Source organism: Myotis myotis, unplaced genomic scaffold, assembly GCF_014108235.1.
Source record: "Myotis myotis isolate mMyoMyo1 unplaced genomic scaffold, mMyoMyo1.p scaffold_m19_p_7, whole genome shotgun sequence".
In the NCBI taxonomy this organism is placed as follows: Eukaryota; Metazoa; Chordata; class Mammalia; order Chiroptera; family Vespertilionidae; genus Myotis; species Myotis myotis.
In genome coordinates this window covers 13,685,802-13,757,890 of record NW_023416379.1, presented here as the reverse complement: position 1 = coordinate 13,757,890, position 72,089 = coordinate 13,685,802, and positions in this window count along the sequence as shown.

Below are 72,089 nucleotides of genomic sequence, written 5' to 3'. Positions count from 1 at the left end.
GGAAGTTCTTACAGTCTCATAAAATTATATTTCCCTAGCCCATTACCAAGCAATACTAATCTTAGGAGCTGATTTAAGTGAATTAAAAATAGTCCCTCCAAAATAGCCCTGGCCAGGTGGCTCAATTGGTTGGAGCATTGTCCTGTGCACTGAAGGGTCAAGGGTTGTGTGTTTGATTCAGGTCAAAGCAAATATCCAGGTTGTGGGTTCATCCCTGGTGGGGGTGTGTAAGGGAGGCAAATGATCCATGTTTCTCTATCACCCCCCCCCTCTCTCTCTCTCTCTCTCTCTCTCTCTCTCTCTCTCTCTCTCTCTCTCTCTCTCTCTCCTCCACCCTCTTTCTCCCTCACAATTTCTTAAAATATAAAATTACCACATGAACCAGAAATTCCACTTCTATGTAGCTAGAGATGTAAACATATGTCCACACAAAGACGTGTACTGAATATTTTATAGCAGCATTATTCAGAGTAACCAAAATTTATAAACAACTAGACTGTCCATCAATTGGTGAATAGATAAAGAAAATGTGGTATATTCATGAAATGAATACTACTACTCAGCAATAAAATTAATACATACTTTCAAAGCTTCTGGCACAGTCAGCTCTCAAAAGTCCATAGACTCATGCATTATTTTTTTAGATGATAATTATTCTGTAATGATGAGCTTAGATTTCTATAAATTATACCTCTTTTATTTTATTGCCCCGTCAGGACATTTAAAAGTCTTTTTCAATTTAAAAGTGGAAAATCAAAATTTTAAATTTAAAATTAAATTTGCAATAAGAAAGAACGATCTGGAGAGTTATTTAGAAGATATCATATGTAAAACTGCGAACCTTCTCTCATTTTAGAAGATATCATAATAGGCATGATAACATAGAAGTCCACTGCCGTTTATTTGTACATGGTGATTCCATTCCACTGCTGTCTAGAGGAGGGCTTCCCCAACCTGGCTACACACAAGAAGCTTCTGGAGTGTTTGTATAACTTCCAGGGCCTCACCCCCAGAGATTCTGATGAGTGTGTCCGGCGTGGAAGCCAGCAAGCTGTGAAGCTAATACTCACCACAGGTGATTCTAATTTAGACAGCCTGTGGCATGTGGGAGGCACTGCTCTAAATGAAGAACCATCAGAGACGTGCTTCCAGCGAGGACTCACATCACGCAGAATCCCAACCGCTCAGACTCCATCAGATGCTGTTTAAAATATTCTAGATAGAGTATGAAGGAAAGCTGATTATGTCCAAAGAGTTTCTAATTATTTTTAGGCATTATATACAGCATATACGGGTAGAAGAAAAAAGGACTGCATGGCTATTCAGGTTTATGAATTTTCTGCACAATAGGAGCTAATTACAGTTTCCAGTTTCTGGAAAAAAACACACAGACAAGGCTTCATTTTGAAAAATGTGTTCTTTAATCAATGCAATCAGTCAAGTCAACAAGTATTAATTGAATACCTTCTCTACACAAAAGATTGTGGAATATGATCAGAATAAGATATTTTTAGAAAATGTATAGTCTCTTTGTAGTTTCATTATCTATAATAATAAAAGTGTAATATGCAAATTGACCAAATGGCCAAACAGCTGAACAACTGTCCAGACTATCATGCTTTGACACCCACTGGCACCAGGCCAGCCAAAGCGGGTGCAATGTGATTGGTCGGGGGCCCGGCCAATGCCCCATGATCACCCTGCAGAGGGAGGCCCAGGCTACCAGCCAGTGGGGCAATCAATCGGGGGGCTCCATGATCATCCGCAAAGAGGGAGGCCCAGGCCACCTACCGGTGGGCTGTGGCAGATAGGTGGGGCCTCCCTCAGTGGGGGCGATCCATTGCAGAGCCCCAGCCAGGTGGACGAGGCCTACTTCTTTGGGGCGATCCATCGCGGGGCTCCTGGACTGTGAGAGGGCGCAGGCTGGGGCTGAGGGACCCCCCTCCTGTGCATGAATTTTGTGCACTGGGCCTCTACTACTGTATATTTTATTTTGTGAGATGGAAGCTGAAGCTTGACTTTCCTAGTTGACCCCAATCCTGTTTGTAGCCTCCCTTTAATGCCAGGCCTCTGCTTGTGTCTTACGGTAAAAAGATACAGTTGATATTTTCTTCAAGGTAGTGTATTCTGATTAGTACATTTCCAGTGGTTACATATTCATCATCTGTCTGAGATTTTTAATAGGCACAAGCTCTTTGCCAAAGTATAATCTTTTCATAAGACCTTTATGCTAAATAAGGGTAGTCCAGGTTTAAACACCAACTTTCCATGAACTCTACCTTATTGTGGGGACCAAATGCAACGAAACAGCTGCTCATAATGGCAGCATTTCCAAAAGTTTATGGGAGCCTTAATTTATGGAATTTTATTTTAAAAATTGCATTGTGTGTGTGGAGACTGTAAAGTCTGTTTCTCATCTCCCAGTGGAAACATATAGTCACTGAGGTTTGAAATATCTTAATCTCTAAGTGTCATAAAATGCCTATAGCACAGGGACTGCATGAAACAACACAGAGGAGAGAAATTCTGAGATAGTGAAAGTCATAATATTGACTTCAGTAGAAAGTTTGAAGAAGAAGATAGCAATTTTGTCCTATGTCTTATAACACTAAACTCAATGGGAAATATAAAGTAAATACAGATAGTATTTTCCAGAAGAAAATATACTTTCAAAAGAGTTTAATTTGAAGGTGTGTATTATGTGGGAAAACTAAACCATGTTTTATATTGAATTCACTATAGGCATTATCTAATCTAATAAAAGACAAACATGCAAATTGACCATACCTTTGCTACACCTTAAGCCACACCCACCTGCCAATCAGAGCAATGATATGCAAATTAACCCAACCAAGATGGCGGCCAGCAGCCATGGAGTTGAAGTGAGCAGGAGGCTTGGTTGCTCCAGTGATGGAGGAAGCCAAGCTTCCCGGCAGGCTCTGAGCTCCACTGAAGGCAACAAAGCTTCAATTATAGAAGGTAAATAAACCCTAGAATAAAAAAAAAGAAAAGAAAAAAGGGAGAGGCTGGGAGTTTCCGTCGCTGGGGGGCTTGGCCAGCCTGAAAATGGTCCTCAGCCCCTCACCCAGACTGGCCAGGCACCCCAGTGGGGACCCCCCACCCTAAAGGGGGTTTGACCAGCCTGAAAACTGCCATCAGCCCCTCACCCAGGCTGGCCGGGCACCCCAGTGGGGACCCCCACCCTGAAGGGGGTGTGACCAGCCTGCAAACACCCATCATCCCCTCACCCAGGCTGGCCAGGCACCCCAGCAGGACCCCTACCCTGATCAGGGACACCCTTCAGGGCAAACCGCCAGCCCCCGCCCATCCACCAGAACTCTATCCTATATAATAAAAGGGTAATACGCAAACTGACCCTAACAGCAGAATGACTGGGAATGACTGGTCACTATGACACACACTGACCACCAGGGGGCATACGCTCAATGCAGGAGCTGCCCCCTGGTGGTCAGTGCGCTCCCACAGGGGGAGCTCTGCTCAGCCACAAGCCAGGCTGACGGCTGCCAGTACAGCGATGGTGGTGAGAGCCTCTCCCGCCTCCTCAGCAGCAGTAAGGATGTCCGACTGCAGCTTAGGCCTGCTCACCGCTGGCAAGTGGACATACCCCGAGGGCTGCCAAGTTGCCAGAGGGATGTCTGACTGCCAGCTTGGGCCCAGTCCTCCAGGGAGCGGGCCTAAACCAGCTGGTGGACATCCTCCGAGGGGTCCCAGACTGCAAGAGGGCACAGGCCAGGCTGAGGGACCCCCCAGAGTGCACAAATTTTTGTGCACCGGGCCTCTAGTCTATAATAATAAAAGGGTAATATGCTAATTAGACCGGACAGCTGAACCACCTTCCAGATGTCCTTCCAGATGAAGCCGCGGTGCCGCAGCAGGAGGGGCAATCAGGAGGGCAGGCAGAGTGGTTAGGGGCAATGAGGCAGGCAGGCGAGTGGTTAGGGGAGATCAGACAGGCAGGAAGACTGATTAGGGACAATCAGGCAGGCAGGTAGGCGAGTGGTTAGGAGCCAGTGGCCCCAGATCACGAGAGGGACATCCGACTGGTGGTCAGACATCCCCCGAGGGGTCCCGGATTGCAAGAGGGTGCAGGCCAGGCTGAGGGACCCCCCCCCCCCCACACACACACCTGTTCACAAATTTCATGCACCAGGCCTCTAGTATATTAATATAATGCTTTTAGGAGAAGATAGGGTCTAGTAAAATAACTGACATTCTTTCATTCTTTTACTTTTTAAAAAAATTGACTTTGAGAGAGAGAGGAAGGAAGGGGGAGAAACATTGATCATCTGCTTCTGTCCCATTTTTAATAACATGAAAATAAGAGTAAATACATAAAATAGTGTTGACAGAGTTAATTAAGTTACTGTATTTAAGGCACTTATAAATGTATCTAGTAAATATGGTGAGGTCTAAATAGATATTAATTATTATTGTGGTTGTATTGTTCATTTTACAGTTTATTGATTGATTTTCTAAGATTCATAGGCTTCAGAGAAAGAAATTATCTGTAACCTTTCATTGGCAGGTAATAATTTACTATGTCTAATTCAGAGGTTTCCATACCTGGAAGAAAACTGGAAACATTTAAGGGGATTGTTAAAACACACTGTTGTCTAGCCCAACTGGCATGGCTCAGTGGTTGAGTGTTGACCTATGAACAAGGAGGTGATGGTTCGGTTCCCTGGCAGGGCATATGCCTGGGTTGCGGGCTCAAGCCCCAATGTGGGGTGTGCAGGAGGCAGCTGATATATGATTCTATCTCATCATTGATGTTTGTATCTCTCTCTCCCTCTCCCTTTTTCTCTGAAATCAGAAAAAATACTAATAACAATAACAACAACAACACACTGTTGTCTAGACACACTCAAGACCATTTGAAACAGAATCTTTGAGCTAAGGCTAGTGTCTATATCTTGTAGGGATACCTACTTGGTACTAAGGCAGTGAGGACTGAGAATCATTCACCAAACTACATTGTTCTTACTTCTGATTAATCCCATTTCCCCCATTGTAATCACTGAATATAGTGAATAGTTTATGAACATCTATAGGGTATCTTTACACATGTTTAAAATTCATAATATCAGTAGTTTCTCAATTGCCCATATTTTTCTCATTCAGACCCCATAAACTCTGAGACCTACATGGAAACTGTGCAGATGATTTTATGAATGTTTTATTTGACAAATGAGGATAGTAAGGCTGAGAGGCAGAAGGTGCCTGGACTATGGCCTCTGGTAATGGGTGACATTGCTCTAACCTCAAGAGTAGACACTTCTGCAGTCACAGTCCAGCTCTTGTCACAGCGCTGTATTACCTGGACTTGCTTATCATATCCTAAATGTTCTACTTCCTAATCCTTTTCAAAATTCAGCATCTGTGCTGAGCTTTAGATGAATAGTATAGTTAGAGAATTACCATGTGGCTTCTCTAATCCATGCAGTATATTTCCTTTCTTATCAATTCTGCTGATTCAGACTACAATCTGTAGTGATTGCTACATCTTTCTCTGCTAGCTTAGCATTTTACTCTTTAGTGCTCATTTTGTGTATAATTTCTACTTTTTTTTTTTACTTTAAACAATGGTATATTTCACATTTACCTTTCTGTATTTGTCTACATATTTTTATACTTATGACCTCAACCAAATGTCATTTAATATCACAGTCCATGATTTCTACACTTCCTTTGCTAAACAATAAGTCCATTAATATTTTTCTGATGTTTAATTTTATGAATTCAAGTCATCGAAATATATGAGGTTTAAACTTCTTATTTAAATCAATGGCGTCTTTCTAAACCAAACACGATTTTAATAAAAATCTCTACTCACCGTGTATTCTGACATGCACAAGAGATTTAGCTCTTTTTGCAATTAAAAGTCCCTTCATTTCTTTATCCAAAATTAATTTTATGTTGTTTCTCACTGTATTTCTGTAATTTCAGAAATGCTATATAAGTTACCTTTGGTAATCAAAATAGGTAACTGAAAATCCTACTTTTATTAAATCAAAGATAACAGAAGCTATCTTATCTACACTGGCAGACCTAGTTCTACATCTATTTCAGTGAAATTAAATACTCAAATATTTTATTGAAATATGTGTTAGGTTTGATGGAGCAATTGAGCTGATACCCTTCCCCTGGGAATTGGCTTTTCAGGTCATTTCACTGTGGACATTCCCGTTGCTGAAGACCACTTTTCACTTGCGATGACAATGACCACATTCCATTCTCTTCCCTCCGGGTATGCATAAAGAAGTCTCCGCCCAGAAAAATCCTGCCAAAAGTTCTTTAAAAGCCACTGACTCCCCTCACTGGGTGCTGGAGCCATCCAGACAGCCACCTGGTGTGCGGATGATCGAATAAATTCTTATTCGTAATCCCTCACCACTCTGGCCTTGTGTGTTCCTCCTTCGGTGACCTAACAATATGCTTAAAATATATTTAAGTTAAAAGAACCTAACGTGTTAACATGATAACATTAGATTTTGAGACCAATAACAATTTGCAGTTAAAGAATACTATTAAATAAATGAAAAATAATATTTAAGGGAATATAATTATTTCTGTTTTACTATTTCTGTAGTTTAGCAGACACATTGTTGCTGCTGTTAATCAGACATCACTGAATAAATTCTTCAGACATAAAGGAATGTTAGTCTGAAGAATAATCCCAACTACAAATCTACAGTTTAGGTTTGTGTTCAAAAATTTGGTGTCAAAATCTCACTAACATACATTAAAAAGAGAATTAACTACACTGAGAGAAAATAGGCCTTGGTAATTAAAGGAGCAGGAAAGCCCTGCCTCAAGGACAGGTTCCTCTGAGATAGACAAAAGAGGAAGGATGGAGAGAAGAGAACTTCTAGGAAAATTAAGGAGTGAGAAGGGCCAAGAGAAAGTGATGTTTCCTATCAGTATCACAAGACGATAAAACACAGGAGTAAAGTGAGAAGAAGCACAGGGCTTATCACAAGGAAAACTCAAGAGATGAAAGAAGAAAGAGCTTGGAAGCAATTCTAGACATTCTAGCAAAATTCTTTCAAACAAAGCACATGTTAGCATAGGAATGTATAAGAGAAATAGCATCAGCATAAGATGTATGTTTTTACTTTGAGAGAGGGAGAATTGAATGGGTTTTATTAAGACATTTTAAATATTCCCATTGGCAATATTTCCTTAGAATTTACAACTGCATTTATCTGTATTACTGTGATTAAAATAAAGTTAGAGTAGTGACTTTTAAATCTTGATAATTTGTGTCAAGTGCTGCTCAGGCAGCAGGGAATTTCAAGTGTTTTTGTTAGTCCCAGTTATATTTTTGGTTGTTTCTCCCAGATTGTACTTTTCTGGGATCTTCATTTATATGATAAGTTTTCTGGCCACAAATACATAAGGTACATAATTGGCCCTTCTATTTTTGGCTCTATCAAACATTTTTTTTTAAATTAAATCTTTATGGTTAAGATTATTACATTTGTTCCTCTTTTTCCCCCCCATAGCTCCCCTCCACCCTCTGCCCTCACCCCCCCCCCCACTGTCCTCATCCATAGATGTACGATTTTTGTCCAGTCTCTTCCCGCACCCCCCACACTCCTCCCCCCCCCCCCCGAGAATAGTCAGTCCACTCCCTTTCTATGCCCCTGATTCTATTATATTCACCAGTTTATTCTGTTCATCAGATTATTTATTCACTTGATTCTTAGATTCACTTGTTGATAGATGTGTATTTGTTCATAATTTGTATCTTTACCTTTTTCTTCTTCTTCCTCTTCTTAAAGGATACCTTTCAGCATTTCATATAATACTGGTTTGGTGGTGATGAACTCCTTTAGCTTTTTCTTATCTGTGAAGCTCTTTATCTGACCTTCAATTCTGAATGATAGCTTTGCTAGGTAAAGTAATCTTGGTTGTAGGTTCTTGGTATTCATCACTTTCAATATTTCTTGCCACTCCCTTCTGGCCTGCATAGTTTCTGTTGAGAAATCAGCTGACAGTTGTAAGGGGACTCCCTTGTAGGTAACTGACTGTTTTTCTATTGCTGCTTTTAAGATTCTCTCTTTGTCTTTTGCTCTTGGCATTTTAATTATGATGTGTCTTGGTGTGGTCCTCTTTGGATTCCTTTTTTGGGGGGGTTCTCTGTGCATCCTGGTCTTGTAAGTCTATTCCTTTCACTAGGTAGGGGAAGTTTTCTGTCATTATTTCTTCAAATAGGTTTTCAATATCTTGCTCTCTCTCTTCTTCTGGTACCCCTATAATTCAGATGTTGGTGCTCTTGAAGTTGTCCCAGAGGCTCCTTACACTATCTTCATATTTTTGGATTCTTTTTTCTTTTTGCTTTTCTGGTTGGGTATTTTTTGCTTCTTCGTATTTCAAATCTTTGACTTGATTCTTGGGACCCTCTAGTTTGCTGTTGGGAGTCTGTATATTATTCTTTATTTCAGTCAGTGTATACTTAATTTCTAGTTGGTCTTTTTTTCATATCCTCCAGGGAATCACTAAATTTATCGGCGGTTTCTAGAAAATTCTTGAAAAACCTTAAAAGTGTGGTTTTGAACTCTATATCCAGTAGTTTGCTTTCCTCCATTTCTGTCATTTCTGACCTGTTTCTTTGTCTCCACATTTTTTATGCTTCCGTGTGTTGATAGAGTGGCTTTCTGTGTTAGGTGTCCTATAGGGCCCAGTGGCTCAGCCTCCCCAATTATCTGAGGTGGACATTCTTGGTGCACCCCTTTGTGGGCTTTGTGCACAGTCTTATTGTAGTTAAGCCTTGATAGTTGTAGGTATCACTGGGAGGAATTGACCTTCTGGCCAATTGGCTGTGAGAATCAGCTGTGTCTGCAGTGGGAGAACTTCTGTGCTGGAGACAGCCTTCTGGGGCAAGACTTGCTTCAGTGGGGCTTTGGTGCTCACTGAGTCTGCCCTCTGAGTGTGTCCCTTATGGATCTGAGGAGTTGTAATCTGAATGGTCCCATTTTGACCACTGGGTACACTGGCTCTTGGATCTCTAAGGAGGTGCTAATTTAGCCTCTGCCTGAGGCTACCCAGCAGGAGCCCAGCTCTGAAATAATGCAAGCTGCTGTGGGGCCTTGGGCCTTCTTTTGGAAGTTCTGGGTTTCTCTGACCCAGCTGCAGTTTATTAGGTAATTTTTAGATTGCAAAGGGACAGGCCTTTCATATGCAAAAGGCTCTGCTCACAGCTTGGGTGGGGCGGGGTCTCTGGGGATCAACAGGGCGGAGCAAGCAGCTATGGCTGCTCCTTAGTCCTACCCTAAGAGGCCATTGGGTATTATGTTTCACAGTCAAGGCTACAAATTCAAATATTAAATTACCTCTGTAATTACCAGTTTACTCTTTCCCTAGCTCATTCCTTGGTCTTCTTACTATGAGGCCAGCAAGAAAGGAAACCATCAGGAAATCACCTGAAACCATCATCTCAAATTTTGTGATTATTTTTCTCTTCAGTAGAATTATGGTTTTATCATATTTGCATCTCAGAACCTCATCTCATACAATTTCTTCATAAATGTTTACTTTTAACTTAAGTAAATAACAACCCCTCTCTTTTTTTATGGCTATCTGATTTGGAATTCATTGCAATAACTTCCAGCCACATTTGTTTTTATGGAGAGAGTGCAGTGGCTCAAAACAAACAACCAAAGAAACAAAAAAACCCTTTTTAAAGCACAGCTGTTATTAGTGTCTTTGGAAAGTTTAATTTAAGTCTGTTTTTTGACATCTTATAAACAGCTTCTGTTTTTCTGTAAACTAGGACACCATCGTTAGCTACACAACAAATTTGCCTAGAATTATAAATCAACACTGCAAACATTTACATTTTTATCCCCTTTCATAATAGACAGACATACAAGTTTAAAGAATTCACTGAATACTTAAGTAAAAATCTGCAAAGATTTTCACCAATGCAATACAAACTCAATACAATATATTCTACTTCATTTTATATTATTAATTATGGTAAAGATTTTATTTAGCTTTAAGGAAGTTTTTTTTAAAATTGTAGAGTACTCCTAATACTTGTACTACTAATAGTACTACTACATAGTACCACTTATAAGTTCATGTTTTCAGGGTAACATGATGAGTCTTAACACTATTCTTGATTCATGTTAATCTTTTAAATTTTGTAAAGATTTGTTCAGTCTTTTAAGGTCATCACTTAATTTCCATGTTCAAGGATTGTGCTAAGAGTTGCAAGTAATATAAAAAGGGCATTTCCTTGAATAGTAAATGTACTTTGGAATGTAAAACAAGTAAATTAAAATAATAATATTTGACAATGCTACAATTTGCTTATCTCACATATATATCTATTGTGTTCATATTGTGCGCTAGTGTTAAATAAGTAGAAATCATGCTTGTCATTAAGGAGGTTCCAGTCTGGAGAAGAAAAGAAAAAGTAAAAAAACAGCTAAATAAAATGTGAAATCACTATAATTATTACTATAAACACAGCTGTATAAAGTGCAATGTAAGAGAAGCTACGGAGACACTAAAGAGCATAGATTAAATTAAAATCCTGTGAGCTTGAGCTCTGGGAACATAGAGAAGTTTGAAATGATGTTCAGCAGAGACAAATGGAAAAAATTCTTTGCTTTGGATATTAGATAGAATTGAAGAATACTTTGGATTTACGTGGATAGGGATGAGGGAGTAGCATAGACGGTGGATGAATGTATGGAATACTCTGAAGCAGTTTTGTTACTGGTGGAGCGAGGTCCTTGTCCCTGCCAGTTGCTCATGGGGATAGATTTCATATGATATCTTAAGGAAAAGAATTTTCTGAGACTTGCATGGGAGGATGAGATATCATGGAAAGCTTTATTTTTGTGGAATTACACCCTTGAGTTTCCAAGGTCTCATTTCCCTTGGCCCAGTCATAGAAGTGTAGCTGGGGCTTCAATAGAGCTAAAGTCAGAGCCAGTGTCCAGAGTTTCCTTGCTTTGTTGGAGCTGAGTCCATTCCCGCATCCAGCTAGCTTAGCCTGTGCTTTTCTAGTTGTAGTCCATTAGTCCTGTGTGTGGGATCCTTATGGTCATGGGCAATATGAATGAATGCAAGAGAGCCAAGAGACAAGAGACAAGAGACAAGAATAGTAAGAGCCACAAGAGCAACCAGAGAGACCTTCTTTGTTTAGGGCAGTGGTTCTTAACCTGTGGGTCGTGACCCCTTTGGCGGTCGAACGACCCTTTCACAGGGGTCGCCTAAGACCATCCTGCATATCAGATATTTACATTACGATTCATAACAGTAGCAACATTACAGTTATGAAGCAGCAATGAAAATAATTTTATGGTTGGGTCACAACATGAGGAACTGTATTTAAAGGTCCAGAAGGTTGAGAACCACTGGTTTAGACCCTAAACTTTAGAGGATTATGTATACCCAAATTTTTACTGGCTTGCATTGGCTCCACCAATCCTGGCCAATGCATGGTTCTACAGGCTTGACCTTCCCTAGTCACACCAACTTCACTGTGTCTGAGTCTACCTCCCCTTTGTTTTACCCCCTTTCCCCAGTGATCTGCAGAGAGTGGGTCAGTGGTTCTCTAGGGAGTGCAATATTTCAGCTTCCTGGTGAAGCTGCCCAAGTGGTTATGCTTATACCATAATATCAGGTCTCCTTTTCTCCTTTCCTATTATTAATAAGAAGTACATATCATCACCTGAATAGTATTATTCCCACTAATGTTGGAATGTAGAAAAAATGAGACAATGATGAGTATAAGACAACTTGTCACAAATTAAATATTATGGGAGAAAAAAGAAAAAAAAGAGCATGAAGATTATTCAAGATTAAAAGTAATTACATAAGTATAAACTAAATGCAATGAATAAAGCTTCATGGATCCTGGATCTAAGGAAAAGATACCTATAAAAGATATTTTTGAGGGCTAACGAGAAATTTAAATATGCACTATGGAGTAGATGATATTATTGAATGAACGCTAATTTTCTTAGATGGGTTAATGACAGTGTGTTAGTATAGAGAATGTCTTTATTTTTATAATTTGCACACCGAGGAGAAGTGTCATAATTTGTACAACATTAGATGTTTTAACAAAAAAAGAGATTTAGATATATAGCTAAGGCCAAAATTGATCATTGTGTTATTTTTTTCCATATTTTTGACATACTAAAACTGATCCAAAGTTGCAGGAAAAGAAAAAGTGCAGATGAATTCCAGCTAACCAGTTCTGTTAGTTCCCTTGGCATAAGAGCTTGGGAATATTATTGAACCTCTTCGTGCCTCTGGGGACCTCTAAAATAGAGATGATAATGAAACTTACAAGAAGGGATTTTTGGCAGAGATATAAATGACATAACATAAAAAAACTAATCGAACACAGCCTGGCATATAGTAAGTCCTCAATAAGTGCTTGTTCATATTAGTAGACTTACTAGTAATATTGTTGCCAGATTGGAGTTTTATTGGTTGAGGATTTATAGGTAATGAGGCTTGAAAGTTAGTATTCTGAAATCAACCGTTAGTGCTGTAAATATGGGCAACTACCAATATCACAGCTACAGAAGAAAATATAAAAAGCATAGAATTGATTTTATATATGTCTATAAATAAGTTGCAATGTCTTGTATAAGGTTGCCAGGGAAAGATTAAATCATTTCCAGTTAGCCAGCTAAGTATGCCTCATCATCTTAAGATGAACTTTAACAATACAAGTAGTGAAACCATTGCCATTGGCTTATTGGAATCTGTCAAGAATAGAAGGCACTGTCAGCAACCCAAGAAACTCTTTGCAGAAATGACCCCACCAGAGGCCTGGGAGCCAAAGGGTAATTAAAGTTGGGCTCTGAGCCACATATGAAAAGTCTGTCTTATTCTTTTAATTAACGACTGCATTACTGCTTCATCCTGCTGTGGCAGGGGACCCCTGCAGAATTCCACTATAAACCACATTAAGACAAGTTTCCATGAGCAGAATAGCTAACACATAGCTGGTTTAACGCTATGAGGCAATAAATACACACATTATTAAATATCAACATCGACATTTATGCCAGCAAGAAAGCAGTTCGCAAAACAGGAATTTACAACACATTTGGAGGAGGCTCAGTTCCAAAGATGCTGATAACTGAGGACGCTTCATGCTGCACACGCCTATTTTCTATTGCACGGATTCTGGACAATTTAAATTTGTGTTGCATAAAATTGGCCCACACAAAATGAGTGTTTTCATTGTTGAAGGTTAAGGTAGGGAGTCTGGGATTTCTCTAAATATTTCATTTTTAGTGGTTCCATTTGATTCAAAACCACTCACTTTAGTACAGAGACTACATTATCTTTATGTATATAATTGAGGATTATATTTATCAGAAGACGTTTTTTGTTGTTTTTTGTATGTTTTGTCGGTTGATTTTTGCTCCTTTTAAGCATATTGTACTTAACCATTTCATGCAAATCTGAAACATTATATCTTTCCTTATTAATCTAGGTTTTTCAAACCCAGTATTATTTTTGAATTTCAAGCTCAGCTGACATTTAAGAGTTGATGCTTTACTTGAAACAAAAACTTAGAATGGTATTCCTTAAAAGAAACATTAACATGTGCAGTCAATTCTGTACACTCAGTTGATGCTTATTTTGAAAACATGTATTTGTTCTAATGAAATTGATATATTAGATCACAATTTAAGCATCACTGAATTTTCATTCTTTTATGTGCCATTTCATCCAGAAGAAATACTGGATGAATGTAGAAATCTTAACCCAGATGAACCAAGCTGGGTAGAACTACATAAAATGCAAACACATCTACCTCCAGCATCTACCAGATACATCAAAGTACACCTAAGAGTAGTGTGTGTTTAATACAGAAAATAATATAGCATGTCTAAATGCTTACTGAAAGGGCACAGTGCAGATAGAAAGAAATGGGAGAAATAGAAGAAATATCAAACAGAGAGGAAATAAAAATTCAGAAAGATGACAGAATATGGGATCCAGATCACATAGGAGGATTAACCTCCATCAGAGAAAGTCATTCTGTTCCTTGTCAGAGAAAAGGAAGACATGTAGGACCCACTGATGACTTATCAACTTGGTGGGAAGTGTGGTGGTATAGCTTGTTTTACATCTTTGACTGTCTTTGTAGAATAGAAATAAAATTGCAGAGAATCGAGACAAAGGGAGGAATCAGAAGTTTGAAGAGAGTGAAACAGTTCTGAACCATTGAGAAGGAAGATTAGGGGGAGAATGTTGTGACTGTTGGGCGGGGCCCAGCTGAAATTGGTGAATGAAGGGTAGTACAATATATTGAGGCTGTTCTCATCATTTAAAATTATATATACTTATATATAAAGTATATAATTATGTAAATACCATATACTTCTTTATATAATTTAAAATGATACACCCATATGTATTCATTTACTAATTTAAAATAATTTAAATTTTTATTTGGTTTGCAGTTTAGTTAGTTGAACTCAAACTCCAAACAGTATCCCTTGAAGCTAGTTTAACACTATGAGGCAATAAATACACACATTATTAAATATCAACATCGACATTTTCACTTTATAGCAAGAAAGCAGTTTGCACAACAGGAATTTACAACGCACTTGTTTGAAGTCACTGCCAAACCAATATAAAGCAGAGAAAATAAAATCATAGCTACAAAGCCCTTCAATAATTAACATAAGTTACACACACTTATTTTCCCACAATTTAGCAAAAATATTTAACTTGCAATTGTCTTGGCACTTCTCCTTGAGAAAATTATGAGGGGATAACTTCTATAAAGCACATAAATTAAGAAAAAAATCCAAAGATACAACATAGGCATAAAAACATTGATTCACCTAGTTTCTAATCTTCTAAAGTAAATAAGTCATCAATGTCTAAAAAGGATGATTTTATTTATTCTTCATAAAAGGTAGTGTATTTCCAAGGTTGGCATAACCAGACATGGCAGTTCACTGGCAAGTACTTTAAGACATTGCATTCTTCTCTGTGAAACTCATTATGAATGTGTTAAGATGAAGGTATTTAAATTTCTTCATTGGTGATTTTATGATGATACATATACCTACACATATGAACACGCACGTATATTTTTGTTCAAGACAAAAAATCAGTTACAGATATTGTGCTGCCTCGTTGGCAATATGTTTTCTTGGGAGTAGTTCCTATATAGCATTTTATATTTTGAGTGGTAGAGAAACTCACTTGCCTGGTTTTTAAGTTTTTCAACTGTTGGTTTTGTACTTGAGAGTAGAGAGAAACTCGCTGTAATGTCAGTTTGACAGCTTTTCTCCTGGTGATAAAATGAAATTGATCAAATGTACATTAGAGCTTTTAGACTCTGAAACCTTCGGTAACCTACAGGGAATTCTGAATAGTATATGATTTATCAAAACTATGGCATGCACAGACAGATTGATCATACTAAAGCTCTAGTCTACCTGGATCCTGTTGTATTTATTTTTTTTCCTTTTTCTTTTTCCACACTGGCTTATAATGCCTCTGAATTGAGGTTCTGGTCTTATGAGAATTTGAAGTTTTTACTCTGCAATGTACAGATGCTTAAAGGACTAAAGTCAGGATCTTCAAACTCAGAAATCAGGTGATTTAATTCCACATAATAGTAGTTCAGCTCTCTAATAATTTCTCTTAGATTTCTCTAGATGCACACATTTATTACCCAGAGAGAGATGCAGAGAAAAACTACCCAAGTATAGCTGTGATTTGCATTTGACAATATTGCTAGGGAATAGTACAAACTTACTTTATAATTTACAAATAACCCACTTCATTCATATAAACCCTCTACTTCTAGCATAATTATGTGATACATTTTTAAATGATATAAAATAAAGTGAGAACTGGGTTAGATGGTGGTATCATTTCTGTCATTAGATACACTTAAAATCACCTTTTTACACTAATTTCTGTGAACTTTTCATGAACAAAGTATTATTAGTGTGAAGTGATAACAGTGTGTGGAGTTTTACAGGGTGCATTTATAACTTACATTTCTAATACACACAGCCTTTGAAAGAAAGATGGAAGGTCTGTTATTTGTGAAGATTTCTTCCATTTATACTGTCATCTTAGCATTTTTCCATCCCATTATGCTGACAGAATCACCACATTAAAACAATAGTCTACATTATGAAGACAAAATAATGGTGTTGTATCAGTAGACCAAAAAATATAGTTCTACTAGTAAAACTATTTCTTTAAAAATTAGAGTCCTTTATTACCTTTTGTAGACAGTATCTATTACATGAAAATATAGCAAAGTACTTCCAAATCTACCAATGTTCTTTACTGGTGTTTAACTGAGTGATTATTTCCATCATAAGAGTAACGATAACATCTCTTCAGTTTTTATAAGCCTTAGAATGTCATTTATTTGTACACAGCTTTAAAGATGATACATCAATTGTCACACCATCCAAAAGACAAGTATTGTTCTATTTTTTTCCACACCAATATTTCTCTCACTACCCTCAAGAGAAATATGTATGAACACCAGAACACAATAATCTTGGATCCTATTGCATTATGGTCCTTAGAGAGCATATAGAAAGTATCTGATTTAGAAAGAGATCCAGAGGGAGATAGTCTGAGTTAATTCCAGTTTGCAAGTGAATATAAAAATGTCTCTTCTTTTAAAAAAAGATTATCCATATTCATATAAACTGCGGGCAGTACAGTTTAATGATGCCTAAAGATCTGGACACACTACACTAGAGTGAAGACAGGTCAAAAGACAATCTTTTCTCCTGGATTAATGGCATCTCACCTCATTCAGTTATCTGTAGCTGCAACTGCTGCAACTGCCCTGAAAATCCTATTTGCAGATGTTTGGGGTTGACAGAAATAAATTTAAACATTTTGCAGTTCCCTTAGATTCCTATGCTGGAGATTTCACGTTTGCTTCTGCTCAGCCAGCATGCGGCCCTTGTTTCTGATAGATAAGCTGTGATCTGGACAAAGGTAAAACCACAAGATAATTACTAATCATCCTTGAATTTTCTTCAAATTTATAATTGGGTGGTGCTCAATTAATAATATGATGTATCTTTTATAATTTATATTTTCAAGTAAAAATTTATATAATTGTAGAAAACTATTTCTTAGAAGTAAATATGTTTTGGGGAAAAATGCAGAACCCCTATAGTCAAAACTGAGTAATAAAATAAATTTTACTAAAATATTTTCTTAACTTTCTAAAGATATAATGAAAATACTAAAGGCTTTGCACATATTATAAATATCCCTACTAATAACGTCATTTGTGTGCTTTAGATGTTTCCAGATGGAATACATTTAATGCTGTCCAAATTGCTCTTGCTAGTCCATCAATTTTCAGGCCCTCTTCTTAGAAAGAAAATTTATCTTACCCTCAGAACACTGAGTGAGCAGAAATAAGATACTACTAATTCCAGCTTAATTTACTTTGTTTTTGTATTTATCACACATATATCTAATGCCTAATATTTATTAAGTATAATGTTGGGTATTTTGACATGTGTAGATTCAAAAGACAAGATTCCTAAACTGGGAATTCCCAATTCAGTGGAAAAGATACACATTTTAAAAATAATATTAACATCATAATTGCAATTACATAGGATAATATACGTGAAGGAAAGATTTATTTCAACAGAAAATGGGCAAACACATATTCAAGAATATGAGCTAAACTCTGAACTGAAATTTTAGGGACTAATAGATTGAAAGTGTGGAAGCTCAGTTGGAGAATACAGTTTGGGTGAAGGATTTGTATAGAACAGTGAGAGGAATGTAAGGAAACTGATGTGGCTAAGGCACACACCCTACAAGTGAGGTATTTACAGGAAACAAAGTTGGAAGAATAAATATGAATTTATGAAAGTCTATACATGCCAGGTGTTCCCTTTACATTGAAGACAACCTGAAATTTGGGGGTTAGAGTTTTTTTTTTTTTAAACCTATCTATTAATAAAACTAATATTACTGAAATTGGTCAAAAGCATTGTAGTGGGGAGGAATTATAGGTAAGGAAATGAAGCTAAAGTTTAAGAGAGAGGTTCTGAAACTGTGCAATGTAGAAATATGGAGCAGTATATAAATATGAAAGAGACTTGATTCTATAAGTAGCAGAATTTGGTGACTAAGTGAATCTAGTAGTGAAGAGAGAAGCAAACAAAATAATGATTATTTTTGAGTAAATGCACCTGGAAGGATGGATAGATTTAATGGCATAAGGAATGCAAGTTGGCTGTTGTTACTGACAGTAGGGTAGGGGACACATAGATCCTTGCCTTTAGTGATCTTTATTTTTTTTAAAGCAACCTCTGGATAGTAAACCCTTATTGGACATATGGTATGTAAATATCGTCTCCCATTCAGTAGGTTTTCCTTTTGTTTTGTTGATGGTTTGCTAAACGATTAAAAAGCTTTTTAGATTGATGCAGTCCCTGTTTCCCCCCATTGGTAATTTCCCATGTTAAGTTTTCTAGAACAATTTAGATTTGTGATTAAGTTCTTTCTTACTCATGATGTAGAATAAAGGCCAGTCAACCTAATCATCAGCAGTAAATTAAACTGTTTCAATTTTGGCTAAATTGGTAAATCAAGATGGAGATAGATCTGAAGTTAAAGGGCCTTATGGGGAAATAAGCCATGAGGCAGGATAGAAATTTAAAAACCAAATCATATGCTTCTTTGGTAAGGTACAAATAATAGAAAAGATTAAAACTATTAAAATAAAAAAGTAGCATTTAATTTTCTCATCCAAAAGGTTTGAGAAAATCACTGTGAAAGTGATAGGTAGCTTTGGGAGAGAAAAGAAAGCACTTTTATAAATGACAATGTGTTAATCCCAGGGGACACTTGAACTTGTTTTATTTCAAAGGTACCCTTCACCTATATGAATTGAAAGTGTGTCTTTTTCTATTACTGGAAGTCTCCTCAACACCAATACTATAGGGGGAAAAACAGTGATAAAAAATAGATGAGAGAAAAGAGGTTTTTTTGAGACACAAATAGTTCTAGAGGTAAAGGTCAACAGCTTGTGAAAGAAAATCACTTGGAGTTCCGAATGAGTGTCACAAATTTGTTTCAAATAATTTCCTTTCATGGATATAAGGCTCATCTTCTTAATCTTTATTGTCCATAGAAAACAGAAAGCAAATTATCTCCTTTCCTCCAGGAATATTTGATAAGAGACAGTAAAAACAGAACATGCTTTCTTGAACAAACTATTCTAATATTGAACAGCTTGGTTGACTTTCTAAATGGCTTGACCAAATAGCCTCAGATTTCCTGAGCAATTCTGCACTTCAATGGTTCTGGTCTGTTCTATAATGATGGCAATGTGATAAGAATGATTGATAGCTTTTTCAAGTATGGTTTACCCAAATAATAAAAACAGTGAAGGACACATACTACATATGTGTTTATGTTCTATGATGTAGTATGTTTCCTTTACTATTTTAATAACTTGGATAAACCATACTTGAATAAGTTAGTATGTTATCCTTAATATAGTAAAACTCACTATGTCATTTTTTCAAGGGAAAAGTATTTTCCTTCCACTACTCTATCTACAGATTAATTATTCCAGTAAAGAAAATGTCTCCTGACTGCTTACAAAGAAGGTTCAATAGTCATTGCCATGGAATTCGAAATCCCACTCGATATAACCTTGGATTTCTTTCCCTAATGATGTTCCAGACCTATTGTCTCCTTCTTTCTGTATACAGTTCTATTCCGCTAAGACTCACTATAATTTTCTTACTGTGTATTTTGAAGAAATGTACTTCTCCTCATGGTCCTCCTCTTAAAACCTGCCTATCCATTAAGGCCTCACTCAAGTTTAACAACTTCTCTGCTATTACCGCAGTGTAATCCTTTCTTCCATACTTTTGTCCCACAGCTCTTTGCATTTGTGTCATAGTTAATGCACTCTTTCTCTATCGTGGTTACTCATGCCCATGCTTGTTTCCATTGGAGAATGCACTGTCTGAGAATAGAGAAAGTCATCTGTGTGAATCTCTCACAGCATTTAATTCAGTGCCCATAGTAGTTAATAAATTAATTCATTGTTGCATAGAATTATTTAGTTGTTGAATAAAAAAGGAAATTTTTTTCTTTAGCATGATGTTCCTGGTTTTGCACCGTTCTCTATTTGAAAACACATTTATTTAGGATATTTTGGAAGAAATTAGAAGAATCTTATTTAAATTATTTTGGCTCCTGAAATGCACTGGTGAAATGTTTAATTACAGATTAGATTTAAAAGATTAGAGAAAAAGTACTTTGGATTATCTATAAATTATATGTAGTTCTGTGTAGTAAGGAATTTAGCCTTGCCTAGAGAAGTCTTCCCTTTTTTTTTTCCAGCTCCTGAGAGATAACCACTAAACACTTGGAATTTCCCAAGTGATTGGAGTGCCTTTGTAATTTATGACTGGACTACACCTGATAATTTATGCTAAAGAGATAACTCTGGGTGGGGCCACTCACAATTTAGGATGAGGGCTAGCCATACAGAAAGACAAGCCTTATGAGAGGTTTTGGGCTTTGGTCTATGTGAGTTTAGCCCAACCTCCAGGAGGAATATGGGGGTGCTAGTGGGAATCCAACCACATGGATGCTGAATCAGTCCATCAATAAAAGCTCTGGACACCCAAGCTTGGTTGAGCTTCTTCTCGAGTTGGCAATACTTCATACATATCATCACACATCCCCAAGAGAGAGTAATGTGTGGTGCGGACCACTGAGCTTGGTGTTTGGAATCTTCTGACTTCAGCCTAAGTATCTCTTCCTTTGGTTGGTTCTAATTTGTATCTTTTCCCTGAAATAAATGTAACCATGATTATAATGCGTTTCATTGAGTTCTATGAATCTTTCTAAAGAATGCAACCTGAGGGCAGTTTGGGGAAACCACCAAACTTGCATTCAGTGTCAGAAGTGAGGGTTGTTCTTTGTACACTCTTTCTTCTAACTTTGTAGCTGGCCCCTCACTCATTGTAGTTGGGGCCAGAAGTCTTGGGCAGACTTGACAATCCAGAGGACTATACCTTTAACCTCTCAGTTTAGCCAACTACAGGTAATTCTATAACCAGTATATATACACATTTAAAAAATTTCCTGTTCTCCCTTTCTACTCATAACATTTATTCATTACTATGACCTTGTTCTGTGATTTACCTATAGATATAGCTGCCCATTTCACTAAACCATGACTCATTTAAAGCAAAAGACTATTTTATAGTTACTTCCATAATGAGTGCCTAACTCAATGCAGGTGGTCAATAAGTGTTTACTGAATAAATAAATTATTGAATATCTGGAATGGTACAATTGTAATGTAATTTACTCAACCTTGCTACACTTAGGGTCCATTATTAGCAGAGGATGTTGATATTTTGTGGATTGCATTCACAACATGCTCTCTCTTAAATAAAATTGTTTCACATAATTTTGGAACACTTACTGCAGAACTAAGTGTCATCTTTTAATTAAGGTGGCACTGATTTGGGATTCAGAATAATAGGAAATATTGAATTCTGTTACTTAACTATGTAGCCCTGAGGAAATCACTTTACCCATTTGAACTCATGTTTTCTTATCTGTAGAGAGAAAATGGCTTTAGTTTCCTATCGTTATATATGTATTTTTTAAATGTCTGAGAAATATTAATATACTGTTTTATTTTACCCTTATTACTAAAAGTAACTAGAATATATATGCATTACTGAACATGCATTTTGAATATATATGTAAGTATAAATATTTAATGCATGTACATTTATACAAAAATTAGTTATTTCTCAGTGTTGTAAACAGAGTAGTTAAGGTAGATAATTGGCTACTTGTTAGATATGATCAAGGGTGATTGAACTTATCACCATTTTCTGATGACCTCTTTCAAAAGGATATGAAATTTGAGGAATCATTTTCTATCTAAAAGATATGTGTGACCAAGACTTTTATTAAGAATGAGTTTGAATTAATTTCAGATGTAGGTAAATCACAGTTCTTAGTAATGTAAATATGGTGTATTTGAGAGCACAGGCTTATTTTCTATTCCCATGAACTTTAATGCCTATTCATTTATTCATTTGCTCATTTATACATTTATGTATTCATCCATTCAACAAAAAAAAAATTGAGCATTCAATGGGCCTCAGGAGTTACGCTAGGTGGTGAGGTTACAGAGATGAATTAGATGGTTTTGAGCTTCAGGAAATAACCAAGTTGCAGCTCATTTTGATGACTTTTATTAAGTTTAGACACATTAAAAAATGATAGTTTGTACATATGCAAATAAACCTGCTTTAGAATTCGTAGCCTTTTGTGAGCAGTTTGGGGGAAGAAAGAGAAAAATGCCCAGAATAACAAAGTTGAGCTCCCATTGCAAGACCCAGATTTAAACTTTCTTTAAGGCTGATAAAATCTTGAGTTGTTAATATATATTAAATATGTGGATGGTATCTCTATGAGACCAAGTTGAAATAAAAGCGTACTGCTTATAGATGTATAATTCATGAGCGTGGTTCTCCAAATGACCTTTAATAAAATCTAATGAATTAAGCTAATTCACTAGCTGACTTCTTAGACCCAGAATGTGTGCTGTGGGACACATGTGAGCAAATACTAGCCCAGAGCCCAGCTATGGTAGATTGAGATAATGGAGCCGCCTGTGAGGGCCTGTGGGAGGGCAACCGATAAAAAAAAAACACACCCACCATTTCTCCCTTTGCCTAGGGCCTACCCTTGCAACTGATACCCATCTGTATCGCTGGGAAAGTGAATGACACATAGAGGAAACATAAGTGTTGGAATTAAAGCATTAGATTTTTTCCACCCTGTCTCTCAAAGATACTTGGATTCCAGTTTCTAAGCCAAATAAAATTATATGATATACTCACCTCTGTGCAACTGTGCATAACTAAACATTTTTGAAACATAGTTAATACTGTCGCTCATGTTATCATGGTAAAAAATATTTCATAAGTCAAAGTTCTTTATACAATCAAATGAGATTTTTTTTTAAAGTTCTACATTTATTATAGCATTCCAAGCCAAAACACATATAGCTAGAGTTTGAAAAATATGTTACATGAAAATATTTGACTACGTAGTATTTAAATGGCCATGAAGTCAAAGAGTAACAAGTTATAAACCCAGTAGAAAATTTTTAAAAAGATAAAAGTAAACTGCAAAGAGTAACTAGATATATCAGACTTTTAAAAAGCTTGGATATTTTTAAATTGTTCTCAAAACTCCCACAAATGGAGCAACTAAGATGGCGGCATAGGTAAACACTGGGAAATTGTCGCCTCCCACAACAATTGAAAATTACCCCAAAGGACTGAGCAAACATCATCCAGAACAACAGGAAGGCTGGCTGAGTGTAAAGTCCACAACTAGAAGGAAAGAAAAGCACGCTGAGAGCCAGAGGCGCTGCGGAGGTGAAGTGCAGAGGTACGGCGGCGCGCGCGCGCGCGAGGAAAGGGGGTGGCGCCTGAGGACGCGGCTGTCTTTTTGAATCACAAACTCCCGACGGCTCTGAACTCCGGTTCCGGGAAGTCTCTGGGGACCCAGGTCTCACACGGGGAGAAGCTGGTCTGTCCGGCAGCGAGCGAACTTGAGGGCGGCTTTCCCTCAGAGGTGCTTGCAGCCGTTACCGGAACACTGAGACGCGCGACTCTGGGCGGAGAATCGGCCATGGCCGCTTTCTCCGCCCTCTGACTCCCTGAGACCCCGCCCCACCCAGGCTGCCGCAAAGGCTCTTGCATGTGAATGTACCTAACTGCAGCCGAACCAGGCAGACCTGGAACTTCCAAGAGAAGGCCCAAGGCCCCGCAGCGGCTTGCATTGCTTCACAGCTGAGCCTCTTCGTGGCTCCTGCTGTGTGGCCTCAGGCAGAGGCTGAATTAGCACCTCCTTAGATCCAGGAGCCACTGTACCCAGTGGTCAGAGGGGGACCATCCAGTCTGCAACTCCTCAGATCCATAAGGGACACACTCAGGGAGCAGACTCAGTGAGCACCAAAGCCCCACTGAAGCAAGTCTTGCCCCAGAAGGGTGTCTTCAGCACAGAAGTTCTCCCACTTTAGACACAGCTGATTCTCACAGCCAATTGGCCTGGAGGTCAATTCCTCCCAGTGATTCTACAACAACCAAGGCACCAAGAGTGCACCAAGAGTGTCCACCCCAGGTAACTGGGGAGGCTGAGCTACTGGGCCCTACAGGACACCTGGCGCACAGGGCCACTCTATCAACACAGGGAAGCTGCCAAAATGCGGAGACAAAGAAACAGGTCACAAATGGCAGAAATGGAGGAAAGCAAACGATTGGATATAGAGTTTAAGGCCACGGTTATAAGGTTTTTCAAGAATTTTATGGAAACCGCCGATAAATTTAATGAATCCCTCAATAAGTATAGGGAGACCATGGAGGACATGAAAAAGGACCAACTAGAAATTAAGCATACACTGACTGAAATAAAGAATAATTTACAGAGATCCAGCAGCAGAAAAGAGGATCCCAAGAATCAAGTCAAAGATTTGAAATACAAAGAAACAAAAAATACCCAACCGAAAAAGAAAAAAGAAAAGAGATTCCAAAAATATGAAGATAGTGTAAGGAACCTCTGGGACAACTTCAAGCGTACCAACATCAGAATTATAGGGGTACCAGAAGGAGAGAGAGGGCAAGATATTGAAAACCTTTTTGAAGAAATAATGACAGAAAACTTCCCCTACCTGGTGAAAGAAATGGACTTACAAGTCCAGGAAGCGCAGAGAACCCCAAACAAAAGGAATCCAAGGAGGACCACACCAAGACACATCATAATTAAAATGCCAAGAGCAAAAGATAAAGAGAGAATCTTAAAAGCAGCAAGAGAAAGACAGTCAGTTACCTACAAGGGAGTACCCATACGACTGTCAGCTGATTTCTCAACAGAAACCATGCAGGCCAGAAGAGACTGGCAAGAAATATTCAAAGTGATGAATAGCAAGAACCTGCAACCAAGATTACTTTATCCAGCAAAGCTATCATTCAGAATAGAAGGTCAGATAAAGAGCTTCACGGATAAGAAAAAGCTAAAGGAGTTCATCACCACCAAACCAGCATTATATGAAATGCTGAAAGGTATTCTTTAAGAAGAGGAAGAAGAAAAAGGAACTCTTACCATTTGCCACAGCATGGATGGAACTTGAGAGCGGATAAATACCACAGGATCTCACTCATTTGTGGAATATAATGAACAACATAAGCTGATGAACAAGGACTGATCCAGAGACGGAGAGGCATTGATTGGACTGTCGGGACTTGGAGGGAAGGTAGGGGAGGGTGGGGGTAAGGGGGAAAGATCAACCAAAGGACTTATATGCAAGCATATAGGCCTAACCAATGGACATGGACAACGGGGGGGTGAGGGCATGAGCGGGGGTGGGGGGGGTGGGGGGTAGAGGGTAACGTGGGGACAAGGACACATATGTAATATCTTAATCAATAAAAAATATATTAAAAAAAAAAACTCCCACAAATAACTACGCTAACGAGAATTACTTCATGATAAATATGTTTTAATAAAAAGGTGACAAAAGATGATACAGCCTCTTTCATCTCATTTACCATGTAGAATGGCATTGGAAATATCATGACTTGCTGTGGATTACACAGTGCTGAAAGGAAAAAGTCATTTTTCCTAGGGAAGAAAGGTTCACTTGTCACAACAAGAATCAGCCCACTGCTTAAGAGTTGGAGACATCCTCATCTGAAACCAGAAATATTCACTATTTGATGGGAGAAAATAATCATCCTGTCTTGGTTGCCTTACCTGAACCAAATATTTAGAAGTATCTCCATTATTATACAGCATAACTTCTTTTATTTACCACACACAAATGTATGGTGTACAAAATAATATGCAGGTCATTAGTCACTTTATAAAACAATATAATTTGGACTCTGTTGCTTTTTAAAAACACTGATTTTAGAAATTTGACAGAAGGGAAAGTGTCATGATAATTATTTGCATCATCTAGTTCTAAGATACACATAATGTATTTTATTAATTCTATTTCTTTAGTTGGATTAATTTAAATAGGAAGTAAAATAGTTCATGCAGTTATTGACATAAATTCTGTTAGGCTATGAAATTAAAACACCTGCAAACCCCCAAGAGAACATGAGCTCTCAGGTATATTTGTTGCCACATGGTAAATTTTATTCTAAAACCATATCTTCTGATTCTGATTTTAATATTGATTTTATTATTGTTATTTGAAATCTATATTTGGGGAATACTAGATGTTAGAGTTTTCATTATCTGCTGTTGCTGAGTGTTCTAGGTTAAGTCATTTAAACTCTCTGAACCTTTACTTATAAAAATGTCAATGTGACTGGTTTATTATTAGTAATACAAGAAATAAGTGAATAGAATATAAACATGATACTTATTGTTTTAACAAATTAATTATTATTAAAAATAAATTTAAATACTTTAAATATTATTGTACATACTAGAGGCCCAGTGCATGAAAATTCGTGCACTGGGGAGCGGGAGGAGGATCCCTCAGCCTGGCCTGCGCCCTCTCTCTTACCGCTCAGCTTGCTGATCCTTTGTGCTGCCTTGGAGGCAGGAGAGGCTCCTGTCATTGCCGCTGCACTTGCCCGGCTTCTGGCTAAGCAGCGCTCCCCCTGTGGGAGCACACTGATCACCAGGGGACAGCTCCTGCATTGAACATCTGCCCTTTGGTGGTCAGTGTGCGGCATAGCGATCGGTTGTTCTGCCGTTCAGTTGATTTGCATATTACCCTTTTATTATATAGGATACCTTCAAATGTGATATGATATGTTTCATCAGCAAAGCTACATAGAGATACAAAATAATTGAAAATAATAAATATGCTAACCAGGTAGAGGGAAACATAAATGCACTCATCACTTAAGCTAATATAATTTTTAATGATGTTTTTATTGATTTTAGAGAGAGAGAGGGAGAGAGAAACATGGATGAGAGAGAACCATCCGTCAGCTGTCCCCCGCACATCCCTCACTGGGTATCAAGCCCACAACCTTGGCATGTGCCCTGACCGGGAATCAAACCAGTATCCCTTTCGGTGGATGGACAATACTCAACCAACTAAGCCACAATGGCCAGGGCACTAATATAATTTTAAACATTTAAGTTTAAATATTTTTCTGTGCTTCCTGGAAGTTAAAAGAAAATAATATGGAAATTCTCATTCCATTTTTTAATGAGAGACAGTGTTTCTTGATTTCTTGATCTTTAAACATATTTTTATTGATAGTGCATATTTTATTCATTTGACTACTTCTTATTTGGGGCAAAGTATTAATAATCCTTCCCAATGAATAGTTTTTAAAGATAAACTCAGGCAGACCATGTTCTTGTTCTAATTTGCTGGAAAAATATTACATAGTTATCTGTCTACTCTCAATGAACAAATAAATGTTAACTATTTCTTTTGTCAACCAGCGCTTGGACAAAAACTTTCTCTTAGATAATTCAAGTTTAATTTCTCTGCTAAGATCCCAGTTCTCTGGTATACCCATAATTTATAGTGCTTTTAATATTTTTCCTGCCTGCCATTTTACTAAAGATGAAATAAACAAAAATACAATATCTAAAAGGACATGAAAGAGAAAAAGGATAAAATGGTAACATACTATTATCCAGAGTACAAATCTGAATCACCTGAGTCTTCTTAGTTGAAGTAAGTCTTATTGGCTATGAGATTTCCTATGAAATGGGTGGAGAGGCTGTGGTTGAAGTGCCCAATCAGAGACCCCGAAGCACTGAGGCTCCCAACTCTCACTTCTGCTCACACAGAGTTCTTGCCTGAGATTTTTGTATGTGTTTAATACCTAGCGACGAGTGGGGTCTAAGCAGCTTAGGCACGTCCTGCTGAGCCTTTCTCAGCAGCTTTCCAGCAGGACAGCACCTTTCACTTGAACAGGACACCGCCAAGGGCACAGGGGACAGGTTTTTACTTTTTGTAGGGAATATTTTAAGGCAGGCTAGGATAAGTTATTGGAACCAGAAATAGAAGGCTAGTTAGTAATTTTGGGGAAAAGACTATGGAAATCAAAGTGTAGGAAAAGTACCACAGCTGGACAAAAACAGACTGCAGGATATGCCTGATTCTGCTGTGACCACTGTATCCTATATAATAAAGAGGTAATATGCAAATTGACAATAATGCTCTCGCACATGATGGCCGCCCCCATGTCATCACAAGATGGCCGCTACAAGATGGCCGGCAAGGGAGGGCAGTTAGGGGCTACCAGGCCTGCAGGGGAGAGCAGTTAGGGGCTACCAGGCCTGCAGGGGAGGGCAGTTAGGGGCTACCAGGCCTGCAGGGGAGAGCAGTTAGGGGCTACCAGGCCTGCAGGGGAGAGCAGTTGGGATGACCAGGCTGGCAGGGGAGTGGTTAGGGAGTGATCAGGCTGGCAGGCAGAAGTGGTTAGGGGCAATCAGGCAGGCAGGCAGGCGAGCGGTTGGGAGCCAGCAGTCCTGGATTGTGAAAGAGATGTCCGACTGCCCGTTTAGGCCCGATCCCACAGGGCAGTCAGACATCCCCTGAGGGGTCCCAGATTGAACAGGGTGTAGGCTAGGCTGAGGGACACCCACCTCCAGTGCACGAATTTCATGCACCAGGACTCTAGTCAGGGGTATAACCGTCTAAATATTAGAACATTATATATCAATTTCCATCCATGCCCCTGTCTATTTTCCCACTCCAAACTCCCAGCCTACCCCCTAGTGATGGTCCTTGCAATCAGGAGCCCAAAGGAGCTCTTTCTGATGCCTGTGATCTGAATGAGTTAGATCTGCTGAGATAGGACAGGGCAAAAGCTGGGCTCAGACCCGGGTCTTCTGGGCAGCGACAGACCCATCCTGATTTGGGCTGTGTGACAGAACAGACAAACTTCCTGGGCTGTTAAGGTTCAGTGTGTTTACCATCCACTCGCTTTTTTAAATTTAATTTAATTTTTTTAGCTCAGGATTTCCAGGTTGTCCTAAGTGCCTCCCCAAACAAGACAATCAGAGCAGAGGAGAGGGCAACACAGTTCTGTAGCTGGAAGCAAGGCACCCATCATTTGATGATTTGGAGAACCAACTTGATATAAATTCTCCAGTTTTCCAAGGCAGAAGTGATCCCCCCTCTACCCCCACCCCACTCCCTGTATTCAGGCACTCAGCTGGCATTATTTGGACTCAGGTCTCAGTTCAGCTCAAGTAACCCTCTCAATTTATTAAGCAGTTTCTGAACTAAACAAACAGCCCCCAACAAACAAACACACAAACAATACACTTGTAAGAAAACGTCCTTAAGGTGTCTTGTCTTTGTGATATGAGGGTACATTGAAGTGCAAGGCACTAGAGGGAGAAGCCCTTCTTGTCCAGATCTGAGGTCAGTGCTCCTGCAGCCAAGCATCCATCTTTACTTTCATTTTGCTTGTGTGTTTTTTGTTGTTGTTGTGTGTTTTTTTTGCCTTGTCTTACAGTGTTGATTTATTTTCAAGAAACCCTGTCATGAAAATGAAGAATGCATTTGGTCCCTTGCAAAAGGTGGCTTTATTCCACAGATTTTCCTACAGGGCAAGCCAGCAGGTTGGATGCCCTTGCTTTTGTTTTTTGAGATCAACAAGAAATAACTACAAGGAAGTGAACCTAAGCAACGTTAAACTGTTATTAAATCCTAATCCCATGTTTGAGTTGGAGATCTCAGATAACCAAGGGTAATTTAATCAGGAAACTCTCCTGTCCATTCATAATAGTGAATGTTCTAAGGGGAGAATTTTAATGTCATTGTCAGTGCTGAGGAAAGACTTATAAGGAAGAAAATATTGATGGAACCCCACCTTAATCTTAATAATAAGTTACAAGTAGAGCTTTTGCCCTTATTTTTTTATAATAAATTTTTTCCATAAAATTTATACTCTTTAATACAAACATGAGAATAAAAGTGAGTAAAATGCTCTTTCTTGAATTTCTTGTTCCTAAACTCTTTTGCCTCATGATGATCTTCACCATGAAAGTACTTTTTTTTTTATTGTGTTAAGAACACTTAACGTAAAATCTATCCTTGTAAATTTTTAAGTGCACACTATTGCTAACTATAGGCACAATGAGGTGCAGCAGATCTCTAGTTTATTGATCTTGCATAACTGAAACTTTATACCTGTTGAACAACTCCCTGTGCCGCTCCCACCCCTCCATTCCAGTCCCTGGACATGACCATTCTACTTTCTGTTTCTGTGACTGTGGCTATTCTAAAGACTTCATATAAGTGGAGTCATGTAGTATTTGTCCTTCTGTGACTGGCTTGTTTCATTTAACATAATGTTTTCCAGATTCATCCACGTTGTCACAAATGGCAGGATTTTCCTCTTCCTTAAGGTTGAATAATAACTCACTGTCTGTCTGTACAGATCATTTTCCTGATCCACTCATACATCAAGATACACTTAAGTCATTTCAATATCGTGGCTGCTGTGAATATTGCTGCAATGAATATGGGAGTGCAGATATCTCTCTGAGACCCTGATTTTTATTTTTATTTTTTGGTATATGTACCCAGAAGTGAGATTTCAGGATATATGGTAGTTCTCTTTTTAAGTCTTGAGGAACCTCTAATGTTTCCATAACAGTTTAACCATTTTATATTTCCATCAACCATATACCAGGGTTCACTTCTGTCCACATCCTTGCCAACACATCTTATCTAGGGTTTCTTTTTTTTTTCTTTAATATATTTTTATTGATTTCAGAGAGGGAGATAGAGATAGAAACATCTATGTCTAAAATAATAAAAGTATAATATGTTAATTAGACTAGACAGCTGAACGACCTTCCAGACGACATTCCGGACGTCCTTCTGGATGAAGCCACAGCAGTGGGGGCCGAGGCAGAGGTGGTTAGGGACAATCAGGCCAGCAGGTGATCAGTTAGGAGAGATCAGGCAGGCAAGTGAGTGGTTAGGGGCAATCAGGCAGGCAGGCAGAGTGGTTGGGGCGATCAGGCAGGTAGGCAAGCAGTTAGGAGCCAGTGGTCCCAGATTGTGAGAGGGATGTCCGACTGCCAGTTTAGGCCTGATCCCATGAAACTGGCAGGTGGATATCCACTGAGGGGTCCCATATTGCGAGAGGGTGCAGGCCAGGCTGAGGGACACCTCCCCCTCCCATGCATGAATTTTATGCACTGGGCCTCTAATCAATTATAAGAGAGAATCATTGATTGACTGCCTCCTGAACACCTCTTTACTCAGGATCGAGTCCATAACCCTGGGCATGTGCCCTGACCGGGAATTGAACTGTAACCTCCTCGTTCATAGGTTGACGTTCAACCACTGAGCCACACCGGCTGGGCTAGTATTATTTTTTTGATAATAGGACTACTGACATATGTAAGGTGATATCTCATTGTGTTTTCAATTTGCACTTCCTGATGATTAGTGATGTTGAGCAGCTTTTCATATACCATTTTATGTCATTGTGTGTCTTCTTTGAAGAAATGTTCTCTTTAAGTTTTTTGCCCATTTGTTAATTGGGTTATTTGTGTTTTTGCAATTGAGTTTCAGGAGTTTCTCATATGTTTTGCATACTTATTTTTTATCCGATATATGGGTGGTAAATATTTTCTCTCATTCTGTAGGTCGCATTTTTCACTCTGCTGATTATTTCCTAGGCTATGCAAAAGCTTTTCAGTTGGATGCAGTCCCACTTTTCTCTGTTTTTTTTTTTTTTTTTTTTTCTTGCCTGTACTTTTGGTATAGTAGCTAAAAAATCATTGCCAAAATCAATTTCATGAAGTTTTGCTCCCACATTTTCTTTTGGAAGTTTATAGTTGATAGAAGTTTATAGAATTTTGTTTAAGTATTTAATCCATTTTGAGTTGAGTTTTTGTGTATGATGTATGATAAAAGTCCAAAATAATTATTTTTCATGTTTATGTCCAATTTTTCCAGCACCACTTCTTTAAGAGACTATCCTTTCCCCCATGTGTATTCTTGGTACCCCATGGAATATAAGTTGAGTATGCATGTTTGGGTTTATTTTTCTAAATTGTCCCACTGTTATGTATGTCTATCCTATATAATAAAAGGGTAATATGCAAATTGACCTTAACGGTGGAACCACTGGGAACAACCAGTCGCTATGATGCGCGCTGACCACCAGGGGGAAGACACTCAATGCAGGAGCTGCCCCCCTCCCTTCGGTGGTCATTGCGCTCCCCCACAGGGGGTGCTCTGCTCAGCCACAAGCCAGGCTGATGGCTGTGAGTGCAGCAGTGGTGGCAGGAACCTCTCCCACCTCCTCAGCAGTGCTAAGGATGTCCGACTGCAGCTTAGGCATGCTCGCCGCAGAGAGTGGGCCTAAGCTCCTCAGTTGGATATCCCCTGAGGGCTCCCAGGCTGCCAGAGGGATGTCTGACTGCTAACTTAGGCCTGAACTCCTGGGGAGCAGGCCTAAGCTGGCAGGTGGACATCCCCTGAGGGATCCTGGACTGTGAGAGGATGCAGGCTGGACTGAGGGACCCTCCTGAGTGCACAAATTTTCATGCACCAGGCCTCTAGTTTTTATATAAGTACCATACTGATTTAATTACTGTAACATTGTAATATATTTTGAAATCATAAAGAACAAAGCTGGAAGCATCACACTTTCTGATTTTGAAATAATCTTCATCATTTTAAAAGGCAAACACCCCAACTCTTGTATTTACCAATGATTAGAAGGTCTGCAGGGTTTTAACTAAACATTGGATGAAGAATGGAGTAAAATAGTATTTATTTTAAAAGAGGATATTCCAAGGTCAACCAATATTTTTAATACAAGTTTCTCAAGGTTTGATAAAGCAAAATGTTGGCTTTATAAATTCATAGTCTTTAAAGTACATACTGTTTTCATACTAAGCTGTATTCATTTAAAGACTGAGGTGCTCCTTTGGAGCAGTGTATAAATGGGGAGGCTCTGTGCCATATATCGGGTCGTGATAATAGCGTATAGCCACATTAATCTTTAAGATGAGCTCTGAATTTAGTCATCTGGAGGTAAATGCTCTCTAGAGAGAACATCATCAAGAAATAAGTGGGAATAATGATGCTATCTCAAAGGAATTGCATTTGATTGTCTATGTAAAGCATTTGTACCTTCCCTAACAGTCAGGAAACACACAATATATAGAAACTGCAAATATTATCAGGAGATATGTGCTGTAGGGTTTGCCTCTATACTACCAACAAAAATAACTGCAAAATAAAATTTTAAATAAACAATTTAAATGGTATGAGGTAGTTTAAAAAGCAACAGGTTTTAATGCATAAATTGTATGTAAAAAGAAAGAAAAAACTAAGCAATTATTTAAAACTGAAGGCTATTTCCTGAATTGATAAGGTGAGTTTCATTATCGACAATCTAAAAATTTTAGGCTATTTACTATTTATCTGTTGATGCATTTTAATGAGTGTCTAATATAACATGAGAAACGGGGGGGGCGGGGGATGTGTTTGAAACAGGAGGTTTTTTAACTTTTAAATTTACCTGAAATCATAACCACAATACAGAAAGTCAAAATGAGCTTATTTAGTATTTGAAATAAATATTTCAACAAATTAAACCTGTTATTCTTCTCATGGTTATATATGATATTACATAAGTTTCACCTACCTTGCCCAAATGAGTCAATTCCTTCTGCCTGTTAATGGCTAATATTAGAGCTTTAGCATCAGTTTTGTTTTTTTAAAGGCACTAGTTTACATGAGTTTAAAATTATGTGTACATATAAACTCTAGTAATGGGAATTTGTTTCTCTAAATATGTGCTATATCCAGGAGATCCTTCCACCGACACCCAGATACTTGCCTGTATTGATTATCTTCCTTCTTTTACAGAAATGACCTTTTAGTTTTCAAATTAGATTACATCCATTTCATTTTTATAATTAGGGACACAAAAAATATTTTTAGTTTTCTGTTACAGTTTTACCTTTTCATTTTACTTTCATGACAATGATCAATTTCTTCTAAATGTTTGTCTACAATTCTTTCATTTTGTACTGATAAGAAAATGCATGTTTTAAAACCCAGTTGGAAGAAAAATACAAACTTTTCCCAAACATTTAATTGTGAAACAAATTTATAAGTCCCTAACATATTAATCATACCATTTCTGATTTATTGAGTCATAATGATCTACTCAATTTTAAATTTTACTGACATTTGTCACTCTTTCACCTTTGACCACATTATTCTACTTAAATTATTTCTATATATCCTTCCTTGTTTCTGAATTTGGTCCTAGATTTTTACTGAGATCATCAGATTTATTCATCAGAACTATATATTGTTGTTCTGTGTTTTTGTCACAAATTCTCTGAAGAACTACAGCTACAGCAGGGAATCAAAAGTGACCATTGACCATCGTGTCCCAAACTGACTCTTTATACGAGCCACAACTTTGACTCAAAATAACAAGTAAATCCAAAAGTGCACTTTGTACAGCTAATCCCTTATTATTATTTTTTCCACTCTCATCTCTGTTCCACTGAGATTTGGATCATCTATGCAGAACCACCCATGGCTTTTTAGCTTCTTCCCACATGTGATGTGTGGAATCTGTCACAGTTATTTTGCCCAAGTCTGTTTGAATTCCATTTTACTGTTGCAAACTTCAGAGCTCTGTCTGTGTTGCTTTTGGTTAAACCGATCAACACTTCTAGTGTGACAAAATTAAATTGAAAAAAAAGCTTGAATTTTTCTCTTTTCCATTTTCATCATAGGAAATGTAGTAGTTAATAAAGTAGAGAAAGCATGAAGAAGTTCAGAGCTTTGGGTTCAACATAGTAATTGAAATGGAAAGCCATGTAAAACCTCCAAGGATGTGTTCTTCCAAGAAGGGCAGAGAATTGTGCAGACACTTTACATGATGGGATATATAAGTAGGGCCCTGGAGGTTCAGATGTGAAAGCAAACTACTGGAGTTAAGCACTTAGCTGAAAATTGCTTTCTATCATCTGAGCTAGAAATAATCAGAAGCCCAGCATGAAGGATTAAAGCAAAATACTTTAGATATATATTTGGCTTCTTTAAAAAAAAATCTGTATTGTTGAAAGTATTACATACGTCCCCATTTTTACCCCCATTGACCCCTTCTAGCCCCTTTGCCCCCTCCCCCCTGCCTCTGGCCTTCACCACCCTATTGTCTGTGTCCATGCTTCTTAAAGGTGGACTTTTATTTTTCTTCTATTAATGACCAGGCTAACATCTGATTCTCTTCACAATATGCATAATTCAAGTGTTCCCAGGTAATTTGTTTTTAAAAATCAGGGAAAAGATGTATTCACAATAAAAACAACTCTCTGGAACTTGGACTGTTGTAGAATATAGTGTGATGCTGGCAGCTTTCATCTAGAATCATGCTGCTAGGAGAATACCAGGGGCATTTGGTACCAAGTTGTCAGGTGATTGAAAAGAGAAATGAGACCTGGAAAAAGACATTAAAATGCTCCATATCAAAAGCTCTTTGTCTTTAATCCTGTGCCCATTGCTTTTCATCCTTTGGCCATACTATTCAGATGATGTTAGCAGAGGAGAAAAACAAGACGGCTAGTTCAGATGTTGCCTAGCGGGGAAGAATAGACAGGAGATAACTTATAAGGGGACATGGTTATGGTAGCCAAGTAGTTTTCTAGTCAATTCTGATGTTGAGTATTTGTCCCTGCTATCAGTACACTTGCCAATCGGCAAACAAATCACTCTGTATTCTTGAATAACCATGATCATAAGACATTGATTTAAATAATGCAGCATTCTCTGTTATAGCTTCTTACTTTCTCTTGTAGTTTTTAATTTTTAAGATCCTGTTTTCCCTTGGGGAGAAAAAAATATTACTCTACTATATAACTGAAAAGTAGTAATTTCTCTAATTACTAGTAATGCTTCATAGTATATATTAGACTTTCCAAAGACATCTGCTACTATGTTATAGTGATAATGTATATCATTTGGTGGCTGTGTAAGAAAAGTGCTTTGCTAACATTTTCTAATTTGTTCCAACAATCCTCTGAGGTAGGCATCATTTTTCCCAATTTACTGATGAGAAGACTGAGGCTTAGAGAGATGATGTAACTTGTCCATGGTCACACAATATTGGCAGAACTCTCTAACTTTTGGAAAGCCCTGTATTCCTTTCTTTTACGACTCTCCTCTATGCCATGTGATTGGGATGAGCTGTCATTGTACTGGTCCAGGTTACTCACTATGGCGCTGGACACATGACCCTACCTACACCATTGGAGCCTTTTTGGGAGAAATGATATGGATATTAGGAAAGGGAGGTTTCTCCATTTCTGAAATTGCTAGCCATAAGGACTACATAAGCCATGGAGTTCACTGGGGCCCATCTCTCCCACATATGACTTCAGGAGAAAAATAGCCAACTAAGAAGAAAACAAAGCCAAGATAGAAGAAAAAGAAAAAAAATTCTGATAACAGCATTTTAGTTTTTGGAAACCCCACAATTTTCTGTGAGGTTGTACCAGTCTGCGTTCCCACCAGCAGTGCACTAGGGTTCCATCACTTACTGTTTGTTGAATTACTGATGTAGCCATTCTGGCACGTGTGAAGTGGTACATCATTGCCATTTTAATTTGCATCTCTCTGCTAATTAGTGACATTAACCCATTTCAAACCTGGGACATCACAGTCATTTGAGAACAAAAGCCAAAGTTCTAGCAATTTTTTTTATTTTGACTTACCCAAAGTATCATTTTGTAATCATATGAGAGTAAAAGCCAAAGTACGGCAATGGTTTACTTCACCCCATACAATGGGATGACTGTAAACTCTGCTCTCATCTTCCTCACCAGCTCATACTGGGTTTTTATGTGCTTTAAACATGCTAGGCTGGCTGGCTCCTGCTTTAGAAACTTTACGTGTCTTATGTATTCTACATGAGACATTTTTCTATAGTAAATCTCATGGCTCATTCTCTCACTATCATTATGGTTCAAAACATCATCTTCTCTGTTGGCTTTCCCCAACAACACTATTTGTTACTGCGCCCTCCCTCATTCTCTCCAGCTTCCACTGTCATGCTCTCATTCCCTTTTCTGCTTTGTTTTCTCTCCCAACATCCATCATCACATCTTAGCTTATGTATCATGCCTATTGCCCTTATCTCACCACTATCCAGCGAAATGCAATAATCAAGAGGGCAGGGCTTTTGTGCAAGATGCTGAGGAGTTAGCAGAGAATCTTAGGAAAACATAAACATTCAGGCCATAGCAAAGATGGGCAGATCATGTCAACTCCATGCTCCTAAGTTACTTTGACATCTGAAGACATGGTACAACTCGGAATGCAGGTTCCCTGTCAGAAGGCCCCGGGAAATAGGATAGCAAAAAGGGAGGAGTTAATATTTCAAGCAAAATGCAATTGATATTAACTTTAATTTGCTAGTTTCATTTTTATTTTATTTTAGTGGATATAAAAGATATGAAAAGTAGATATGAAAAATTTCACTTCATTGCCCATCCCCAATTTCCTCACAAAGTCTTACATGATTTAAATCTCAGTAGGTTTAAATAAGAAAAGCAACTAGGATGCTGCAAGGGGACAAAGGAAAGGCATATTATTATAATGCTACCAGGGGATGCCTTGTAATTCTACACTCCACAGGGAGGAATATTCCCAGGGCCCAGCGTGGGATGGTGACAGGAGCTGGGAACAATTAAGGTCATGGGTTCAGATCATGTTTCCACTTCTTTCATCTGCTTACTTGTTGTTTTCACTCCACTTTTCCACCTTCACAGTAGAATATAACTGCGGTATAGCTCCCTTGACTACTTGTTAAAGTTCTCATCACATGCAAAGACTAGCCATCTGTTTTGAATACCTGCCCCAAATTTAATGGACTCTACTTAATCACCTGTAGCTGGGAAAGTGACATTGAAAAGTGCATGAGTAGCTGTTAGAAGCCCAACTCTGAGTGGGTAAGAAATTCAGAACAGAGAAGGCCTGGGTAGACAACCCATAAGGCACCATGTCAAAAGTTTCTAATTCTTTTTCAACAGGGATTTTCACCCACCTAATCCTAATTGGTGACATCAACCTTTACAGTGTCCTTTTCCTTACTGTTTATATATTGCTTAACTCAAACTATTAATTTATTAGAAAACTAGTTTGGAGCAGGAGACATTTATTAGTAAAACCTATTTCAATTGAAACAATAGAAAGTTTTAAATCAGCATGAATTCAGAAAAGAATAATAAAAATCAGAGTTTCATTTAAGCAATTTATCTTGAAACTCCAAGATAAAGAATTAAAAAAAAATGGCACATATATTAAATATAGATAAGTTGCTGTCTTTTGTTATTATAACATTTTTTACATGTAGTATCCTAGGCACTGAGTTAAATGTTAAATTAATGCATTATGGATGTGTATGTGTATTAATTTAACATGTATTTTAAGTATTTTTTAGCAATATTGGCTATTTATGTCTAGTTTATGGAGTTGAAAATGAGTGTAAATGCTCAACTCATGTTTCAAATGTAAATTTAAAAAACTGTCCCTAGCTATGGGAAAAAAGATTTACCAGAAGCTGAGGATCTTTTTAATATTTCACTAATATATATAACCCATATATGTCATGCATTTTGACACAATTCCCTTCCTCAAATACTGGTTCTGATTTTGCATTACCAGTACAGAGCAGAGTGGTCAGTTCCACTAAGGTTTTGCATAAGCACCTCTGGTTCTTTTTAAATTAATGTGTTTTTTTAAGATAAATCTTAAATTTAGAACTAATACATAATTAATGAAAGTGCATATAAGAGAGTCTCTCTGTTTTATAAAGGTAAATTATGATTCAATTAAATATTGCATATGCTTCATTAGATCTTGAAATGATCTTATTTAAATATTGAACATCTTTTAAGAATATTGAGATGGCAATTTCCCCATGATTAAAAATGCTATCTCCATTCTTAAAACTTTAATTTCAATCATCAGCTGTTTCAATCAACATTAGCTCGTTTTTCTTCAGGGAACACAAAGTTTATGAAGAACTTCTCAAATAAAGCTCAGAATCCATCAGGCCATTGTGTAGAACAGTCCTGCTTTAGTGAGTGTTCATAATCTACACTAATAAAAGAGAAACATGGTAATTGGTGTACGACCGCTACCCTTTTCATTGGTTAATCAGCGAGATATGCAAATTAACTGTCAGCCAAGATGGCGGCCGGCAGCCAGGCAGCTTGAAAATAACATGAGGCTTGCTTGCCTCAGTGACGGAGGATCGTTGGAGGAAACCAATGTTCCCCGCCTGCGGCTGCAGGCCTCTGAGCGGGCAGTTTAAGAAACATTGTAACAAATACCGCCGGACTTCAGCCAGCAGATTCGCAACATTGTAAGCAAAGGCCAGAAACCTACTTTAAGCCGTGGAGGCCTAAGAGCTGGAGCCAAGCTTCAAGGTAAAGCTGGCCCAGAATAAAAAAAAGAAAAAAGAAAAAAAGGAGTGGTTGGGAACTTCAGTCACTCCCAGCCTGAAAACAGCCCTCAGCCCCTCACCCAGACTGGCCAGGCACTCCAGTGGGGACCCCCACCCTGATCCAGGACACCCTTCAGGGCAAACCAGCTGGCCCCACCCATGTACCAGGCCTCTACCCTATATAGTAAAAGGGTAATATGCCTCCCAGCACCGGGATCAGCATGACAGGGGGCAGCGCCCAAACCCCCTGATCGCCCTGCGGCTCTGTGTGTGACGGGGTGGGGCCCCAAACCCCTGAGCAGCCCTGCTCTGTGCCTGATAGGGGGGAGCTCCCCCAACCCCCCCCCCCCACACGGGCCCTGCTCTGTGTGTGATGGGGTAGAGCCATAACCTCCCCATCGGCCCTGCCCTGAGTGTGAGAGTGGCGGCGCCCCAACCCCCTGATCGACCCTGCTCTGTGGGTGATAGAGGGCAGTGCCCCAACCCCCTGATGGGCCCTGCTCTGTGTGTGACAGGGGGTGGCGCCGCAAGCTCCCCACTGACCCTACCTTGAGTGTGACAGGGGATGGTGCCCCAACCCCCCAATTGGCCCTACCCTGAGCGTGACTGAGGGTGGCATCACAACCTCCCAATCTGTCCTTCTCTGTGCATGACGGGGCGGTGCCCCAACTCCCCAATCAGCCCTGCTCTGAGCCCGACCAGGGGCTGCACCTAGGGATTGGGCCTGCCCTCTGCCACCCGGGAGCAGGCCTAAGTCAGCAGGTCGTTATCTCCCGAGGGATCCCAGAGTGCAAGAGGGCACAGGCCGGGCTGAGGGGACCCCCCCCCCCTCAGTGCACAAATTTTTGTGCACCGGGCCTCTAGTTTTTAATAATTTCCCACAGGACAAAGTGTTCTGTGAGAAATAGCATCTGAATCTCATTAATTCTCCAGCAATGTGTATAAAGAGGTCATCATAGATATGTGAGATTATTTGTAAAACAAGTGAATAAATTTATTCTGACTCTGGGGCAATATTGTTTGATAATACTGAGATGATCGATGTAGTCCCAGCCTAAGGGAACCTTTGAGATAAGCATGAGATTCAAATAAATATGTAACTTTACTTTTCACATCTCCTTTCCTAAAGCTATTTAGGAAAATAGCTTTGTTATTTAGGTTGCTTTATTTTCATTTCTTATTTTTTTCTAAAAAGACAACTCTCTTTCCTTAATTTACCTCTCAAGCACATTCCCTGCATTTTCTCTGAGGGCTCCCACATTGGTACACTCTGTGTCCTTATGCACCTGGGCAGGCGACGAGTGATGAAATCCCTCTTCAGACACAGCTGGATCAAAAGGCCATTGAGTACCAAGACCAAAGAAGAGTTACATTTCAACCTTCTTGACCATTTCTTTCTAACCCTAGAAAATCCCTTAACAATTGAGGCAGTATTTTCTTCACATTGGGTACAGGATTTTAAATAGAGCTATCATAAGAGAGCCAACTATTTTGTTTGTTTGTTTGTTTGTTTGTTAATTCTCACCCAAGGATATTTTTCCATTGACCTGAGGAAGTGGAAGAGAGAGAGAAACATCGATGTGAGAGAAACACATCGATTGGTTGCCTTCTGCATGCCCCCAACCAGGGCCTGAGCCAGGAACGAACCTTCAACCAGGGTACATGCCCTGGAGTTGAATCAAACCTGTGACCTTTTGGTCGACAGGCTTTTGTTCTATCCACTGAGCCAAATCAGCTAGGGCAAGAGCCAACTTTTTTAAAAATATGTTTTTTGTTGATTTTTAGAGAGAGAGGAAGGGAGAGAAATAGAGAGTTAGAAACATCAATGAGAAAGAAACATCAATGGGCTGCCTCCTGCGTGCCCTCTACTGGGGATCAAGCCTGCAACCTGGGCATGTGCCCTGACCAGGAATCAAACCAGTGACCTCTTGTTTCCTGGGTTGACACTCAACCACTAACTCACACCAGCTAGGCCAAGAGAGCCAAAGCATGCATGACTGATAACATGCCTTAGAAATAAGAAACATTGTTTACTTAATCAGGGTGTCCTGGGCCTATGCTAGAATAATGCTACCACACTATGTAAAATGATAATTTTATTTTTTCTCCATGAATATATTAATGGTTTGTTTTCATTATTTTAGTCTCTCCAGAAAAATCAGAATCTTCTCATGGGCCATTTAACCCACATTTACTAGTAAACTACTGAAACAGCCAAACACAGACTGCAGGGGTTGTTTGGATAACAGACGCCAAACTTTACCTGTTGAGGTCTCATCACCAGACAGAGCTGTTGGTTTATTTTTGACTGAGAGAGTGAGCTCTAAACTGAGAATTCAAAGACAATTACCATTCTGGCACTCAGATATCCTAGGCTCCAATGTTTTTGAATCTCGGCTTCTTTATTTTAAAACAGAGATTAAGAACATTTACTCTCTGACCTTATAAATCTGTGGTTATTCCTTAACAGGCATGTAAAGGCAATCTGAGATATCAAATATGACTTAAGGTAGGAAATAGTTAAAGCGGCTGGACAGAAATGCATTCACGCGTTTTACTGTATGGGGAGAAAAGGAAAAACAAAAAGGGCAGGTAACCTGGTCCAATTGTCTTGTCCACAGGACCTATGGGTAAACAGACTAATGATCTTTGCCAGAGGAAGAGGCTTCCTCTCTGAAATGCCCATGGCAGAAGTCCCTGGGTAAGATTACCCATAGTAAATAGGACACAAAGTCTGTGAGGCCTGGCTCCCTGGAGGATGCCACATGGACAGTACAGTTCTCTGGGGGAAATAAAACAGAGATGTTACATAAATTAAATGCTTTCTATGGTGTGAAGAGCCCTGGAAACCTCATTGAGAGACTTCCTTTATTCTGGGCAACGGTTTCCTGACCTTGCAGGAAGAAAGGGCCTGGGAGAGCCTGTCAATGTCCCAGACCCCCCTCTGTCTCTACTGAGCTATTTGATTATCAGTGTCCTTAAAATTATTTAGTAAAGTTTGATGGGTAAAATCTCTGCTTTGCGTGAATTTGATTTGAAAACATTATCCTACACATTTGCTCAATGAACAATATTGCTGTGTTAATAATGCATGTAGGATTTTTTTTCTTACATTATTATAAGAACTTAAAATTTTATGTAGGTAGCCTTTCAAATAAGTGGAATTTGGATCCGGAGCTTTAAACTTAGGGCTGTTTGTGGAGTTCCTTTAGAGAGAACTCTTTATGTTATCTTCAGTCTGTATTATCTCTAATATATCTTGCAGAATTTTATTGAAATTCTCACATGCAATTGTTGGCTTCTTGGATTTCTTGTTCTTTTTCAGATTATTTCTACTCTTTTTAATACTATTGTCATTTTGGTTGGTGTGGTGGTGGGTGGGGATCTGCAAAGAGAAGTGTGTATAGTTAAACATATCTTAGTTCACTATTTTGAATTAAATATTTTAATTCCATTATATCAGCCAGAAAAATAAAGCTCAAAAATGTTGTAAAAGGCTCAAAATAAAACAACTATAAATAGTGAAGCCAGAAGTCAAATCCTTAAATTTATTGTCTTGAAAAATGCATATTCTTTTCATTATGTTACATTATTTCTCTCCAGTTAAAAAACACACCAAAATCTGGGGAATAGATTGTTCTTTAAAGAAGAATAATAGTTTGATAAGTTAAAAGGGGAGGGCGATGTTAGGTTATTTTAGTGAATAATAAAAATAAAATAAAAATTATAATTTTTCATATTTTCAGAGAAACATCTAAAATAATAACAATCTTTAGTCCTTACATAGTTCTTACTATGTGCTAAGAGCTACCCTCAGGGCTTCACATGTTTACTTCATTAAGCCCTCACATCTGCCTTATGAGGTAGTTTTATTATAATTTCCACCCTAAACATTAGGATTGAGGCACGGAGAAGTTACCTCAGCACATTACACAGCTAGTCAAATAACAGAGAAGGGATTAAAATCAAAGAAGTCTGGCTCCAGAGTTTCTTACTGATATGAACATTTATTATGAGATTAAAATTAAGTGATTAATATCTATATGAAATACAGTTTAAAAAAAAAACTTGGACTTATTTCTTTTAGTCTTTAGGTATACTTCCTTATATTTATTTGTAAATGAGATGTTTCTTGCAGAGTTTTGAGTGTGAACTATTAGCTGGGGAAGTCCTGAGAACTGGAGTTTGAAAGCATTACCTTCCAAAGTTAGCCATACACTCAAATTCCTCCCTCTGCACCAATCTATCCATGATACACACATGGATGCCAGGTGTAGACAGCATTAGGATGGGCACAGGATAGTGTAATCTTTACAGAGGCAGAGTTTAATAGACTCTATGGAGCTTTGAGAGGCTAAGACAACTCATGGCACTGCTTCTATATTGGATCTATGGATGGTGACAGAAATCTTGGGAGATGACACAGATGCTGGCAATAAAGGATCTACCTGTCCAATCTATCTAATTTATTTATCACCGATTCTATCTATCATCTATCACCTCTATTTCTATTTTAGTCCTCCTTCTTCCCAGTTGGCAATGACTCAATTTACAAGAAGAAATTACAAGAAGAGATTTTGGCATAGTAAAACTCAGTCTATACTGTCATCCTCATTCCTGGACAAAAACTGATCAAGGGAAAAAAGGAGCAGGGAAGGGTTATGGGATGAAAATTCCTTTTGCAGTTATCAAAGTATCAAATATCAGACTGCCTTATTATCACTTTATATGGTGCTTTGATCTGGTGTTAATTGTCACTGTGCAATGCCGATCAATATCTTATCACCTCAATTCCCTGACTGGACACTCATTGGCGTGGCAATTCTGAAGAAGAGCCTCTGGGAAATGACATCCATATATACCATATGCCAGAGAGAACGTCTTGTTTGTGTGCAAGTGAAGAACAGCTGGAGAATTAAAGATAAGCTGTTTACATCTGAGTAAATATTATAAAGGGATCCCTGGAAACAGAGAAAGGAAGACATGAGGGTATCAGAGATTAGAATGGTGATTTAACTAGTGATTTTTTTTTGATGTTGGATGTTTAATAACATCACATGCATTAACGTGGCACTAGAAAACCTGATGTCACAAAGAGCAAGTGAAGCACAATAAAATTAGCTTGTGCTTCAAACTCTGCATTCAAGACATTGACATTCTAGACCTGTAGTTACATAACCATTGCATAATATAAGGTAGTTATATAACTGTGTTATATTTTTAATAAATTGATAAATTGAATAATCAATAAATGATTATACTAAAAAAAGTTCTTTGACTTTTTGTCAGTTACTTAGGGCATTTTTAGCATGGGAAAAAGCTATTTTCTCAGGAGAAATATAGCAGAATGCTTAAACGTAGTCAGTAGTATTAGGAGCAATATCTTTTTGGATAATATCCTTAGGCAAGCTCCAATTATTCTTGGTCTATCTTGGATGACCCAAGGGGCCTGTAACCTCCTCAGGTAGGATGCTCCACGCTGAATTCCTAGGAGAACAGAATGTAGCTGAGTATTTTAGAGCTTGTGGCTAAGGACAATAACTGGAAAGTTCCATATATAAACATGTGCTCTATTTATTTCTTTCTTCCCCCTTTACTTCCCTCTTCCTCCTCCTTTTCTTTACCCTCTTTTTCTATCCTCCTCCTTTTATAGGTTATTCTATAGAAATCTGACCATTTATCTGTTAACAAGGTACAGAGGACTTTTCCCCATCTCAAAGCTATTTCCTCCGGGTCTTTTCAGCCATTGATATAAATGACCTGTATTCAAAGATTTGAATTGCTCTGTGTCTTGGAAGGCAGACTGTATCTCCTACCCATTTCCCCTAATTTTTTTAGCAAAATGACTTACCTGCAGAAAGTGCAAAATAACTTTTATATATAATTTTGGTTACGTCTAGTAGAATATTTTTTGTTGTTGTTGTTAATCCTCACCCAAGGATATTTTTCCACTGATTTTTAGAGAGAGTGGAAGGGATGGGGAGAGATATAGAGAGAGAAACATCGATGTGAGAGAGACATATGAGTCTCGACTGGGGTTGGGGAGCAAGCCTGCAACCGGGGTACATGCCCTTGACCAGAATTGAACCTGGGACCCTTCCTTTCTTGGGCCGATGCTCTATCCACTGAGCAAAACAGGCCAGGGCTAGTAGACTTTTTATGAATCAATTCAATACTTTCTATTTATTTAATGGTACTACTGTCACAAAGGCAAGATAATTTATACATTTTATATAAAACACACAGATGCATTAAAATTCAACCTTTTCTTGGTCTTTAAGGATTAATTACTTAAAACAAAATCTGGAACAGTTTTCTTTCTAATGCAGCCAGAATTTCTAATGCAGAAGGTGGAGAAATCACAGAATGGCAGAATAGGGAAGGAGGCAATTCTATTTATTCCAACACTGGAATACATCCTGAGATCTGTCCTATAGAATTTGACTCATCATTTCCTAAGCATTTCATATATATTTTTTATACTTGTATTTGTTTTTTTTGCATGGAGTAAATTCCTCCATTTGGTAAACTTTTACCTATCATCTAAGAATAAGAAAAAACTCTATCTCCAATATTTCCAACCCCAGGGACAATGAAGAGCATCCTTTTCAATGCCAATTAGACTCATTGAATAATAGCTATTATTATTCGTCATTCACATATAGTGCAGCCTTCCCCAGAGAATAGTAGGTTGTCCATGAATGAATTATGAATAATAGAAATATACTTTCTTATTCACAAAGTATTGATTATCTTTGTTTGTTAAATTTCTTATATATGGAAAAAATAGGCCGTCTTTACTAAAACCTGTACTTGATCTATATATCCTAATATTTTCTGAATTTAAATATCCTGAAATGTAAGAATCATGGGCTTTCATTCAGTATTTTTAAAAGCTTTATTGAGATACTAGTGCCCTGGTGCATGGATTCGTGCATATTGATAGGTAATTAATTAGAAGGTGGCTGGCGGGACAGGACTGGGCGAGATGGGCTGGACATGCCCTGGAGTCAACCTCCCATGGTCCCTCCCCGGCTGGATGCACCCGGGGTGGTGTCTGCGGAGTAAGTGGTGTCCCTCTGGTAGGTGGGGTCCTTCAGCCTGGCCTGTGGGGATCAGTCTGAAACCGTCTCTCCAACATCCCCTTAGGGGTCCCGGATTACAAGAGAGTGGTTCTCGGGTGACGCATCCCAGAATCGGGCTGCCTCCTCTCTGGTTCCCGGTGCAACCCGAGAACTGCAGCTGCCACGTTACCGCAGCTCAGTAGCTCCTGCATCGAGTGTCTGCCCCCTGGTGGTCAGTGTGCATCATAGCTACCAGTCATAGCACCTGCCCCCTGGTGGTCATTGTGCGTTATAGCTACCTGTTGGATGGTCGAACGGCCAGATGGTCACTTAGGCTGTTATACACATAGATAATTTATATACTATAAAATTTACTCTTTTAAAATGTACAATGCAGTAGTTTTTAATATATTCCTAAAGTTGAGCAACCATCACAACTACCTATTTCCAGAATACTTAATCATCAAATAAAACAGGGGTTGGGAACCTTTTTTCTGCCAAGGGACATTTGGATATTTATAACATCACTTGAGGGTTATATAAAAATATCAACTTAAAAATTAGCCTTCTATACATGGCTAATTTATTATTTATTATTTTTATATTTTTTATTATTTATTTATTAATTTTTATTATTTATTTTTTATTTATTATTTTTATTTTTATTATTTTTATTTTTTAACAAGTTAAAACATTTATTATTTTTATTTTTTAACCAGTTAAGTTTTTTTTGTGTTTTTTAAAAAAATATATTTTATTGATTTTTTACAGAGAAGAAAGGAAGGGGATAGAGAGTTAGAAACATGGATGAGAGAGAAACATCCATCAGCTGCCTCCTGCACACCCCCTACTAGGGATGTGCCTGCAACCAAGGTACATGCCCTTGACCGGAATCAAACCTGGGACCTTTCAGTCTGCAGGCCGACGCTCTATCCACTGAGCCAAACCGGTTACGGCTATGGCCAAACATTTAATTAACTCACCCCTAATGCCTTGGCAGGGTCAGACCAAATGATTTCATGTGCCTTATATGGGCTGGGAGCCAGACATTCCCCACCCCTGAAATAAAGAAACCTGTACTCATCGCAGCCATTCTGCATTTTCCCCATTACCCAGACACCAGCAATCACTAATTTCTGTCTCTATGGATTTGCCTTTTCTGTATATTACATATAAATGGAATTATATAATATGTGGCATTGTGTCTGGCTTCTTTCACTAAGCACGATACTTTCAAGGTTCATCTTTGTTATAGCATATATCAGTATTTCATTTCTTTTTATGGCTAAATGATATTCCATGTATATATAGTAATCCCCCCTTATCTGTGGTTTCACTTTCTGCAGAATCAGTTACTTGCACTCAACTGTGGTCTGAAAATATTAAATGGAAAATCCCAGAAATAACAATTCACAAGTTTTAATTCCCATTCTGTTCTGCATAGCATGATGAACTCTTACACTGTCCTTCTGCTTTGTCCTGCCAAGATAGGAATTATTCTTTTGCCCAGTGTATTCATGCTCTATACCTACCCTCTCATTAGTCACTTGGCAGTTGTCTGATTGTCTGAGCCATGGACTAGAAGAGCTGTGACAGAATTTTAAGTTTAAAGGCAAGGAAAAGGCAACACAAACACGAACACACATGTTTCTTTTTAAAATATATTGAGCCTGCAGTAACCCAATATTGTGCAAGGCAGAGGGAAAAAGCACAGGGAGGATAAAATCAGGTTTCCACATTCAAGGGACTGACAGTTTAGTTCAGGAGACATATAAAACCACATGCCAAACAGTACAAATGCCATAGAATTTCTTAGTAAATTATACGTAGTTACTGCAAGTGCTGTGGAAGTAGAGAGAAGATTGATGAGGGTTGGCGCACTTTGGTGAAGTATATTAGTGAAGACTATTTTCTTCAGTATCTAGTAGAAAACTGACAAACTAAAGAGCTTAAGTAATAAAAACACTTATCATAAGGAAGAGTCTATGTAGACAAGCCTGGTTTTGTTAAACAGCGTGGCTCTTGATAAAAACCTTTAAAATTATTTTGTTGTTTCTCTTCAGTGGCTGAAAAATGCACGATAAAGGCCTGTCCTGTCCTTCGATTAAGAAAGGAAAGGCATAAGCAACAGGTTTCTGAAGTAAGAGATAGAGGAATCCTCTCAGAAGGTTATCAGAGGACTTATTGTGCCTCATTGTTCATGCAGACGGCATCCCTAGAAGCAAGGGAGCCTCTGACAGTGAGTAACTGGCAAAGGTGACACCATGTTTGGCTTCCACAACTCAAAATCCTCCCCTGAGGATTCAGGAGGGCCCTGTTTTGCAGGAGATTAGGGAATATTGGCACAGTTACCTAAACATAAACTAAGGAATCTATTAGCCGGAAAGAAAAGGTGGTCTTGGGAAGATGTGGTGTTCTTCCATGTCAGTAGTCATGTTTCTTATATTTTATATAAAAAGTAACTATATATATAAAACCCTAAGCGACGGGTAGACTATTCAACTGTTTGACCTGTTGCTATGATGCGCACTGACCACCAGGGGGCAGATGCTCAATGCAGGAGCTGCCCCCTGGTGGTCAGTGCGCTCCCACAGTGGGAACGCTGCTCAACTGACCTACAGGTGCCAGACTCAGGGCTCAAGGCATGCGAGTGCAGCTACAACAGCACAAGGCTCTCCTGCCTCCATGGCAGCTACGGCAGCAGCGGCAGGCGCAGTGGGGCCGGGATGAGCGGGAGCAGTGCAGCACCTGGCCCCGGCTCGGGCTCCTCCCTGGCCGCCTGCCACTTTGTGTACTACTATATCTCTCAGGGAATGTTGGACTGCCAGGGTGAAACCAGCAGTTCGACATCCCCTGAGGGGTCCCGGATTGTGAGAGGGCACAGGCCAGGCTGAGGGACCCCACCGGTGCACGAATCCATGCACTGGGCCTCTAGTATTTTAATAAGAATCACTTTGTATATTCACTATGAAAGCATGCACAGTTTTTATTCAATATATGTGAAACCTAATTCATGTTTCATAGTAATTATAAACTTCATAAAAGGAAAACTGAAATATTTTAAGCAAAGATGAACTGGCCTAGACATAAAAACCTGACGGGTTTTAGTCCAGCAAAAGAGAACAATCATTTCAAATTCGATTTTTGTAAATTAAGCGAAGTTGAAAAGTGGACTTTCATTGAAAAAGACTAACACAGCCTATGGTATAGTTTTCCCAAAAAAGAAAAAAAAACACAACAGTAAAGCAGACACTGTTTGCTAGTTCAAAATGGCATTACCTAAAATGTGTAAAAATTCTGCACGCAAAGACAATCCTCAATAATTCAAAGTAAAGGAGAATTGGTCAATAAGAATAAAATTGTTAGTTTTGTGGCATTTTGAAAAACATTTAACTCATGTGACCTTTACAATAGAAGAATAAAACATTTTTCATTTTTACTGTTTTCTGTTGAGTCGTTCTGGTATTTGCTGGCCCAACACTGCATTTATTATTAAATTGTCTGCATGGTTCAGGGAGTAAGCCTTCAGAGACCGACTAAGCTAAGGCTAGATAGACAGCAATAAATAATAAATAACAACAATAGTAATTTAAAAATTTGCATTTCTCCAGTTGCGGAAGCTAAGGTGGTTTACAAATCGTAATTAAGCTTCACAAGATTCCAGTGAGGGAAGCAAGGGATGTTGTCTAGATGGGAAATAAGGAACTAAAAAGTTAAGTAAGTATGTGAAGGTCACACATAAATTAATAACAGATTCAGAAATACTCCCCATGATTTCTCCAAAATTCTCTTTTCAATCCCCCTAACTTTTGATTGTATCCTTTAATTTCTCTCTATATTTTTTAATATTGAGATTCACACTTAAAGGAAAAAATCCTCTAATCTGATTTAACTATTGAAATCTCTGAGCTACAGCTTTGAGGACTTATTCTCAAATTTTTATTTGTTTATAATGGTCTATGTACCAGTTTCCATGGCTACTGAAACATAATACCATTACTCCCTACTCTGTAGGTGGTAGGTTCTGAACCTGGAAGGAAACCAACTCTAGGAAATGATAAATTATGTTTGCTATGTTCCCATTGCCAATGAGCTCAGCTGCTGCAACAGTACTGAGACTGACAGGAGTACTGCTAAGTTAACCTTAAAAAAACCAAGGAGACATTGAATAATCTGAATTTTCATTTACCAGATAACTCTGCCAATGTATCAACTAACAACATATAGGGTGCCCCCAAAATGTCTGCATATATTTTAAATAATTACAGAGGCAGTGTTTATTAAAATACATTTCATTTTCAAAATTAAGCTATCAGCTGTTAAAGTGTGTATACATTTATTGGGACACCCTTTATATTTCATATTTCATGATCAGGTACTAATCTTCTGAACTGGCCAGATCTAAATGAAATACTTTTATAGATTTATTTAGATATTTCAGAATAACACTTATTTGGGGTAGAGCAAGTTCTTAGTTTAGTTGTCAACTTTTTTTTTTTTTTTAATTCTTGTATCTTGGATACTGGGATTCAGCTTTAAATAGGAAATTAGTGTGTTTAAGTTTGAACTATGGTTTGGGAAGTAAGAAATGTAGTATCTGTGTCATTATGCAATTTGTCCTTGTTGATACAATGTTAAATAATAACACAAATATAACAAGAAACTCCAAAAACTTGAGGTAGATAGATAGAATCTTTAATGTTTTAGCGTTTTATGGGTAGTCTAGCGAGTTAACTTGGACATGATTTCTATATAGGCTGAGCCTTTTATCAAGAAAAAAAATTCTATTCTTTAATCAAAGTCACCATAAACCCAGCCACATACATGAGACATTTGGTTCTATGAGAGGCTGATTAAGTATATGAGGGGCTTTGATCAGGCATTTCCCCAAATTGTGAAGATATAATTCGAGTCAGCCAGCCAGCCATCTTGCTATATCTGAACTACCTTCTTTTTCTTCAAAGTAGAAGATCATGATCACAGATTTTTTTAAAAGTATATTGTAAAGGTTATTTCCTAAGGCCAAAGAATGAGGAATTAAGTGGGATTGGGGAAAACAGATAATACTTGTTAGCAAGGGCGGAGGTAAGAAAATGCAAAATCAAAGGCAGTGAAATGAGTGAGAGAAACATCAGATAGTTTAAAGGAGCAAAAGTAAGGAATTCAGCAAAAGTTAAAAAGAGTTCAAAGGAGCTTCCTTATGCCCATTCCTATTTAGTCTTCAGCTCCTGCTAGTGATGAATGCAAAGTATAATTCAGGGGGAAAACGGCTTCTGAGACTTAAACCACTTTTTCTTCTTCTAATATATGCTAAATAAATATACATCAATTTAAAATCTAAAAAGAAAATATATGAATAAGTTATAAATATCTTTAGTTGTTCAAAATCTTTAGATTTTGATTGGAGACAGTAGACCTGAATTTTTATGTTCTACTCATTTTGTCATTGGTGGCAAATATATGACAAGAATCTCCAGATACATCCCTGATACGAAACAATAAAACAGAACAATATTCTCATAATGCCTACATATATACACAAATATCCTCACAGCTTTAGCAATTAGTGCATACCTAATTAAGAAAATGGAGATAAACACCTGTCAAGCAAGATTGTGCAATATTTATAATTACATTTCAAATTATTCTAAAAGATGTCATAATATTTTCTAAATGGGTTTTAGCACTAGCATGCCTAATATTCTACAGAAAATAAATCTCCAATTTCTTTAGAAATCATTGCACATAAGTTTTATAGGTTATCAAGGAATGATCAATTTTAGCAGATTATTTTCCTCTAAGTGACAGCATGTAATGCCATCGATCTAACAGGCTGAAATTGGAAAGTTACATCATTTTCACTCCAGTGTGAAGCTTTGCATACCTGTTCAGCAATGAAAATCTTTGATTTAGTTAGAATATATTTGGTCATCTATTGTGTTGTCTGACATGTAACTTACATGGTTAACTAATCAGATATTGTTGAAATTCAGGAAATACTGCACGATAAAGCATAGTGGTATTGGTGTATTTGCAACATTTGAAGATAGATAACCTATGGGTAGATATACAGATAAATATAAATATATTAGAGGCCCAATGCATGCAATTCCTGAAAGAGTAGGCCTTCCTTCCCTCGGCTGCCGGTACCAGCTTACTTCCGGCACCTGGGACCCGGGCTTCCCTCTGGCACCCGAGACCCAGGCTTCCCTCACAGCCCCAGCTTCTTCCGGAAGGTCATCTGGAAGGATGTCTGGTCTAATTAGCATATTATGTTTTTATTATTATAGATATACATAAACTATAAAGAAAATAAATCACATTATGTAATAAATGTGCACATTTATGAAAAGTTAAAGGGAGATGTAGCTCTAAAATTCAAAATTTTAAAAGCTTTTATCTACTTTATAGTGCTGAGAAAAGGTTCAGTGCAATACCATATTTTATCTAAAATTTTCATGGTGCTCATCAGAAATTTTTGATTACACATCTGTTACTTGACCTCATTCAGTAGATTTTACTTCTTTTTCTGTGTTTATGCCTCAAAATCGAAACATTAAAACCATATTCCTGGCCTCTGAAAGCATATCTTCACCCCTGGACAGAGTGGTTTCACATCGCTGACCACAGGAACTGCCCATTTATTTGATCACCACTGAGCTAGTTTCTCTAGTTCACTTTATCCAATTAACAGCACAGCAAGCATGTCAATTTTCATACTGCGGTACCACCTCAAACACCATTCTTTTGTTTTTTTATTATATAAAATTTGGAGTCATACAACATTTCCGTGTACTGGATGACCCTCCAACCAACTCACCCACACCTGCCAGGGCCTTAAGAAGTTTTTAATAAAAAATGGGGATAGCCAAGTTACCATAATAAATGTTAGCTGCTAAAATCATAAAATGTAATAATGACTTTCAATTAAGTATCCCAATGGCAGAAAAAAAGTATCCAACTGAGTTAAATATTTTGCATTATCTTTGACAAAATCACTGAGTGCTTTTCTGGGTGTATATAAATCCATATGTCATCATGTTTATTAAAAAATAGAAGAATCTATACTTATGTTTTTTTACTTATATTATTAATTTGTTATACAGTTGCTTTTTTGTTGTAAGATGTAGATAAGAAACAATTTTTACTGTTTGCAATGTCATTTTATTGTTATTCAACAAATATGTACTTATTTATATGTGTTACCACTTAAAGACTGCTTTAGTTTCTGTGACAAGCCTTAATCTGCTTGTCACCAAAATGATGGATCTGCTTAAGGGAGAGTCATGCTCATTTGCCAGTCTAACATCCTGACCTCAAAGAGATAATGGTTGCGCTTTGATGAAAGATATGAATCTTCATATTCAGGAAAACGAATCCTGCCTGCTTTGGTTCAATCACTAGAGTCCTCTTGTGGTTGTTTGTTTTGAATTCTTATCCAGAGTCCACAGTTATTTAGAGGATAATATTCCCACTCATGGGTTAGAGCCAATGCATAGCTATATTCTCCACCCTTTTCCAGAGGACCAATCAATTTGGCATTTGTTGAGTGTTTAGGAAATTTTCTTCTGTTTCAGTGTTGCCACAGAGAAGGAATTACATCATTCCCGCTTGGCTTTCCACTATCTTGCTAGTTGTTCTATTGCCCTCCAACTCACTTCATCCTGTTTTGTCACATCCTCACCCACACACATCATGAAAGTACTCTACAGCCTCAGGATCATGGCTCCTTTCAAGTAGAGAAGCGCCTAAAGCCAAATTTTTCTTAAATTTTTAGCTCTCACAGGCCATTGTATTATCCTAACCCCCTTGGAAATAAGAAAATAAAATATTTCCCATCCGACACAGATAATTCTCTAGGAATTGAAGGTGCACAGCTAAGCAGTCTTTTTTCCTGGATTAAATTTGGAAAATCTATTACTCTCCTATAGGTATAACAAATCCTGCCCCTCTGCTTACGTAGTGTCTCCAATTTTTCAGTAGACATGTCTTAGATATAATGATCCTATTTTCCTCTCTTCACATTATACTCCATGCAGAGAAGCATAGTTTGCTTCTGAAGCATAATCTCATTTCTTAGTTGAATCAATTCAGTGGTATCCATACTTGACTTAAATGTCCTATTCATCTCAAGGAAAACAATACTATCTTAAACACTTCCCTGCCTTTAAAATGTAAGATACACCCAATCTTATTTCCCTGACAATGATTAATAACAGCTTTGTAGCATTTAGTTTGAAGTATGCAGCCCAGGGAAAGTTATTTTGAAATATTCAACCATTCAGTGATCATTTTCCTTTCTAGCCCCTGTTTATGAGCTCTCTGTTTCAATTTTTTTCCCTTAGTCACAACTCACAATTCCTTTCCAGCTTGCTAATTTGCTTTCTCTTTCGTCTCCTGTATACCTTCTGCTTTTACTATAAATCAGCTCAGCCTTATTTCTCCTCACTCTAGCCAATCGAAATCTGTTGTGGTTTTTTTTTTTTTTGGTGGTGATGGTGCGGGGTTAGCTTCATTAGTAATTAACATGCACAAAATCGGTCCTATCTAGAGACATGAGAATGTATAACAATTGAGAATTTTTTTTTTTCTCAAAGAGAAAACAATGGAAGAGCCCTGTATCCACTTATTATGTGATTGTTTGAGTTAGGAGCCACTCAGGACATTTTAACATTCTGTGCTCATGTCTTCAATTCTGATGTCAAAATAAATGCTAGATCAGTAATAGAGCCCTTTGTATCAGCATGCTGAAGTTTGCTTTCAATGATATTTGGAATTTCCCAGCCTAGGCTTTTGTAAAATCATATTTAGAGACATTGAAATCACATTATGATAATCACATCAGCACTGAACTTTTCAATTGAATATGGAATGCCCACTTATACTCCCATAATAGTTGCTTTTTACAGAAAAAAATAGAGTTTAATGAATTTTAGTCACCGAAACACCAAATTATAACAAACTAAAATAATATAAAAATATACCATGTTGAAAATAAAAATAGTTTTTAAACAACTGAGAAAATGTTGGCACAATTATTGAATGAATGCTATGACAAGAAAGTTGGCATTTACCTCAGGCTACAGATCTCCCAAATATTTTAATGATGTGGCTGCCTTCTCTGGATTAGTATCAAACAGCATGTTCAAGCATAATGAGAACACGATAAAACAGCCTTAAATGTTATCTAACTGAATAAAGGTTAAAAATGATATCAATGGCACCTCCCAGGCAAACTTTCCATCAACAACATCACTTATCTGAGTTGTCTGCGCATTACCTACTAAATAATATTAAGTTGACTGTTCAATAAGAAAATGAGAAATATGATCTCATAAAGTTTAAATCACATAAACCAAATAGAACTTTGTATTCTGAGTTATGAGTCTTACCATCATTGATCATTTCTATACACCATTATAAGCTCTTAAAATTTGTGCCATTAGGTGATTTAAGTTAGGGAGTTCTTCAGTGATCTATAACAAACTATGCTTTGCACTGTTTTTATATAAATACATACCAAAAAGTAAATTCTAAAGTGATACTAGTCTCCTATGATTCTCTTAACTCCCTGTGAAGTTTGCCACATGAGATTTTTTTCAAGGGATCCTCTAATATTGTCTGAAACATATTATTGACCCTATTTCCACTCATTTGTAATAATCTCTCTACCAATCTCATTTTTTTAAAAAAAGGCTTCTATGACAGCCAATGTATCTATTTAGTCTGAACCCTCTTCGGAGTTCCTTTCTGATCACCTCTAGGATTTTTTTTCACCTCCTTGGCTTGTAGACATCTCAAAATTACAAAGTTCACTTGACCTCATTTTCTCTCCCTACACAACCAGCTCTCACTCCTCCCTGTCATCCGTTTTAGTGAATGTGCGAAACATTCGCTCAGCCATTCACTTGTCAACCTGGAAGTTATCCTGGCTTCTTCTTCTTTCTCATAGCCAATTAGTAATGAATGCTGTCACTTTTATTTATTAAATATCTCTAAATCATTTATCCTGTTTCCTATATCCACTACCCTTGTCTTGGTCCAGTTATTTGTCCTCTATCACCTGCATTACTGCAATTGAAATGAAACTGTAACTGTGCAGGTTCATTCATTTACATACCAAATATTCATTGAGCACCCATGCCGTTTCAGATTCTGAACAAAGCCTGAGAATAAGATAAGGAAATTAATGCTGTACCTATTGTCAACACTATCGTTTTCTATGTGAGACAATAACTAGGATTTACTGTTCATACAACATACGCCAGAAGCATGCCTTACACTTAGTATCACTAATCATCACAATGGTTTTACAAGATAGGCATGATAATTAACCCCTTTCTAAGAAGAGATTAAGGAATGTTCCCTGTTTCAGAGATAACATTCACACACTAGTCTGTCTTCAATGATTTTTGCTTTTCTACTACACTACTCAAGCTCAAATTGCAATGCTTCACCCATGCCTTTGGACATTTGAATAAACCATTCAGACAGCCTGGAAAACTTTCATGACATTGGTCACCTAGTGAACTCCGATTTGTCTGTCAAAGCTCAGGCAATATGTGATATGCTCTAATTAGCCTTTCATGATTGCACCAGGAAAAGTTACACGCATTCTTCTAAGTGTTCCCTAGCAACTTGAGCTTATACAAAGACCCCCCGCCCCCACAAAAACATAGTATAATACATTACAATTACGTTCTTGTTTGTCTCATTCTCAATACTGTGAACTCTGGGAGGGCAGAGGCATTTTCTCACTTAACTATCTGCTAGGATGGAGCAGAAAGTAATAAATTATTTTAGCAGAGTATGATCCAAGGAAGCTGTTCTAAAATGTACATGAGCTGCTTTTTGCCACTCCAGCGTGTCTGTCTGACCTCATTTCCTGCCTCTCTTTCCTCAGCTTATTCAACCCAGCCACACAGATGTTCTTACTTTTTTTTTTTTAATTTCAAACGTGCCAAATTCACTCCCACCTCATTCATGATCACCATACTGGCAGCTCCCATTGCCTGGAATATCCTTTCCTCTTTTGTTTGCATGTCTTCTTTCATCACTCATTCAGATGTGTTCACATGTCACCTTCTGAGAAAACCTTCTCTGAAGACCCTACATATTAAAGCACACTTGCTTTTCCCCTTTCACCCTTATCCTTGCTGTACATATATTCTTACAGCTTATTAGCATTTGATATGGGCATATTTGTTTTTTTTGATTTATTGTCTACCTTTCCAAATAGAATGTATACCCCCTGAAGCAGAGTTTTGAATCTGTGGTGTATTGCTTATTGCCAAAGTCTAGAATAGAGCCTCTCATGCAGTAGGTGCTCAGTAATATTTGTTCCATGAATGTTGAATAAGCATGCATAATACTCAGACAGTGAACATACATTATATCCCACAAGGTTTATGTGGGGGACTCCACTGCCCTCATCTGCTGACACTATAGTTTTTACAGATATTCCAGTATTTGCTTTCTCTGCTTCACCCACCATATATGACAAGGATCCAAGAGACACAGTTCCAGAGACACAGTTTCCTACAAGACCAGACGTGTGCATTTTATTATGGGCTAGGAGAGCCAGGTTTTACTCAAAAGGCTAACTCAGTGGGAATTTCAGGAGGTGAAACACTGATAAAGGCCACTGAGGAAACAGCTGAAGAAGAATAAGTCACATCTCCCTCGTATTAACCAGATATCACACCAGAAGTAGCACTAACTGTAGAGAAAGGAGAAGAGGGAGGAAGACTTTGGACCTCTGCTCTTTGCTGATCTTCCTATAACATATTGGCCTCAGGTTATGATTCCAAAACCCTTTGAAGTACAAACATTCTGGGATTTAAAGTAGTGATTTTTAAAATCGATGTGTATGTCTGGAGTTTTGATAACCTTGAAAAAAAATCTTTGTAACTCTAAATTCTATCTATCTATCTATCTATCTATCTATCTATCTATCTATCTATCTATCTATCTCTCTATCTATATCTATCTATTTAAAAGCCTAAGCAACTGAACAACCGAACAACCAAATGACCGGTCGACCAGTCACTATTGACGTGCACTGACCGTCTGGGGGCAGATGCTCAACACAGGAGCTGCCACCTGGTAGTGCACTCCCACAGCCAACCTCCTGCGGCTGGTCAACCTCCTGTGGTCCCTCCCCTGGCCAACCTCCTGTGGCCCTGATCAGCCCCTATCACCGTCCAGGCCAAGGGACCCCACCTGTGCAAGAACTCATGCACCAGGCCTCTAGTAGCATTTATAATTTGCAATCAGCTGGTACAGTCAGGTATAGCCAAAAAATATAGCCATGTTTTTTGTAAATTTTATCATGTTTTACTTTCTTCACTAGATTATAAACTCCAGATGAGAATAAATATGCAGCTTAGACCTTCTTGTCAGGAGCCTTACATGCCAACAAATGCAGTGGCACTCCCTCATGTACCTGCTCCCAGTTGGTTCCTAATTCTGCTCCTGGCATAAAGGAATGGGCAAGAGTTTATGAACACAACCTCACGAAAAGCCCTGTTTTTAAAGGAAATATTTTTAGCAAAATATTCACTAGTTAATTCAGTGACCATACTTAACAATTCTCACATAACTTTAAATCCTTTCAACTTTTCTCAGTTGATTGTAAACAAATTTGGTGACCCATTATTTGTTTAAAATTATTTTTTGAGTTGTATAATTATTCAGAGTGGACGTAACTGGAAGTCACTTGGTCAGTTTCGGAGAATAGTTAATCTCGTCATAAAACTCTCCAGGAAAACAAATCCTGTTCTGGACTGGCCCCAAACAAACATCCTGTAGCACAAAATTGCCCTTTTTTTTGAACAGTGTCCCAGCTTCATTCCTTCTTCAGGTGCAACCTATGATAATTACAAGGAATGATCATCAACACATTCCTTCACCTCACAAAGTATTCTTCACTGATTACTGCAACACAAATTGGTCACTAAAAATAGGTTCTGATAAGCTTTGCTGGAACAACTACAGGGAAGGACCATCAGTTGGCAAGGCCATTGCATTCATCCTCCCATTGTAAGCACTGTGCAGATGAGATCCTTTCTTTAGTTCTACAAAGCTGGGTAAAAAAGGGAGGATGACGGAGCTTCCTTGTAATAAAACCAAGGCAACATATGCTTAAAGCAAAGATGAATAGCCCATATCTGTAACTATCTCAAATGTACCTCATGGTACCATGATGGAGAGACTTCACATCAGGAGAGAGAAATAGCAGAGAAGTCAGGGAAAGTACTGGCTTATTGTCTGTGATAACTTCCCTGGAGAGGAGTAGTACTCATGTGAGGTGTCTTTCCTCTACAACACAGCACCTTCTCTCAGCTGCCAGAGCTGGAGAGCACTAATCATGCTGGGATGAAAAGCATTCACACTGGCTGCTTTCTTCATGTTCTTGAAAGTGCTATTCATTTTACTCCACAAGCTATGAATTCCCTCAACCTGATTTATACAGAAAATGTGAGAAGCTAAAAATGCATAAGGATTTAAAAAAATTGCATGAAACTAACTTGTCCTTTCTGATTTTAGAAGATTTTTTTACGTGGTATAAAAAAATGCTTTTGAAATCTCTTTTGTTTGCTTGTCAAGGGTAGATGCAATTTTTAAACATTTCAAACAGCTGTTTTCATCTTCTTTGTTTAAAAAAAGAAAAACAGATTAATCATGAGACCTGACACAACAGAAGCAAACCAGATGGGAGTTACCATCACTCCGTGCCTCCTCCCTGTTGCACACCCACACCTGGGTACACTGGGGGAACTGTTAGGGGCTGGAAATACAGGTCTCAGTTGCAAATAACATATGTACACGGTCCCCACTAACTTCATTTTTCCACTACTCAGTCCCCTAAGGTGGATGAAAATTGACATTTCATGGAATTAGCTTTATGGACATCTAGACAAAAGTCAGGAGATAGAAATATGCTCGGCATTTTGCAGGCTTGCTGACCATATTTTTTTTTTTTGCCAAAGATACCATAATGACCATTTTCTAGCCACAGTGAATATAATATTTTAAATATATGGAAAATAGCATCACAAAAGATAATAGCTTACAATAACAACAACAAGATGTTCTGTAAACATCAGGGACATATCAAGAATGAGGACATTGCCCGGCAGGGTGGCTCAATGGTTGAGTGTCGACCTGTGAAACAGGAGGTCACTGTTTGATTTCTGGTCAGGGCACATGCCTGGGTTGTGGGCCCGAACCCCAGTAGGAGGCATGCAGGAGGCAGCTGATCAATGATTCTCTCTCATCATTGACTTTCTATCTCTCTCCCTCTCCTTTCCTCTCTGAAATCAATAAAAATATATTTTTTTAAAAAGAATGAGGCCATGCGGCTGGTTAACCACAGTGCAAGCAATAAAGGGAGGAATTTCATGTAGAGCATTTTAAAACAGTAATAAAACTGACTAAAATAAGTATTTTTTATTATTAGCATTTACCAACAATTCAAAACAATATCAGTGATAATTCTCATCCTTCCAAATTTTCTGGTTGATGGTGGCTTAAGTTCCAAATAAGAGCCCACATCCAGAACTGACTACTCCCACTGTCCCGTCCTACTTATGGGAGAACCCTGGTAACCACCACATAAAGGGCTAAATTATTAAGATTTCTTATACTTTTTAACTTTCAGGCTTTCAATTATCAAAAGTCAGTGCTTTTCAAATTTTAACGAGTACACAAATCATTTATTGTCTATGTGCAATTTCTCATTTAGTTGGACTGAGATGGGAATAAGATTCTGCATTCTAATAAGGTTCCAGATGATGATACTGGCTCATGGGCCACAATTTGAGTAGCCAGAGTCCAGGAGACATGCACTAGGAACATTAGTGGACAAATGACATCATTGTTTAAGTTTAAGGTGTACAACATGACGATTTGATACATACTTATACTGTGTAATGATTACCACGGTAAGGTTAGTAAGATTAGTTAATTCATGCATCACCTAACAGTTACCGTGTGTGTGTGTGTGTGTGTGTGTGTGTGTGTGTGTGTGAACATTTAAGATCTACTCTCTTAGCAAATTCCAACTATACAATACGGTTTTGTTAACTATAGTTGCCATGCTGTTCATTAGATTTTAAGAACTTATTCATCTTATTATGGAGGGTGTATAGCCCTTGACCAACATCTTCCCCATTCCCCCCACCCCCCCGCCCCCATCCCCAACTCTCTGTTAACTACCAATCTACTCTGTTTCAATGAGTTAGAATTTTTTAGATTTCAGGTTTAGGTTTTTAGGTTGTTTACATGTCTTGGCTATTGTGAATAATGCTACAGTGAACATGGAAGTACAGATATCTCCTTAAGATTCTGTTTTCATTTTCTCAGATGGTGGGATCATAGGATAATTCTATTTATAGTTTTTAAGGCACCTCCATACTGTTTTCCATGGTGGCTGCACCAATTTGCTTTCCCAACGACAGTGTACAAAGGCTCTCCTTTCTCCACATCCTCACCAACACTTACTCTTACCTTCTCAGTAACAGCTGCTCTAAAGGGTATGAGGTGATATTTTGTGGTGGTTTTGGTTTGCATTTCCCTGAGATTAGTGAAATTCAGTTATTTTTTTTATATACCTTCTGACCATTTTTATGCCTATTCTGGAAAAACGTCTACTTATTTTATCTACTCACTTTTTAATATAACTTTTAAAAATTGTTTTTCTATTGAATTGTATGGATTTCTTGTATATTTTATATTAACCCCTTCTCAGATAAATGATTTGCAAATATTTTCTCTCATTCTGTAGGTTGCTTTTTCATTTTGTTGGTGGTTTCCTTTACTATTCAGAAGCTTTTTAGTTTGATGTAATCCCACTTGTTGATTTTTGCTTTTGTTGCTTATGTTTTTGGTGTCATATCCAAAAATAGCATTGCCAAAACCAATGTCAAAAAGCGTTTCCCTATGGTTTCTTATATGCGTTTTAAAGATTTTAGGTTCTACACCTAAGTGTTTAATCCATTTTGAATTATTTTTTTAGTGGTGCAAGATAGGGGTCTGATTTCATTCTTTTACATGAGAATGTCCAGTTTTTCTAGCACAATTTATTGACCAGATTACAATTTATCCATTGAGTATTCTTGTCTACCTTGTCAAATATTAGTTTGGGTTTATTTCTGAGTTCTCTATTCAGTTACATTAGTTTATGTGCCAGATTTTATGCCAGTACATTACTGTTTGATTACCATAACTTTGTAATGTAGTTTGAATCAGAAGTGTAATGCTTTGTTCTTCTTCCTCAAGATTGCTATGGCTATTTGGAGTCTTTTGTGGCTCCGTGTGTGTGTGTGTGTGTGTGTGTGTGTGTGTGTGTGTGTGTTTAATTTCTGTAAAACATGCCATTGGAATTTAGATAGGGATTGTATTGAACCTATAGGTTGCTTTGGGTATAATGAACATTTTACCATTATGAATTCTTCTGATCCATGAATTTGAGGTATCTTTCCATTTATTTGTGTTATCTTCCATTTCTTCCATTGCCACCAGGTTACACATCACCAGGGGATATGATTCACATTGCATTTAGTTTCTGTGTTTTCTGTTGGTTAGTTCATGTCATTTTGATATTATTTCATTTATTCTTATAGTTTTCAGTGTATAGATCTTTCAGTTCCTTGGTTAAATTTATTCCTAGGCATTTTATTACTTTTGATATTATTATGAATGGGATAGTTTTCTACATTTCATTTTCAGATATTCCTTGTTAGTGTATGGAAGCACAACTGATTTTTCTATGTTGTTTTTGTATCTTTCTGGCTCGCCTCTGCAGATGGGCAGTATTCTTGGATCAGATCTTGCCTAGGCACCTCCAGCAGCAGGAATATAATCTGTCAAGATCCACAGGCTAGTTGCTGTGTGCTCCACTTCACTTCTCCATCTCTAGCTAATCTCTGGAGGTCTATCCTGCTAGTCCTCTTGTGACCCCCCCATGAAGTGAGACTTAAATGTCATGGAACACTGGGGAGTTGTATGCCCACCTTGGACGTTCTTCTTCCCACTGGGAAAACTGTAGAACCAAGAGATCTCACTAGGTAGGGTATTATACCTGCGAAGAGGAAAAGCAGGGCAGACAAAGTGAAATTGCTCCTATTACTGTTCTTATGCTATATTACATGATCAATCAATATTAAAAGAGAGGCTAGGGAATCAAGAATTTTAAAAAGTTGTTTAGCCTTTATAGGAGAGGCAAGCAAGAGACCAGAGAATTGGATAGGTGATAGGATTTCTCAACCTAAGACGTCTGTTGCAGAGACCTACAGGAAAGTGGGTAATCACTGATATGGAAGCCTTGAACAGATGGGAAGGGATATGTGAAGTATAGGCAGAATGATTAGCCTTAGCATAATGTGGGACATATCTTCCATTGATGTAGAAGATTGTAGATATGGGTGCAGATACAGTCTAAAACAATTAAAGAAACCTAACACAGTATATTCTCTAACTATATTGAGTAGCTACTATTAGTACTATCAATGGCTAGAAAAACAAGATGAAAGGATTTGTGATAAAACATATATACCTACCACTTAGTCACAGTGTGATGATAGCTAGAGGGAAAGGAGATTTGGAGTTAAGTGGAGGTGTTCAAAGGTACGGGGGTGGGGGGGGGGAGATTGAGATGAAAGAGACTTTGCTTGGGGCAATGATGCACATGATACTGTGGGCAGATGATGTTTTATTGAGTTGTACAGTGGAGACCTGAGTGGGTTTGTAACCAATGTCGCCTCAATAAACTCAATTTAAAAAACAAACTAAAATGTTAAGGGAAGAGAAAAACATAAATTCACTGCAATGATCATCCCTAGTTCCTCCTTGTCTTTATCACTTTCCTATGCTTACAGTAAAGGCGTGCTACTATTAGCATGGTACACTAAGATAATACAATTTTTCTTCACTTCATTACACATGTATAGATAATTCTTCTAATATATAGCATTTTGCTTACATAAAATCAACTGTATGCAAAGTTTTGCATAAAGCACATAAAATGGATTTAGAGATGTGGGAAATTTTTGCATTCTATAAGGAAAGCAAAGTCACAAAATAGCACAAGCTAAATGCAATGTGAATCATGCATTTACATGGTGTGTAACCTGGTGGCGCTGAACACAACACACACAGTGGTTGGTTCTCTAGAGGGAAAAGACCCTTGCTTTTAATGTGGAGAATTTCTGTGTTTTGTGTTGGTTAGTTCATGTCATTTAGGTATTATTTGTTTCATTTATTCTTTTATTACATGATAATTAGAACTGGAAAGGAAAGGTTTGAAATCTGTTTAAAAACAAAAAGGAAAGCATTCTAATGCTAACACAACGTTTGTAGGTAGCCATGGGTTATTCTAAAGATTTAAGCTCATGCCAGTTTTTGTGATATGAAAGTGTTTAGTGCTGTTGTTAGTGCTATTAATATGTTTAAGAGAGAGAGACATTTTTCTGAAGTGCACATCACTGAAAATCTCTTTTCATCAATTTCACATGTAACAAATGTTGCTTCTTTTCCAGCATAAAGAAATATTGAGGAAAGGATTCTATATTGGGCAGCAAAGACTTTATTTATTTTTTAATATATTTTTTATTGATTAAGATATTACATATGTGTCCTTATCCCCACGTTATCCCCTACCCCCCTGCTCATGCCCTCACCCCCCCCCCCCCCCGTTGTCGGTGTCCATTGGTTAGGCCTATATGCTTGCATATAAGTCCTTTGGTTGATCCCTCCCCCTTACCCCCACCCTCCCCTACCTTCCCTCCAAGGCCCGACAGCCCAATCAATGCCTCTCCGTCTCTGGATCAATATTTCAAAAATCTACAAATGAAGAAGACAATAGTCTCCCTACAATGAATTTTAAAAAAAAGTAAACAAAAACTAAAATAAAAACCTGAGAGCACTATTTTGTACTTTAGCAGTGTTTCAAGTATCTATCTTATTATAGACCTTTGAATTATGAGAAACGATTTAAGATGCCAAAAGTATACAACTAAATGGGGAAGGGTCAATGGGGGAAAAAGGGAGACATCTGTAATACTTTCAACAATAAAGATAAATCTAAAATATAAAAGCATCTTTAAACTGCGTCACAAATATAAAATCAAACGGAGCAGTTCTGTGAACTTTGCTAAAATAGATTTATTTTAAAGTTTGTTTTTTTATCAAAGGGCATAAAGTGCATACATTCAAGGTTTAACCCAGCCCTCTGAGAATCAGACCAAGTGCTCTGTAAGCAGCCAATTTCTACACTCAGTGGGGTCTCATTCCTTAGCCAAGGCCTTAGGAAATTACTTTCTTTTTGCACCCTGGCTTCCCAAGCTCTGCTAAACTTAACATAGTACATGGACTCTTTAGAAAAGGAAGTTAAAAGTACAAATGGAACTAACACCAAAGACGTACTTAATTTGCTTTCATAAAGGTGTTTTGATATAGTTAACAAAAAAGTGAGATAAATTTGATTTTTTTAGGCTTGTGACTAATCAAAGCTCAGAAAGTGCATGGCCTCATTCTACAACAAAAGAAACCTGCTTTTTGATATTCAACACAATTAGAGATAACTGATGACCTATGAAGTCTTGGTATTCACACCTAACAATAAATATGTGGACCTTCTTTTAATCTTCCAAATAACTGAGATACTCAAATCTTAGGTTGAGGCTTTTTGTGAAGATATGGAAATGAAATTGAAGAGGATTAGGTGAGGCAGATTTGACTAGACTTTGTCTATAGTCAAAGAAAATGAATAGTATTTAAGATCTTTGAGATGCGGCTATATACTTTGTATAAAGTTAACTCATAAAATGTTGAAAACTCTAATAGCTAGAATTATTATTGAGTTCAAGGCTAAATAAAGCTATTTCCTTTTTATTTCACACCTATACATACGAAAAAACATCTGATTACATTCATAACACCATAGGGTCAGGTACTTGCTTAGATCCCGGATTTACAAATTACAAGTTGTGTGCCTTTAGGCAATTTACCTAAGCTTTCTGTGCCTAATTTGGAAAATAGAAATAACATTTGTATTACATCATAGATTTACTCTGCTAGTGAATTATATTCAAATGCATATAGTGTTTAGACCTGTTTCATAATATGTGTAGTATTAATGTTAACTGACACTAGTTCTATGGTAAATTTTCCATAATTTAGGATATACTTTAAAAAAATGTCCTTCTTTTTGGCTGATTTGTATGTCCCCTTCTTTTTAATTTACAGGTGTTAATCCCCAATAGTGATGTCAATAATTCGACACACACTAAATTCCATCACTGCCTCTATCACTACTTCCAAATCCCTTTTCTTTAAAGATATAATAAAAAATAAAACATTCTAGTTTAAGTCTAAAATGACATTTTGAAAGGGAAATTTAAAAAGAATAGTTAAGCCTGGCCAGCATAGCTCATTGCTTGAATGTCTACTTGTGAACCAGGAGGTCATGGTTCAATTCCCGGTCAGGGCACATGCCTGGGTTGCAGGCTCTGATCCCTTGTAGGGGGCATGCAGGAGGCAGCTGATCAATGATTCTCTCTCATCATTGATGTTTCTATCTCTCTTTTCTCTCACTTCCTCTCTGAAATCAATAAAAATATATTAAAAAATAAGAAGAATAGTTAATAGAGCAATGTTTTACTATGCATATGGATTGAGTACAGAGTTAGTCTTGTAAGAGAAGACTGGGGTAGTTTTTCAGGGAGAGGAGACAGGAAGAGCAAGATAAGAAATTTAAGAGCTTTACTGTACTGGTTCCTAGTTTATATAGAAAGTTGGGTTATATTTTCCCCCCTCATTTGTTTCCCTACATAATATGACTTGAAGAATTGGTTCTTGTAATTTGCAAAATAAGACCTCTTATGCCATCCAATGAGGGTGGGAAATGGGTTAAATAAAGGTGTAAATGTTCTTCTCTGAGCATTTAATAACCTAATGTATTTTGTAAATCTAAAAAAAAGCATTAGCCCTGCTGTTCATCGCAAACATAATTGCCCATGGAATTTTATTTTCCCCTTCACAGAGTATGTCCAGAGGAATAATGGACCTTAGCACGACTGTGTTAATATCGCCATGTGAGGAATATTTGTGTGACATTTCTCTTTAACGTAGTAGAGAGCTATGTTACGGTACTGGACAGGCCAAATCATAGAATGTCTGCCATGCCTTCTGGGAAAATCTCACTCTAACCCATCCTCTGATGCTCACGTAAGAATGTGGTGTGCCTCAAGACTCAGCACAGGGGCTGTTGAGTCACAGACAGGCTAGTGATGCACTGCCTCACAGGCTAGAAGAAATAAATGTTTTGACATGGCATCCACTCTTTCTGAAATTTAAATGAGAAAATACATACTTCATTGTTGTGAGCTAAGAGATTCAAAGGGGAGGCAGCCTTGGGAAAAAGTTGCAGCCACTGGAGTTACTACATGCTGATATCTGCAAAGACTTGCTTTGTTGCTCGGTCTCCCCTGGAATTGCCTTCCCTTCCTCAGGGGTGAGGCCAGCAGCCATGTTTCACTGGGAAGCACTGCTCTGTGGTCATATTTGCAATTGGACACTTGCTCCCAAGAGGGAATTAGAACTAAGAGAAAGGAGAGTTCTTCACAATATTGGACTTTGAGTGTGGGCTTAGCGACTGTATGTGAACATATGTCATCATGCTGAGAAGGGACCAGAGAGGATTGGTCTATAGCCAGGGGAAAAAGTAAAAGAAACACACATGAGAAGTAGACATGAATGTTTGAGGCAAAATACTCTTGGTTCCCTTCTTAAGAACCACCTGCATATCTGTCCTTGAAGTCTTACCTGTGCAAAATTAAACTTATTGGGGTGATGTTAGCTAAACGTTTTGGATTTTGATGGGGGTTGCATTAAATGTATATATCACTTTGGGTAATATGGTCATTTTAACTATGTTGATTCTTCCATTCCAAAACACAGATCTTCCCATTTCACTGTCATTTTCAGTCTCTTTTAAGAATGCTTTGTAGTTTTCAGTATATAAGTCCTTCACATCCTTTGTTAAGTTTATATCTAGGTGTCTTATTCTTTTTTTTCAATTGCAAAAGAAATTGTTTTACCTTTAATATGCCTCACGCCGTAAAATTAAGTTGTCTTTAGTTGGTTTTTGTTATATGCAATCAGGAATCTTAAAATAAAAATCACCGTTTGTAGGGAACATGGATTCTATATAAGAAAAACAAGCAAACAAAAAACTAGGAGATAAAGACCAGAAAGAGGAAATTATCAGCATCTAGAAGAGAACGGAGAGTTTGTGCCCACAAGCAGGAATACTATGATAAAGCTCATAAAGGCAAGGAGAAAGATAGAATAGCTGGTCCTCAGAGCTGTGTCCTTCCATCTGATTTTCCTTTCCTAATTCCAGTCCACAGTTTTCTTAACATGCTTGCTACCTTTTCTTGAGGTAACTTTAGAAGGGAACTGTTTTCCTTAATGCAAAGCAATTAATTAAAAAAGTTATCAACCAGAGGGCATTTAAAGAGAAGGAGAGCTTGCTCAAGTGCATTGATGCCCTTACATTTGCCTGAGTGGGTCAATCAAATTGGATGTATAAGCCACAATCGCACGCATGCCTGATTAGCAACCTTGAAGTAAATATGATGCTCAGACACTCTCTGGGCAAAGCATATCACAAATGTGGAGATATTTTTATAAGAAGGAACATTTCCAGATTAAGATGAATGAAACATAAAATGTGTTATTTCAAATCTTGTTCATGAGGGATTCATTTTATGCACATATTTGCTTCCCAGTTTCTGCCTAATAAATGCGTGAATAATACTTTTAGCTTCCTTCTGATGTTAGAAAAAAGTACAGAACAAATTTTTTTTTCACAAGAATCTGAATTATTTTGCCAAGAGTCTATATTAATAAATAAGTAAAAAATAGAAATTTTGAATTAATGTCTCTTTTTCTTCCACATAGGTTTAGCATTTTAAAATGTCAGTTATCTGACAAAAGAATAATGTTTTGTATCTGAGGGCACAGATAATTGCATTCAACTGTATTAAAATACAGAGCTAATTAGATTTCTAATTGTTGCAATTTCTTCTCTTTTTCTCTCAAAATCTATTTTTCCCCTCCAGTATCAATTTAAAGTTTGCCAGGGAAAAAATCATTGGGGCTGCTTGAAATAATAAATATATTTAGGCTGGACTCCTCTGTGTTCAAGATTTAAGATTTTATTCCAGATTTTTAAATCTGTTCTATTGAAGCATAACACACAGGCACAATTGTTGGTATACAACTCAATGGATTTTGACAAGCTGAGCATAAACATAACCATGGACAAGATCAAAGATAGAATAATATTCCTCTAATCCTCCTATTGTCCATCCTCAGACACAATTTACCCTACTCCCCAGAGTTAAGAACATTCTGTCTAAACACTGTAGGTTGGTTTTGTCTGGTTTATTGTTATATAAATGCATCCACATACTATGTATTTCTTGGTGTCTGGCTTCTTCCTCTCAATATTATGTTTGTTAGAGTCATCTGCACTTTAAATATATATATATGCATTTTATTTACTTCAGAGAGAGAGAGAGGGAGAGGGGTAGAGAAATAGAAACATCCATGACAGTGAAACAACAATTGGCTGTCTCCTATACGCCCCCTACTGAGATCGAGCCTGCAACCCAGGTATGTGCCCTAACTGGTGACCTCCGGGTGCATGGGACAAGGCTCAAATAACAGTCTTACCAGCAGGGTGAGTCAGCTGCATTCTTGAATGTAATTGTAGCTTGTTTATTCTCATTGCAACTATTCATACTGAAACTACTGTCTGTCCCTCATGTGAATAGCCTACAGTTTATTTCTTTATTTACTGATGATGGCCTCTTTTTTTTTTTATCAGGTTTTAAATCTATGTGGCTATATATATCTTTTCATTAGTTTCACATAAGGCAGAATCTCATGGTTCAGGTAGCTAGTTTTAACAGTTTTTTGAGTAGCTAAACAATTGAGCACTACTTTGTAGGATATTGATCAGATCTGGCACAGATAGATATATCAATGCCCATAGTTCACTACTTCACATGGCTGCCTCTTCACACTATTTCTTTCCTTAAAAAAAATCTTCTTTGATTTGAAAATTATTGATTTTTTCTGGTTGTGTTTTAAACCCAGAGGTTTGGACTTTCTTCCTCTTTCAAAGAACAGTTTCCTCTTGCTTTCTGGGGTTAAACATTTGACCCATTTTGAGTCTGTGTAGCTTGGAGTGTTTCCTTAGCAATGAGATAGTCTCTTCATTACTCCCAGTATCTCCATGAGCCCTTCTGCTCTAGAGCTCACTTCTGGCCACCGAGTACTGGAAACTCTAGGCCGTTGCCATGTCTGCGCTGAAACTCGTGAGAAGACAATTTGGTTAAGGCCCCCTTTCACTACTACACTGTTCATTCAACAGCTCCGTCAACAAATGGACTTTATAAAATGGCTACAGGTAGAACAATTTTAGAGAGCAATTACAATTACACAAGAAACATCTATTGAAGAGGAAAGGCTGGGTACCAAGTGGCTAGGGCAGTAGGGTCTAAACTCAGACTACTTGGGTTTGAAACCACACTCAACCTTGGATACATAATTCTGCTTTACTATGTTTCAGACTGCAGTTCTGATTTACAGAAGAAGGCAACTGAAGATTAATGATTCATAAGGAGAGGTTTCTCTCCCATGTGCCCCTGCTACTGATGAGATATGCCAGTCCTCAGTTACTTATCTTCTTCCTTGTGAAAACCTCCCTTTTTCATGTTATTTTCCTGAAAATGTTTACTCCATGAGAAACAGCACAGCCACCAACTAAACACAACCTTGCTCATAATTAGGAGCTCACTTGCTAGATCCATTCTAGCACCCTGATATGTTGTTCATTTGTAATTCATTCTCTTAGTGCCATGTAGAATGTAGGCACTCAGTATCCATTGGCTGATTGGTCTATTCAGTTTTCTTCTCTCACTAATTGGTGAAACTGTATCAAAATACATAAATATCTGTTATTTTCATAATTTTAAAAATTATATGTGAATCATCAATCCAGCTACTTTTAAAATGATAACAAGTTGTAAATATGCAACTTAAATATTTTTGTTCAAATATTAATCTCACTTGTTGGTTATTAGATGGAAATACATACAGGTGAATAATCTCCTTTAAGTAGTCTGCTCTCTGGATCAGGAAATAGAAATATTTTCACAGAACATCCAAAGCAACAAATACATCTTTTTTAAACATCTACTCTGAGCTACTCACTGTGGTGGTTGCAGAGGTATAGAAAGATTAAAAGGCTAGATTCCTGACATCAACAACATGGGATGTAGCTTGAGGACAAGTAATCAGTTTCATTAATTAAGTGAATCTACATGATGTCAGCCTGGTCAATAGAACACCTGCATTTGTGGGAAGAATAGAGTTTCACAACATGGGTGGACTTTTTAACTGAGAATTGAGG